Genomic DNA, 72,089 nt, shown 5'->3' on the forward strand with positions numbered 1-72,089 from the left:
TAATTATATTTGCAACCTTACACATCTTTAACCTTGTACAAATGCTTTGGTCCCTTTGCAATCAATACATACATTATGAATGACAGGAAACCACCTCGTTTTCAAAACAAATAATAATATGATTTCATATTCCCTTTCTGACATGAATTGTAATTGCTTGTTCAACACCTTTTTAGTCAATCACATATGCTCGGAGATGTTCACTATCTTTTTCCACTGATTTGTAAATATACATAAAAAATATTTTATATCCTTTGTTGTTACTAAAGCAACATTTGCATTTGCTAACAATATATGTCTATGGGAATTTTCATCTTAAAAGTTTATTTAACATGATATCATTTGTAAAACAACTTTCATTTTCATTAGACTAAACAATGAATTTGCACTCAACACCACACCATTTTAAAAATGATTGTCATGACTTTTCTTTTTCATTCATAAAAACTATTGATCTATTGTACCAATCTCTTACATTACATAAATATACTAAATAACGAAGCGACTTAAATTTGACTCAAAATATTCAATCAAATTGTAATTGTCTTAAACATTTGTTTTGCCTTTACTCGTACTATGCTTGATGATCCCAAAACTACTATCATATTGACTATTCAAGTGAAATCTATTATTTTTCACAAATATCATTTATAACAAATTTTCTACATTATAAAACCAAATCGATCCTATTGACTTATTATTGGGTACACCTAAATACACAACTACCTACTAATAAACTATTTATCCACTACTCACTACCTATGATTTAAAAAAAAAAGAATTCAAATGGAAAAGAAAATGTATAGATATATATTCTCACTCTGTTAAAATTAAAAAAATTGAAAATTTGAAATTTTTTAGATTTAGGAGGCCTATGGAGCTTGAGGAGGAATTTGCAGAAGCATAATAGGTAATTAAGGCCAGAGAAATAGCACCGTCTTTGCTCGGAAGGGAAAACCGTATATTAAAAAAATTCGAGGAAGTTTTACGATTTGTGTAACAGCGTACGATCCACTAGTATCTGCTTTAATACCTTTCCAAACGTCAACTTTGAATGGCGTAGGAGTTGGTTTAAGAATAAATTTCACAGGAAAAAAGTCAAGAGAAAGGGAGGAGGGTCCGTTATAGATTATTGCCATGGAAGTAGTAGCATGTCCACAGGGGAAGAAAATCTGAGTATTCAACAGCAACAGGCATAAGATTTTTGTATTTTTAGCACCCAAAATCCAGGCAGCAAGAATCGGCCGGTATCCTGGGGTTTGCACACGCATTCAACAAACTTTCCCAAAAGAGAGTAACTGCATAATCCACTACAGAAGGTTCCTTCCACGTATGGGCGACGGCTTTGATATGGAGTACAGTTCGCGGGATCGAATCTGACTGCTTCTTGGTCCCCCTCGTCTTCAGGGTTATTAACCCTCGCTGTGTCTTTAAGACATTATGGCTGCCACCGTGAGGTTTATTCTGGCTCTTAGTCTCGGCCTCGGCCTGCTTTCGGCAGACGGTAAGGAGGCTGATAGTTGTCCGTGCCTTTCACTCTCGGAAGTTACGTTCGCCTCGTTGGAGGAAGATATATGCGCGCTTAATCCACCGCCTCTGATCAGCCCTCCTAGGGTTACCCAGGTATGGATACCTTCACTTTTAGGAGAAATTGTGTTTGTTTATTCTCTCGACAATCTCTGCCTTGGTCCGTCGGTGCGCACCGTACGTAGTTTGGCAAATGTATAGCATTTTTCTCAATTTCAATATTGAAATAATAGAACCTGGGACTCCATTTTATCATTTTTCGTCTACTTGAACTTAGAGTACCATTTTAAAAATTCTCGTTGAATTTGAACCTTAGACTCCATTTTGTCATGTCTATTTGGGTTTGAATCTGGGACTGCTTGTCTGATAGCTTTACCACTCGAGTTCAACTTTCTATTGTAAGTAGGACCTTCCCTTTCGTTAAATTTACTTAGTTGCCACGACCAAGGATACCTCTTTGGTTAATCAGCCTTATTTGTTGGGAATATGCTGCACCTATTGATCTGGATGCATAATTCTACACTATTTCAATTTCAACATTCTGATATGTATCCTATGATTTGAATGCGGGGCTTCTTTACGAAAGCCTTAATTCTTTGACCACTCGAACTTATCCCGCTCTGTAGTTATTTGTAACAGTTTCAACAAGATTTATATTTCCTGTTTGAAACGGTTTTAGAGATTTATTGTTTTTCCTTAAAAATAGGCTATAGATATGTCAGCGGTCTTCTGTTCTTACCATTTAAACATTGTTCTCTTCAATCAAATTTTCAAACATTTTCAACATTATCGATTACCTAGGTCCATTTTTCCAAAGTTAACACTAGTCGTCAAATTTTTCGTTGAAGTTCTTTTTCTGGATTAAAATTAAGCTTGCAGGTTTACAGATATTCTCAACTAGTTCTAGATCAGTATTAAGAGATTGCATAATTGAAATATTCGATTTATGGCACAACTTGCTATTTTTTAAATTACAGGATTTAATATCAAGCCTGTTCCATTTACGAGTGACTAGTTGCTGCTTTTTGAAAATTGTTTTAGAATTTTATCAGGAATTTTTAATTTACAGAGAACTTTTCCTTCAGACAAAGAAGGTGCATCCTTTTTTTTACACCTACCAGGTATCCATTTATAACTATATTTGGATATTTAAAAACAAAGTATTTGGTTTCTATTTCTAGTTCCATCGGATTCAAACTGCAGAAATGAGTTCTGCTCTACACTATTCAAGGAATGATATACAAAGTGGTAAGTCTTCTGACAGTTACTGTGTAATGATATCATACACAATTAAACAGTAGACATCTGTTAAGCAAGTGTGTAAATCTTGAAAAGAGATATAAATTATAGTTTCACTGATTTATAGGATGTGGGGATGGTGGACAGGTTTTGGGCACAGCGGAGGGATGATAATGCAAATGTAAAAAAAGTATAAGATTAACAATTGAAACTGTAAGCTACTTAATTATAAATGCAATGGCTGAACAATGAAAAGACCAAATATCAACAAGGTCTATGTGAGTTGGAAATTGTAACTTCAGATTTTGATTTGGTTTTTGGAGCAATTTCCAGCCTGTAATATTTGCAAAATCAATAAATTCAGACATGTCGAGGTTTCCAAATTAATGTTTGAATATGATATGAACATTTGAAGTGACCTAGGGTTTGTACTATCCATTAAAATTTTCAAAATTTGGTTCAGATTTAGCTTGTAAGTTCTTTGAGAGTTTGATCAAGTACTTCTCGTCATTTTTTTTTCAATTTTTAGTTTTTTTTTTTCCAGTTTGTTTCTTGTTTCAAGAGAAAAATAGAAAATACAAAAAAGGTATGAAGGTATGAGAAAACAAAAAGGGGGTATTTTAGTGGTATTAGAGACTCAATCTTGCTAGCCTGTAGGGCTGGAAGTTAACATCTGAGTGCAGATCTGCCATGGACCTATGAGTTAAAGGGAATGGAGAGGGGAGAACATGGATTGACAACCTAGTTCTTATCAAAGGAGGATGACATAGATCCAATATAAGGTTTTAGGAAACAGCTTTGGAGCAGTTTATCATCAGCTATAAAACTATAGAATCGTTTCAAAAAATGTGACAATAAGATCCCATTCAAAGGGCATTATTAGAGGATCAATGTGAAGAGACGAGCACAAGCATCTAGCCTTTTTTGAATATGGCAAAAAGTCTGATATTTATAAATCTTATGTTACCTGCGAAGAATTCATGGAAATATCAGAAGAAAATAGAAGAGAAAGAAGGAAGGAGTTGATGAAGAAAATTAAAAGCACAGGAGACTGAGGGAAGGATTGGAAAGCAAAAAAAAGCACCACTACTGTTACAAAACATCATTGAACAAGAACAAAAGGTACCTAGCATACATATTTACAGTAAAACTTCTTTGGCAGTAAAATATTTATTGACTTTTGATCATCATATATGTCAGAAGAATATGGATGAGGTCAAGGAGGAAAAGGCATTAATTGTTTGATGTGAAGAACCTAAGATGGAGGAAGTTGCACAAATTGTTGCACCCTAAATTCAATTTCCAAAAGTGGACCAATCATTGGTCTTAAAGTAGTATTAGGGACGAACATGCATCTTAAGAAAATCTTTTGACTCAATGATAGAAGTGTTGAGAGTAATATCCATAATTCATATCTTGGCAAAAGAGGATGAGCTTCTTATTAACAATTTAAGGGATGAAAATGATGATCATTTTTTGGATTTATTGTTTCCTTTTATGTAACTACAAAATTCGAAAAGCATTCTTAAAAGGGTAAACATAGTAAGGGATACAACTTGCAGTATAGGTTTTATGGACTCCTTGATTCGAGTTCAAGATTGTCTTTGCATATGGGATTTGGCTGATCTTTTAAGGATCAAAGTAGATAGAGACATCAATAGCATATTTAGTTGTCCATATCTTGCACTGAAAAGAAGTTGACGGGGAATCATATAGGTTTTATTGTGCATTGCAGATGTATTCATGGTTCACTTCTGGGAGCTAAGTGTTGATCTTTAAGCCTAGTTGTCAATTAGTGTCCAACACTAGGCAGCATTGGTCGGTCATCAGTGCGACCGAGCCATCCAGAGAAGGCCGAGATACATGGACTTGTTTATATATCATTACATGCTGAGCAAGTCAAAGGTTGTTGAGCACCCTAGTAGAGACCGAGCCAACATACATGTCGAATAAAACAATGGAGACCAAGCAATGTAAAGTTAACTTCTGCCAAGTGAGTTAGTATATGCTGAGCCTATAGAAGCCAAGAGATAGCATGGATGTTAGTTGTGGCCGAGTGTCAGAACATTCAATTGCCGAGTAAATTAGTTTTGGCATATGTGTTTGTAATGGCACAAACACTTATGTAAATCATTTTAGCTGACTTCTATGTAACATTCATGGATTGTAGAAACAATTACGGAGCAAATTATGCGTTTTGTTAAAAAGGCATTAATCCCAAGAAAGGCAGATTAACCAATCAGAAAATCAGAAGGGTAAAATGACAGAAGGATGAATTATGAATTGTTGATTAAGATCTAGACCTTTCTACGATAATCTATTTTAAGAAGGGATCTAACCCTAAATCATTATGAGCAAGAGGAAAGCGTGAAGGAGCGAACAAGCTAAGTACAGAGTAAGGAAGGCTAAGTTTGATAAGGAGATTAGACAGAGCAATCTAACAGTGAAGGACAAATCAGAGCAAATCAGATATAGATATTGAAGAGAGAAGATCTGTAAACAACTTTGTGAGAGCAAACCAAAGGATTAGGTACTGAGAAATATGTGATATACAATGAGTGAGATGAGATAAGACGATGAAAAGTGAGTAGGTAGTGGAGATAAATTGGATAAACCAAGAAGAGAGGTGAATGTAGGATAAAGGAGAAAGAACACGTGCTATACAAGTTTCCACTAAATTAGGGAAGCATATGTACATGGAGTAAATGTATATTGCCTCCCTTAGTAAATGCCCACTAATTGCTGTTAGATATTTGCCCAGAAAATAAAGATCAACAACAATGAGGAAGAACTACAATGGATGCAATAAACACTAGAAATTACCCTGGGAAAATTCTTCACAAAATTGTGAAAAAAAACTTATCGATCAACCCAAATAGACTCCGCTAATATAAAATAATTTTCTTGTAACCTTTGCTAGTTTGAATGCTGAAGAGAATTGACTACCTTGAATATTTCTAAAGTAGTGATAACAGAGTGCGACTGCTTGACATAACAGAAGAAATGAAGAATGCAAAGGACACAAAGACTCTCGATACAATCATCTCTTTACCCAACACTATCACTTTGAAAATGCTCGCTTGCCACAAAGAATTGAGGTCCCTCACACAAATTTTGCAATAAAGAGCCTGTTTACTCAAACATTGAGAGTTAGGAGAACATTGTGACAATTCGGAGGATGAATTCCAAGCTGCTCGCTATAAGGAGTTTGGTAGTTACAACTTGCTACCATTCGTCAAGATACCTGTTAACAAAGATTTATAGTTGTGGTGCCAAGTCATCATAACCACGCAAGAAGGAAAATGAAGATTCTTGGCAAAGTCGACGTAGCTCTTCTAAATGCCGTTGTATTTATCTTCTTCACTACTGAATTTTTGATAAGACTATTCTCTTGTATGTTTCAGTACTAACATGGAACTCTTGTCCCGAAGATTTTTCATTACTAATACAAAATTCCTCTGCTCTAAATTTTTTGTCACTGGTAGAAAAATTCAATGATCGTATTGACACAAAATTCTTCTTGCCCAGTCTTCTAATTTTGCCATGAGCATTTATAACATGCATTTTTACGCATGAAGCAGGAAATGGAGTGTGCGGTTTTAGGTTATGGCAACTTGAGAAATTGTTTCTTACACCAGTCATCATGGCCTCAAAGAATCTCCAACCATTCTACAAATCAACGGTGGTCTTGGGAATAAGTTTCTAGAATTGTTCGAGCAACTTGGATAATCATCTCCGACCCTCCAATATGCTCCACTATGTGAGATCTAGTTTCACTTTTAGATGATATTGAGGCTATGCGGACATTAAAACTTCGGTGATTTTGAGGCAAACACTATACATGCTTACCCTCCAAACATCAAAAGAAAAGGACGTTTAAAAGATGAGATATTAAAAGATCAAAAGAAAAAGACTTTTTCAAGTACTGAAGATCCAAAGGTAATGATAAGAATTTGACTAGGACAAGAAGGTTCCTGGAGATAGAGGACAACTAAGAATACTGAATAGATGCAAACGTTACACATAGAACCAAGATTTGCTTGGATCACACACATCTAATAAATAAAGCCAAAAAAATAGATCAAAACCTTCAATAACGATGAAGTCAATTAAAAATAGTATATGGAATAACCAATTGTGATATGTGCCACATAAGCCATCATAATAAAATGAGCCAAAGCTAATAGATGATCATGACCAAGATTGAGTGACAATCACGAGGGGAGATTTCCTTATTGCTGATATCAAAACTGATCTCTGATAGCATGTTTGATAATTGCCAGAAAACAAAGATATCATCAACGAGGAAGAACTACAATGGATACTATAAACACCAAAAATTATCTTGGGAAAACACTTCCAAAAGCGAAGGGAAAAACCTAGCCTCATAACAAAAGATCACTTTATTGATAATAAAAGTTCAAGTGTACAGTGTCCTTCGCTTGATGCAATATATATATAACACGAGGAGAGACTCTTCATGTTACAACCAAAGGTCTCTTGAGTTTCCCCAAATATGACTTTTTATTTTTAAATCCAACTCCTTGTATTTCCATGCCTCAACAAATTTAGTTTGACAACGTCTTTATATTTAATATTACAATTTATCATAAATGTCCTTTTCAGCTGAAGGTGACCATAACCGTATTAACACCCAGAGATAAAGATCTCTATCGCAGCTACAAACTTCAATACGTGTGAGGGAGATTACCTACCTATATAAGTTCATCTTTTCTAATAAGGTGCATACAATGCAATAAAGTAAAAATCTAAAAGCAAGGCAAATAAAATGTATCAATAGCTGTTTTTTTTTGTTTTTTTTTGAGGGAAATAATTCACACTCTCAGGTCATAGTACAACTTTTCTTTGTACAACTTTGAAAATCAGTAATAAAAAAACATGTTAAAAAAATCACAAAGTTTATATAGAATTTAAGGGCCTTGACAAAAATTTGCTGTATTTGCTACAATTTTTGCTAGGGCATAATAGTTAAGGCCATTAGAAGAATCTTTGCTTTCATAAAATTTCATTGCTCTTATTAGGCCATGCAAAAAATTCAAGATAAATTATGATGACTATTTGCTATATGTCGCAATTTGACATTATTGTTTGGATGTGTGTTGTTCAAGTTTGGACCCTTATTCTTTGATTTTGGATGTTTGCTACTATGGTATGATTGTGGGCATGTTGGCTTGGGTGTCAACAAACTGAAGCAGTATGTCGTTTTCATTTCCTTTGCTGCTACCATTAATATTTTTTGGCTCACTATAATTGGATACATCATTTTTCTTCCTTTTGATTGAGAACCTTGAGTAAGGTTTTTAAAGATTATTATTGAAGTTGAATAATTTAAGAGTTAATAGATTTAATTTTTATTTGACTAATTAGCAAGGGATCTGTGGTTCACTTCCTGAAATAAGACAAACCTTGCATAAATCGCAACCTAAAGGTTGAAATTGAAAAGTTACTAAAAGAGGGAAAACAAAAAAATAGACCAAATTGCAGAAAATATCTAAGTGAATATTACTAACAAGGCCCCCTTTCACCAACACCAAACTTGTAGTGCTCAATATATACTTAGGACATTATTAGGTAAAATTAAACCTCATCAATTTATGTCATTATAAATGCAGCTAAATGTTGCAATGCACATGTGGGTAGCAGCACAAATACCAAATATACTCTAAAGGATGTGTGGATGACACACAAGTAGAGAGATGACATCATCTTAATCTGTAAGGCTTGAACAAATCTTGATGTAGCACTACCAAACACATTGTTAAAAGGTTAAGCTCAAGAATGAAAAACAATCCAATTCATTGCATTTATCTACTAAACAACACGAGAAGATGATGCATCTTAGTCCCCAGTTTAGATTTAAACTAATTTGGAGATTACATGGCCTTTTTCTTCATTTGTTGTAGGCTGGGGGATACATTGAGGGAAGTGATTAATAAGATTATTTAAGTTGGTTTGAGTAACTCTATTTTAACAAAACAAACAACTTACATATTATTATTTTATTTTTAATGTATATTTAAACCCTTTGAAGGGAGAGTTTATGAGGGAACTAGAAATTCAAATCGAGTAGCCCAAAAAGAATTTGTAAAAGATGGGTGAATCGATCGACATCAATTTTTGTTATTACAAGCAAATCCTTTTTTTGGAGCTTGAGAACTTGTGTTCATCTTCTCATTCGAGGATGAAATACCTTGGTGCTTTGAGATTTAAAGGACGGAAACCCTCTTATTGGAGTGAGGTGATTCCATGTAGGCATTACATTTGTGTTGAAATATTGAAGAAATTTTAGTTTTTAGAGGCATTTTGGAGATTTTGTGTCCTTAAGGGTTGCAGGTTAAATTTCTGTTATGGTGAAAGCTTATCAATGTATAAATTTTATTTGTTTATTTGTTGCAAACCCCAAGTTATTGCTGATAATAAACTTGGTGGTATATATTCCTAATTGTATTCATCACCTTTTGCGGTAGTTGTGCTCATCTGAAGGTGATCATTGTACAAGTTTATAGCTATTGTAACATTTTCCTATTGCCAAGTTTGTTATATTTATTTAATCACAAGTTGTACATTGGGAAAACATAAATCACAACAATTTTAGAGGTCACTATACTATTTTGGTATGTGTAGTTGGTGTTTTCAAGCAACATTCGTCATCAAATTAAAGCGGATTATTTGGAGAGAATTGCATCATTGTACTATTTTGGTACTTGTAGCAGGTGTTTTCAAGCATCAAGAAGAAGGCAACATTCGTCATCAAATCAAAGAGGACCATCTTGAGAGAATTGCATTCCTTGTCTAATCCTTGGCAGAATCCAGAAGGAGACTTAAGATCTTATCATGGATTTATTAGAGGTTTGTGTTGTGGATCATGTACATTTCTTTGCCAAGTTATTTCTAAAGTTGCAAGGATTGCATACAATGGTTGTGGGGCAATGTTTTTGGGAGTTGTTCTTGTTTTCTTAATTTGCTCCACTTTATAGGCAATGGGATCTAGCTTCTATAGGTGCTACGTCATGGTCCAAAGTTTGTACATGGTTTTGTCTAGTTGTCCCAATCTATAATTGCTTAAAGGTATTAATTTTGAGTACAAATTACCATGCCTCCTTTTTGGAAATAGAACCATTGTAATCTTCTCTTCCTAATTTGCTTTAGAATCACAATTGTAACAAATTAGGTTAGGGTTACATCTTACCTAGTAAACATTTCTCTAAGTAGCGTGATCTTGGATTTGAATCTTGCAATTCTAACATAAGCAACACACACATATTAATATTTGTAAACTTGGTCTTGAGGTGGACTCGACAACCATAGTAGGATTCAAACTTGGGACTCAGCAAAAAAACATTGCTACGATTTGACAAAGAAGAAACTTAAAATACCATAATTTTTCAAAGAAATAGAAATAAATTAATGCATTTAGAGAACACGAGAACGATAATTCAAACTTCATATGTGTCATATGATCTTCAAACACTCAATATTTGAAATTTATCATTCATACTCGTAGTTTCAAACTTTCAAATATATTATTATCACGAGTTTATAATTGTTTACAAAATTACATATAACGATATATCCAAATGAGAAAAACAACCAAATAGAATCTACATCTTCCACTTTCCTATCCTAATGTAAGTCATTTTTTGAGGCCTTAGACTACTAGGTGCTATGGTATTTAATTGATGACAAGTTGTTTCTTGTTCTTCAAAAAAACATCTCTCTTTGTCCTGCTCTATTTCATCCAATTCAGCTGCTATTTCTTTTAGCGCTCCTCCCTCTAATGCTGCAAAATCTTCTTCAATAAGGACATCATTATCATTTTGTTTCTTGAGAATCCATTCTCCATATGGATCAATAACAACCAAGTCAATCGACCCATGCGAAATGCTCTCCACTTTTCTAGTTTTAAGGCAAATGTTGTACCGACGAAGACATGATCACTGAGGTGCTGCTGGGTCAACCTATTTCTTCTTTGTGTGAATGCTCAGATAAACTTCAATCGTGTTCACACCTAGAAACACTACATGATAGGGACAAAATATGAATGGCTATCCTCCAAAGATTAGGTATGCTAGTACCATAATTCTCCCACTATAAATCTACAAAGAATAATTTAGATATACCAGAATTAAGAAAAACTATATAAGAACCAAGTTTCTAATTTTTCCTTCTTGTATTGAACTAATCTTTTTACCTAGTTGTTTTTCGCTCTCGTCAATTGCTTGAGATGAAGAAAAGAGTCTCTCCTTCAATACTTTGTAGGTCTAAGTTAAATGATAAATTAAATATAGAAATTAGTTACCTTTTTATGTAAAATTGATGTAATAGATAGTCAACATTGCCAAATTCTTAAATAAGATATAACAAATCTCACCCCCAACTCATCAAGAATCTTGTATCTCAACCATCTTATCAATGCAGGCAGTAACAGCTGCCATGACCTCAGCCTTAAATGTATCAGAGAAGTAGAATGCATTGGCAGTCCTGCTCTATCTATGACACGATGAACCCTTACCAAAGGTTCTGTCACCTAAAAAAGTGAAAACAAATTTTAAAGTATTTAAAACTAACCCCCAAAAAAACATTAAATAGTTATAAAAGTTTGTTTTTGTCAAGGTTGCATAGGGAAGGGGGCACTTGGGTATGTCAATCTCTTTTTTAACATAATTCAATATTTATAGAAAATCTGAAAGTTTGAGACATGACAATGGTTTTTCAAAACAAGAACAGTGATAAAGTTTGCAGATGTAATGTATTATTTTGAGTTTCAGATTTTCAACATGTTTATAATAATAAAATATGCTAAATGTTTAGATGCATGCAAACTTTAAGCATGAACAAGAAGATTATAAATCTTATAATGACGTTGCAAATTATAAACTTGTGACCTCAACAGTGAGGAATTTTACAGTTAATCAGTATTGTATTAAAGTTTCAAAGTAATTACGTATGAATTAAGCTTGATAAACAAAAAGCTGATGCACAGACAAAAAGCCAAAACAAAAATCAGAAATCTTAATTAGGCTCCTTAGCTATGACGCTTTTGGGTATGTGCGTGCATGTCCTAGGGGTGTGGGTGTTAGAAATTTAATGCGGTTGGTTGGTTGCCCCTGGAGCCAAATGATCACCTACCTGCCTGATCCTCATTAACTCGGTAGGTGAGCTTGAAATCAAAATGAGAGGGAAATCGTTTTTGTAGTGAGACAAAAGGAATGGATCTGATTCATTCGATAAGTTGGAAAAATTGGAGATTTAAAGAGCAGAAGGAAAGTGCAGAGCAGAGCACAGAGCAGAGAATGAAGACGATTAGTAGATCAAGTTAGAGTTTAGAGAATAGAAGGAAGGTTCAGGAAGAAGACAGTGTTTGCCACAGCACGGATCTTGACTGCCTTGTTCTTTGTGAGTTTGTATTGTTTAGTCCTGTGAAGTAGTGATTGCTCCAGGCTCATTGTATGCAGCCTTAGTGCTGTAAGTTTAAGTTTGAGTTTAGTTTTATCTAGTGTTTTCTGGTTGAAGCCGAGTGCTCTCAAATTTTGTAATAGCTTGACCTAGTTGAATAGAAAGCAAGCAAGCAAGCACGCAAGCAAGCAAACATACGAATCTTTATTGTCTCCTCTCTATTTCTTATTGCATATTTTGTATTTGAGAAGTTCATACTTGGAAGCTTCATTGTTATGCTCTCTGTGTTTTAATGGTGGAAATGTTCAGACAAGAAGTCTGTTAAAAGATCATTCGGTTTGTGTAAGACATGTTGTCTTTACTGAGTCCACCAAGTTTCTCTCTGCAGTCGTTATCGAGTTCACTCGGTTTCTTTTTGTTGATCGGGCTCACTTGGCATCCATTTTGCCGAGCTAACTCGGCATGCACTATGCCAAGTTGCCCCCTTATTACCGAGCTCACTTGGCTCCTTCACATTCTGAGTAACTCGGCACCTTCACGTTTCGAGTAACTCGGCACCATCTCCTTGCCACTCGGCATTGTCTGCTATTGAGCAAAATTTTTAGGGTTGTGATTTATTTTTCACATGTTATCAAAGCTTTGGGGCCCCACATCTACAGTGAGTTAGGGTATTTGCTTTCTGGGAAATTGACATGGCAGGAGATGTAGGAGAGATATGGCAGCAACCATTGTCCTTTAATGGACAAAATTATGATACATAGGCAAAGAAGATGAAAATCATAATGGTAGCTAATGATTTGTGGGAGTTTGTTTCAATGGGTTCAATGATGTTACAGTCCCAACAGTGTATGCTGCCCTCACAAACCCATTGAAGACTCAATTGAAAGAGTCAAGCAGTAAGGATGCAAAGGCATTAAGTGTGATTGAGGCAGCAATGATAAAGATAGTCTTCCCCAAGATTGCAGTAGCAAATTATGCAAAGGCAGCATGGGATATCCTTGAGATGAACTTCAAGCGGATTGATAAGGTCAGAGTAGTGAAGCTACAGATGATCAGAAGGGAATTTGAGAACCTTCAAATGAAGGACAATGAACCTATTGCAGAGTTCAGCTCATGAATCTCCACTTTGATAAATCAGCTCAATTCAAATGGAGAAGATTATGAAGTGTAGAGGATTGAAAAGATATTGAGGAGTCTACCTCAAAAATATGACAACCTTGTGCTGACCATTGAGGAAGCAAAGGACCTCACCATATTGACCATGGATGAGTTGATGGGAACTCTTCAAACCCATGAGCACCAGATTAACTGATCAGCAACAACTTCTCAAGAGTAGTCTTTCAAGGCTCAAGAGAATTCAAGAGGCTGGGGGAGAGGAAGAAATGGCTTCGGGAGAGGCTCAAGAAGTAGAGTTCGTGGAAGGAATGGTCAAAGGAATGCTTGTGTAGAAAGCTCAGAATGAGCAAGCAACCAGGAGGGAGCAAGCACCTCTTAAAACAACTCGAGAGGAGATAAGAAGAATTACAACTCCAACAAGAGCAATGTTGGATGCTACTACTGCCATAAGTATGGGCATTAGGCTAGTGAATGCTGGAAGAAATAGAGTGATCAGTCAAAGCAGAATGTAAATGTGGCTGATGTGAACATGAGAAATGCAAACAATCCCACAACCTTCATCATGTGTAACATTGGTGAAGAAGGTAGTCCTGAGGTATGGTATCTAGGCAGCAGTTGTAGCAACCACATGAGTGGTAATGAAAGTTTATTTTCTTTCATTGACAAGACTTTCAAGTCTGAAATTAAAATGGGAAATAATGAAATCATTCCCATAGTGGGCAAAGGATCAATTATGGTTCGCACCAAGCAAGGTGAGAAGGAGGAGATACAGAATGTGTATATTGCCGCTGGTATGAAGCACAATTTGATGAGTGTTGGACAATTCATTCAAAATGGTTATAAGGTGCTGATGGAAAATGACAAGTGTGTCATTCATGAGAAGGATGGGAGTAATAAATTACTTGTAGCAGTCCAAATGACAAAGAACCGGATGTTCCCCTTGAGGATAGAGACATGTTTGTCTTCTCAAGTCAGTGTTGCACCTCCCAAGCATGCATGTACAATAGTACATCAACAATCAGCTCTTAGGAGCGTGATTGAAGACCCCTCCAAGCTTTGACATCGTAGGTATGAACATCTTGGCTTTGCTGGTTTAAATTTGTTGTCCAAAAAAAGAATGGTAGATGGTTTGCCAAGCATGGTAGATTCATATGACAAGTATGAGACTTGCAATTTGGGTAAGCAACATAGCTTTAATTCTGGAAATTCTAGAAAGGCTAGAACACCATTAGAATTTGTGTATCCTGATTTAGTAGGCCCTATGCAAACTACTTCTATTGGGGAGAGTACTTATTTTATGACATTTATAGAGGATTTAAGTTGTAGGACACAGGTATATTTTTTGAAAAGCGAATCTAAAGCATTTGATAAATTTGTTGAATTTAAAGCCCTGGCTGAAAAGGAATGTGGACACTGTAAAAGTCGATAGATTGGATAGAGGAGTGGAGTATACCACCAATTTGTTTGTAAATTTTTGCAGGAAGAATGACATCAAGAAAGAGCTTATAGCTAGTGATACTCTGCAACAGAATGGAGTGGCTGAGAGAAAGAATAGGACCATTGTTGAAATGGATAGAAGTACCATGAAAGCAAAAGGGCTTCCAACTGAATATTGGGGAGAGGCTGTAGCAACAATAGTATATTTGATTAATAGTTGTCCTACAAAGTCAGTTCGTGACAAGATTCCTCTTGAGGCACGATCAAGGAATAGATGGATAGTTGAGCACTTGAGAGTGTTTGGATGTGTATGATATGCACATGTTCCTAAGGAACAAAGGAAGAAGCTAGATGACAAAAGTGTGAAGTGTATCTTCACAGGTTATAGCTCGGAATCAAAGGCTTATCGATGGTATGATCCAGTCACCAAGAAGATCATCATTTCAAGAGATGTGGAGTTTCTTGAAATCAGTCATGGGATGGCTTGGTGGATGAATCTTCATGCACTTCAAGTAAAGTGCTTACTATTGATGAGGAAGTAGATGACATTTGTGGTCAACAAGAAGATGGAGCAACAAACATGGATTGCAGACAAAGGCAAAAAGGCAAGCAACCCCATACATGCTGAGTGACAACTTCAACTAGTTCAAGACAGCCCCAAGCAATTATGCAAACCAGTAGCAGCAACAATACTGAGAATGCAGATCCCACTCTCGCCTCCCTATTGCCAAGAAAGACTAAAAGTCTAAGGGAGATATACCAAAAAGAAAGTTATGAGGAAGATTATGATGATTGTGTTAATTTTGCATTATTTTCTCATAGTGATCCAATTTATTTTGAGTAAGCTGTGAATGAAGAGAAATGGTGTAATGCCATGGATGAAGAAATAGATGCCATGGAAAGAAATGAGACATGGGACTTAACTACTTTGCTTCCCAAGAAGCAAGTAATTGGAGTGAAATGGGTTTACAAGACCAAGTGCAATGTTGAAGGAAAAATAGATAGGCATAAGGCATGTTTAGTGGTCAAGGGGTACAAGCAGCAATATGATAGAGATTATGATGAGACGTATGCCCCGGTTGCAAGAATGGAAACCATGCGTGTTGTGATAGCAATTGTAGCACAACACAAATGGAAGGTATATCAAATGGATGTGAAGTCCGCCTTCTTGAACGGTGTATTGAAAGAAGTATATGTGGAGTAGCCACTTGGTTATGAAGTTACGGGTGAAGAACACAAGGTGTATAAAGTGAAGAGAGCCCTATATGGACTCAAGCAAGCTCCATGGGCATGGTACAACATGATTGACTCATATTTGATGAGCAATGGCTTCAACAAGAGCGATGGTGAGCCCACTCTCTACATCAAGGCAGCAAATGGTAAAGTGTTAATTGTTGTCTTGCATGTAGATGATTTAATTTTCGCGACAAATGATAATTTCCTAATTGGTGAGTTCAAAGGGGCCATGAAGAATCAATTTGAAATGATAGACCTAGGTCGCTTGAAGTATTTTCTAGGCATAGAAGTAAAACAAATGCATGATGGCATCTTCATCTCTCATGAAAAATATGCAAGGCAAATCTTGGAGAGATTCAAAATGCTGAATAGTAAGGCAGCCCCAACACCAACACTAGTAGGTCTGAAGTTGAGCAAGGAAGATTTCAGCAAAAGTGTGAATCCAACACTATGCAAGAGTATGGTTGAAAGCTTAATGTATTTGACAACAACATGACTTGACATGATGCATGTAGTAAGTTTGATTTCCAGATTTATGGAAACACCAAAAGATTCCCATTGGCAAGCAGGAAAGAGGATCCTAAGGTATTGTGAATGGTACCAAGGGATTTGGGATTTTGTATATTGAAGATCATTGTTAAAAAAAAACGACTATATACCATCGATATCACAATATTTCGCGGGTCACATTTGATGCCGAATATATCGGCCCATATATCAGCCATGAATTTATGCAAAAAAATGCGGCGATTTCTGATAAATATACCACACAAAAACGGAAAAAACATAGCCAAAACACATTGAAAAGTCGTCGCATTTGGATGTTGAAAAGTCGTTGCTCATTTTAGGGTTTTTTATTGTTTAGGTTGGATTTCCATTCACCAAAAGCGGTAAAACCACTCGCGTTTCCATTCGGCGGATGAGGGTTTTTTCATGTGATTTTCATGTGGCCGCTGAGGGCTCTCTCTGCAAAACTGCGATTTTTTCATTCGTGGTTTAAAGTTTGCACTTGACAGACGGTACAAAAACAAATAAAAAGTTTTGTGAATTCAGTTTTATCGAGCCTTCTTGAGCTATCAATCTTCTTTGCAAGACTTATTAACCAATACAACTTTCATTAAATAAAAAGCATGTATTGAGTAAATCCTTGTTGCAGGTTTCTGTATACAACATTTTCACTTCAAAGGATACATTAAGAGGAATTTAAAGTTAAAATTAAGTTTATTTAAATTTTATATAATTAGTTACAAAACAATATAAATAAATGCATGTATTGACTACAAATATGAATTTTGATTTGTCCAAATAATCATTGTATCATATGATTAGAGATGTATATGTTATTCAGCAATTTTTCAAAAGTTTCTTGAATTTCCTTAATTTTTGAAACAATTAGATTCCTTCGGAAAATCTAATTAACTAGATTCCATTTTGTAAATACAATGATAGAATTGATTGTGGCTAAATTGTTTGCTTCCCTTCAATTTAGGAATAAGATTAATATTCATTTTGCATCAACTAATTTTCCACAGGAGTGTTTTTTGGTCCATGTAAGTCATATTAGCTTTTGTTTTAAAAGTCTTGTCATTATTGTGTATTGCAACATAGTAAAAGGACTACATTCTCGTGGAGGTCAATAATTTTTTATTTATTGATCATCAATTGATTGGCTGATATCCATATTCCCATTTAAATACTGAGAATAGTGACATCTTCCATTGATGTGCCATTTTAGCACTCAAAGTCAAAAGCAGCAGCTGTGATTCTTTCAATTTTCTTATATCCAAGTCTACTGAAGGACAACACTGCTTTTATATTCTCTGTTTCCATCTGAATACATTTTAATATAAATTGAAGTGTTACCATCACACAGTGAGTGCAGAAGCAAGCTGTAAAATATAAAAACAAAGCTAACATTTTTGGGTTATTCAAGAATGGAAATAATTGGACATTATGTTCATCCAAATGCTGGATTTAAATTAAGTGCAAGTTTCACCAATCGCAGCTATGCTTCATACTAAAATTCAGGTGATTACAATGTTAAACTTCTTTGATGTTATAAATTAATATATATTTTCCAACTTAAATTACCAGTTCTATTACTGATTTTTGTTATTTGCCAGGCCCTTTCATTTATTTATCATATTTGTTCGAAAGTGTATCTCCTTTGTACTTGTTGGTCAGAGCATAAATGCATGGCCCTATTAGATTTCTATCATTATGGATTAGAGATCAAAGGCACCAATTAACATAAATGCTATGCTCGCTAATTTTTGTCTATAGATCTGAATACAATGATGAGAGTCTGTTTACCGTATATTCCTGTTGGTTATAATATTATATGCTATGGCCTTTGGGAAATTTGCTGAAACACTATATGCCCAGGTTTGGTGCTGTTGCTTGTTTTTTTAATTTGGATACGATCTGTCAAATGGTATCAATGGCCAGAGCCTCTTAGGCAGCGGGGCTAGGCATGATGAGGTCAAATTAGACCAATAAGTCCAGCACTTCCATAATTTATATTGCACAAACTGATCTCAAACTTATCTAATATCTGATTTTTCATTCTTGTACAATGGACTTATATGTGTCATTGAAACAGGATGACTGGTGGTGGCAGAGCAAAGGACCGTTTATGGAAACATGGTATCCTAGGAGCAAGCAAAGGAGATGTCCAATGTATCCAATGCTTTAAATGCATGACTTCAAGCACAAGCCGATTGAAATATCATTTTGCAAAGATTCCATGCAATATTATTACACTGTGTGATACGTGTCCAGAAGAGGCTAGAAGAGAGGCTATGACAATCCTTCAAAAATATGCACAAAGTAAGGCAGCAAAAAAGAGGATATTCGAGGCCATGGCAGTCCCAATGGGGACTTTTAGTTCTACAGGATCACAAACAGGTGGAGAAAGTTCTTCCATTGGGCCTTGGATACGAGGATCGGGAAGTGTCAGTGGGTCTTTAGCAGATTTTTGGGTTCCACGTAACACTCCTAGTGCTCAACCCGGCTTACTAAGTACTGTATGGAACAAAGAGATGCACGAGAAGACAAAGGTGGCAATTACGAGATTTTGGGTCTGGAATGATCTTTCCTTCAATGCTTTATGTAGTCCATATTGGGATCAAGTGGTAACTTCCATTTCTTTGTTTGGTAAGGGGTTCAAGTCCCCAACTCCCTATGACGTGAGCAGGCCGTTGTTAGATAATGAAGTAAGAAACATTCATCAACTTGTGGAAGCGCAAACAAGAGTTTGGGAATATAACGGTTGCACTATTATATCTAATGGGTGGATTGATGGCAGGAATAGGACGCTCATCAACTTTATAGTTGCTTTAGGGGGGCAGTTGGTATTTCTAAAATCAGTTGATGCCTCTGATCAAGTGAAAAATGCAGAAAATTTGTGTAACATGTTGGATGAGGTGGTAATAGAAGTGGGAATGGCTAATGTCATTCAGATTGTGATTGATAATGCAGCTGCGTATGTGGCAGCCGGTAGACTTCTGATGGGGAGACATCTCACATTGTTTTGGAGCCCTTGTGCTGCCCATTGTCTTGACTTGCTTCTTGAGGATCTAGGGAAACTGAGTTGGGTGGAGAAGGTGGTTGATGATGGAAGGAATATTGCGAAGTACATCTACAATCATACATGGGTCTTGAGTCTTATGAGAGAGCACACTAGTGTTAAGGATCTTGTATGAGCAGGGGTCACACGCTTTGCTACTAATTTTTTAAACTTGCAAAGCATATAAGAGACATTGTAAGACCTCAGGCGCATGTTTCTTGATAAGAAATGGTTAGAGAGTCCTTATGCCAAGAAGCCTAAAGTAGAGAAGATTGTGAGGATTGTGTTTGATGGTAGCTTTGAAAAGCTAATGGAGGAGACCCTCAAAGTAAGTTTTCAAATCTAATTGATGATTTAGTATTTAATTTTGAAATATTTTCAGTGGCTGATGTTGTATTTTTTATTATGTCCAGGTATCAGAGCCGTTGGTGAAGGTTTTACGAATTGTGGATGGGGATAAAAACCCCATGGGGTTTCTATATGAGGCTATGGACAACGCAAAAGAGGCCATTCAACACTTGTATAGGTCAAATGAGACCAAATATAGACCCATATGGAACATCATTGATCATAGGTGGAACCGACAACTCCACCAACACATCATGCAGCTGCCTACTTCTTGAACCCCAAGTACTATTTCTCCAACACTTTTAAAGCAGATGCAAAGGTTCAAATTGGCTTGGTCACATGTATTCAAAGATTAGTTGCTGATACGGGCCTCTCAGACATCATACTTGATGAGTTGCAGAGCTACAAGGGGGAAGAGGGGCCATTATTTTCTTCCCTTGATTGCAAGTGTAGGAGATACACCTTGCAACCAGGTAAAAAGAACATGCGTTTACTTTTATCATACCATTTATTTTGCTCGTGAAGTTTATTGGAAGTTTTACCACATCATAGATGATTTTTTTAAGCCTTGCAGATCTGTGGTGGGAAGATTACGGTGCCACAACGCCTAATCTTCGACAGCTTGCCATTCGAATTTTATCGCAGCCTTGTAGTGCTTCTGGCTGCAAGAAAAACATACACTCAAAGAAACGTAATAGGTTGACTCAAAAATGCCTAAATGACTTGGTCTATGTGAAGTACAACCTTCTCTTGCACGAGAAGAAGGTGAAAGGGCAAGCTTCATATGCAGCACTAGACTTGGATGACATTGATCCATATTCAGCAGATTGGATTGCTCCTCCTGATGGTGAGGGTGCAGATGTGGATGTGGGTGAACCTTTATTGACAGATGAGCAGCTAGCTGAGTTTGAGATAAAGGCAGATGACTGGGATGCAGATGTGGCAGCACGTGAGGTGGAACTTGAGCTTGGTCATCCATCAGAGGCTTCTATGGAGTGTGAGGCACCTACTAGGGCACCTATTGAGGATCTTGCTACGACAACTACTTCAACACCACTCACCCAACAACATTGATCTTTTTTGAGTTTTACTCGTAGATGCAATTTATGATTGCGACTTTTAGCTTTCATTGATACTGAAACTTGAACTTAATATGTATTCAGAAGTTGTACTCTCAAACTTTCATGGAGTTTGACGGCTATATGTATTGAACTTATTTATATTTTGATGTTATACAATTATACTTGTTTTTCGGTTTATGATTCTATTACTGTGTTAATCTACTAAGTTTTAATTGCTATGAAATTATGAATTATTGTTTAACTATGAACTGTGCTTCATATATGGTAAAATAGATATCTCAAATCATTATATGTTCTACAAATTTAGTGTGTATGTATGCATTTTTAAGAATATTTTAAGAAATTGTATATTTTCAAATGTTTTGGGTCAGCCGAGATATTGCCGATACCGAATTTTTAAACTATGTTGTATATAATGATTTTAAGCTGGTTACACTGATAGTGATTGTGCTGGAAGTTTAGATGATAGGAAGAGCACTTCTGGATACATGTTCCATATGGGATAGTGATTGGTCATGTTCCATATGAAACCGCAATATTTTGTGACAACATCTCCTTAGTTGCACTGTCTAAGAATCCAGTCTTCCATGGGAGAAGCAAGCATATAGAGATCAAATATCACTTCATCAAAGAGTTGGTGGAAAATAGAGATATCAAGATGGAATTTTGTAAGTCTAAGCAGCAGCTAGCAGACATATTCACTAAGCCTTTAGGCATTGGAACTTTTGTGCACCTAAGAAAAAGTCTTGTTGTAGTTGATTTGGATCAAGATTGATCCTTGTTTTGTTTGGCTTGGGACAAAGGGAGAGTGTCAGAAATTTAATGCGGTTGGTTGGTTGCCCCTGGAGCCAAATGCCCACCTACTAGCTTGACCCTCATTAACTTGGTAGGTGAGTTCGAAATCAAAATGAGAGGGAAAATGTTTTTGTAGTGAGACAAAAGGAATGAATCTGATTCATTCGATAAGTTGGAAAAGCTAGAGATTTAGAGAGCAGAAGGAAAGTGCAGAGTAGAGCACAGAGCAGAGAAGGAAGACAATCAACAAATCAAGTCAGAGTTCAGAGAATAGAAGGAAGATTCAGGAAGAAGACAGTGTTTGCAACAACACAGATCTTGATTGCCTTGTTCTTTGTGAGTTTGTATTGTTTTGTCCTGTGAAGCAGTGATTGCTCTAGGCTCATTGTATGCAGCCTTTAGTGCTGTAAGTTTAAGTTTGAGTTAGTTTTCTCAGTTTGAAGTTTCTAGTGTTTTCTGGTTGAAGCCAAATGCTCCTAGATTTTGTAATAGTTTTAACCTAGTTGAATAGAAAGCAAGCGAGCAAGAAGGCATGCAAATTTTGTTGTCTCCTCTCTATTTCTTATTGCATGGTATTTTGTATTTGAGAAGTTCATACGTGGAAGCTTAATTGTTATGCTCTCTGTGTTTTAATGGTGGAAATGTTCAGACAAGAAGTCTGTTAAAAGATCACTCGATTTGTGTAAGACGTGCTGTCTTTACTGAGTCCACCAGGTTTCTCTATGTAGTCCTTACCGAGTTCACTCGGTTTCTTTTTGTTGACCAAGCTCACTCGACATCCATTTTGCCGAGCTCACTCGGCATACACTATGTTGAGTTGCCCCCTTGCTGCCGAGCTCACTCTCCTCCTTCACGTACTGAGTAACTTGACATCCTCTTGTGCCGAGCAAAATTGTCACTCGACATTGTTTGCTACCGAGCAAAATTTTTAGGTTGTGATTTATTTTTCAGAGTGGGTACGCATACCCATCCAACATAGATTTTTGTTTCTTATTTACCCATATCAACTCCACATTTTTGTTGAATGTTTCATATAAAACAACACTTACAACTTCTCCACGTCAACTTTTTTGGGAAACAAAGACTCATTCCAAGCATCAGACACAAACATTTGCTTGAGATGAGGAATGCCACCAAGGTTTGCAATGTGAGGAAGTGACTAGCAAATCGTGTCATTTGTGGTTGCACATGTCCTTGCTTTTCAAAGAAAGGACATGAATATGGTGATGTACATAAATTTGGTAACACTTTTATCATCTCCAACCACTTTTTCACCCATCCAATCTTCCCTATGTCCTTTGACAAGTCCAAGCAATGTACAACACAAAGACAAATGTGTAGCAGATGGACTCTATGAAATTGTAGGATGCCTCTCCATAAGCATTCTACCTGCAGTTATACATGCAACTACATTGTTTGTGATAATTTAGATAACATTCTCAACACCAACCTCTTGAATCACCCCATCTAATAGATTGCCCTAGGTCCTTTCCTTTACTTGTGAGAACACTTGCTGTACTTGTTGACAAACTTACCTTCTATGTTGTTTGAGGATTTTTGGAATTTAGAGATCTGCTAATAGTCTTGTGGATTTGTGTGGAAGCCAAGGTGGTAATTTCCTATTTACTCCGAAAGGAACAATGAATTGCAAATGCAGAGATAGTAAAAAATTATTGGGTATTCTTGTTGCCCTTTGGAGGTGCACTCAATAATACTTTCATTGTGTTTGAGAAAGCCATTGAAACTTGTGTTTTTTCTACTTCAGGTTCGGGATCTCTCATTTTCAAATCATAACAGTTCAGAACATTGCACTTGAATATATACAGTAGGGGTTTGATCTCCGAGTGGTGCTGCTTGCCACGTTTTTATCATAATCACCTTTCTCAAATCTTGTTCATTCTTTTCTTGGCATGAATTGTGTACTCTGTACTGGAGCAGTTACTTGCTGAAGATTACTTAGAATCGTCAAGAGTATGCTCATTGAAACTCTCATTGTAGACATATATGGCTGGGAAAACTTTATTGGTTTCTGGAATTATCTGCAGCATTAAGCATTCACAATTTACATTTACTGTGAGGAAGATGGTTGTTAGCGGCAATATCTGGGATTTTTTTGATTAAGCTTTGTAATACAACTGGTGGTGAGCACCATTCAAACTTGTGAGGCTTGAAAAACAATATGGAAAGCCTTTGAATGAAGAATGGTGATGAAAGGGATTACAGGATGCTACCACAGTTTATTGATCTTTGGATGCTCGGAGGAGGTCACAGAAAGGAGTGTGGGTTTGTCGTAGCCGTTAGAGCAGTGCCGACCATCTGAGACTTAGTTGATGCAACAGACTTGATACCTAATACATTGCAAGTGGAATGGAAGGTGAACTCTAAGAACTAACATCTGAAGCAACACAAGAAGCTCGATTTAGCATACAGAACGGCTATGAGAGAATGAAGGAAACTTCTGAATGATGGGGAGTCTGATGTCATGTACTAAAAACTATCTGGATTAAAGAAACAATATTGCTGATATAAGGATTAAGAATTTTCTGAGTGACAGGTTGGAAATAAACTCTTCAATTTCTGCAAAATATTATATACATCAATCTGATTCTGAGTTGAAGGCATACTGTTTGACATAACACTCCTAAAATATGTTTATGTCAACTTAGCTTTCAATTATGTTTATGTCAACTTAGCTTTCATAAGTATATATGGTACTTTATGAAAGAAAACTGTCAGAAACTCATTAGCATCACAGTTTGAAAATTGTCAATATGGATGAATGCAACTTGTTTGACAAAATGTATGTGGAGAAGTGCAAATTTTTAGTGAGATTGTACAACGAAATTTTGAGTTATTTCCTTCGTTGCTGTCATTTCTTTCTTGATAGTCATTTGCCAATTCCATAAGAGCATTATAAACAGTAAACAACAATAAAAGACCTGAAACTCTATACTATCAGAATGAGGCTTAAGATGTAACAACATACTCCTGTAGTAAAAATTGAAAGGAGATTGGGCAGAGGTTCTTACAGTGGTGAACTAAGTTTAATATTGCTGTGAATGTGCAACAGAAGTTTAAATTGTGACAGATTTGAACATTCAGTTTGGAGAAAACAAGATGAAGACAATGGCAGATCAAAATAGCGTTTTCTTCCTAAAAGAATTTAATGACACATTTAATAATGAAAAGCTAAGGGAGTTGCAGAAAGAAAAGGAAATAGGAAATTGCTTCTATGTAATTGGGTTACAATTGAAATCCCTGAAGTTTTCTGGTGGTGTTCTTTTTAAGTTGAAAGAATTAGACGCATATTTGTCCAAAGTAGACCCGTCAGATTGGAGGAATCTAAATTGGGCTTTGCAATCCTTAATGCTTGCTTTGGTCCAACACAGATTGTTGAAACATCCATGCAAAGAGGTGAGACTTGCAGTTGCTTCTTGTCATGTAATGAGATCATAAGAATAACAACTCCTATAGCACCCTATAATGATGACATGCTGAAGAAGGTCCTACAGCTGATTGTGGAGAGTCTACATGGGTTCCATGATGTCAAAGACCTTACTTTTGTTAAGGGGGATAATATTTTAGAAACAATCACATGGTTTACTTTATCTCAAAGCTCCTTCGTTTGGTAAGGGGGCTAAGATTTTAGAAGCAATGACAAGCACTAGATCATTTATCATTATGTTAGATCTCAAGTGTGAAAAGTTGGTTCTTTAAATGTTTCTAATCTTCCTAAATTGAAATCGGTAAGCATCATCTAGACAAGGTGAGGGTTTGTATGCAAACCATTATGTCCTTAATCTTAGATGGGGATGATAATATTTGCAAACAGTTGCAATTAGACTCGATGGCCATTTGGAGGAAGGGATAGACTATATCACCTAGTGCTTATGGGTCTCCAAAACACTGATTGAACATAAGATTGAAAGGTTTCTCGAGCACATAACTGAAAATTGACTAATATCAATGTACTTACAGGTTGCAGTGTCTTCCAGAAAACATAAGAACCAAATGCGAAGGGAGCAGATTTGTTTTACATGTTAGGATACCTAGACATTTGGTCACAATTGTGGAGTTGGTAAAGAAGATAAGACAACCAAATAGGTTTTAACCAGTGACGAAGAAGATGGTAATCTCACAGTTTTGATTCAACAGAATAACTTAAATGCTTGCAAGAAGAAGGATCCAACTGATGTTATAAATAGGTGATATACAAATTTCCAGATTGGGAAATTGTCTTTGACAAACAATTTGATGAGGATGACCTTATTCAAGGAGAGAACATGTTGGAGACTCAAGATCTTTTCAATGAAGTGTATGAATCTTCACATGATGAGAATTTGTTTGAAAATGATGACATAGAAGCAGCCTTGACTTTGCACGTAGATCAATCAAACATGGAGTGTGAGGCCTATGGTGAGATTAACAACACCCTTGCAAGGTAGGACGACTCACATGTTCTTAATAGAAACAATACACTTATATATGATAGTGCTTTGGATGACCAATTAATTATCAAACAAGACACACCAAAGTGATGGTGCTGTGAGACATACTATGAAAAATCAATTGAGGATCGCCAATGAGATGATAGTTGCAGCCTTCGTACATTATGATGATACAAGATCATTGGAGGCCTCTACATGAAGGCTCAAATTGAAAAGAGACAAAAGGGCACAGAATGTGATTTGTTTTTGGAATCAATGAAGTTTTATTATTTGTGTTTGCTTTTAGATAGGGATCATATTTTAAAGATCGTTGAAGTATATATTGATAAATGGAAGGAGAAGGATGAGTTTAATAAGCTCAACAAGGAGCTTAACAATGCACATGAAATATTGGGGAATCTACAAATGGCTCTTCAAGAAGTGAAAAACCAGATTGTTGTCACCAATCATTTTAATAAGCAGGAAGCCAAAGGAAGGACTGAATTTATCAAGGAGGTGATTACGGAACTTGATAACATACATCAGACGTATGATTGGGATAGCTGTTGGGAAGATTAAGTAATAAGTTTTTGGGTCAACAAGAACTTCATTATGAGTTGGGAGTAAAGGATAACATTTAGGTTGTTGATAATTCGTTGTTTGAGATGGTGCTGATTGGACAATTGATAATCCACTCTTTGAGTTGGATGAGAGTTCTTTCTGATTGCAGTGATGAGAATGTAATTGATTTTAGGATTTGAGACTTAGGTACAATTTTTAGTGATGAGTTTTGGACACTAGATTGGAGCATTGGATCAATATTTAAAGTTATTACTACTACCCACTTTTTGATCAACTTACATAGGCATTGAAATTTGATCTACATGAGTTGGATGGATTATGCTGTTCAAAATATGACTAGTTCTTGGTTTAAGATTGATGGTAGATATGATTTGAGAATGGCAGATGTATTTTTAGCTACTTCCTTGTGATTCCTATTTATCCAATGGTATTTCAGACTGACTACCATTGTACTAGCTCCTCTACACTGTTGGTGTTGACCCTAGCCCATGAGAAGTTTGATTTTTACATTAGTAGCTTAGGATGGGGTGATACATTTTATTGTATGCTTGTGATGGGTGTTATGTAGTTACACGAGATTATTTGCAGTTCAAGAGTTGTTCAATGTTGATAACTCCGTGGGGTACTACTATGACCTCATATTTGACTGTTACAACAACATGATAATATGGGATCCTAACATTGGGATGTTTTGTGCATTACATTAGTGGGGTTTTGATTAGTGACTTCACAATTTTGGGTATGGTGTTATTTATATTATTGTAGTGCAGTGGATGGAGGAGCAACATTCTTGAAGTTGATATAAGACTGAGGCATTTGGTTTTAACATATAGATGCGAATTGCTTGAGAGCAAGCAATCTCTGGGAAGGGAGGACTGTAATGTTTCCCTTTAGGACATTAGAAGTTAATTAAATAGTTAAATTTGAAGTTGTCAAATTATATCGAATTAAATGACAACTCAATTTAATTATTTAATGAAGTATAAAAAATGACTTTAATGGAGCTTAGTGAATAAACAATAAAGTCATTTTAATTTAAAGGGGGATAATAAAGGGACCAAGAAAAGGAATAACAAAAAACAAGGAGTCACATCGATGTACTATTAAATAGCATTGTAAGGCTCATTTTCAACATGCTTGGTTATTGTTTCTCTTGGAGAATTTTGGAAAAATATTATATTGGATAATATTTTTCTTCCCATTAGTCATAAGCCTGCACATTTATGAGAACTACATTGTTTCTCTTGGAAAATACTATAATATGGTATTTCCTAGAATCATTATTAGAATATAATATTACTGTAAAATTACATATTCTTAATCTGCATGTATATATAATAGAGGATAGATGTAATTCCAACCAACTAGCCATTCCATTGTGAAAGGGAGTTATGGTACATACAAGGAGGGCAAGCAGCTAAAGATCCATTTGCATTAAGCAAGAGGTTGATGACGGATGTGCTTTTGTGCACCTAAAAACTTTGAAGAATTGGGCAATAGTTAGTATGACGGTTGTACTTCTAGGTCCTTGAATTTTTTATATGGGCTCAAAGGTGTCATGTATGATCTCCCACAAGTGCTTTGTAATGGTGATGAATGGATTGGATGGAACATTGAAGGCATCTATTGATATCTGAAAATTTTAAACCTATATGTAGATTATTGAACTTTATGTTTATTTATTTTGTGATACTAATGTGGTTGTACGATCAAGGTTAAGGTACTAATTTGATTATACATGTTTCCAAGCATCATCGAAACACCCTAATTAGGGAAATTTATGGTGTATTAAGGTTCCCATAGGAGACATTACAATCAGAATTTAGAGCAACTATCTTTCTACCCTGTGAGATGTATTTGATGAAAACTAGCCAAAGGGCCCAAAGAGCTTTAGAAGAGAAAGCTTGTTCCCACAAAGAATCCTAAGCAAAGCAACATCATGAGCAAGAGCAATGAGTTGAGAATCTTAATGAAGCAAACCCTCATGGAGCACAATGAGAGAAATGAAATAACCCCCCAACTTCTCCTCCAAGCCATTCAAATTGAGTAGTAACTCTTGACCTAACCAACCCAACTGGAGGGATACTAACTCCAAACATCCTAAGAATAATAATATCATTTCCCAATGACATCAAACCCTAGGTTAAGAAGGCCTTCCTCTTGACCTAAGGAAGAATACATGGAAGTGGAGGACCTCATTTATAAATAATATTGATAAAATTGTGGAAGTATACTCTAGACTTGACCCCAATATGAGGAGAAATCATCCTTTGAAGGATCACGGTGACACCACAAGGAAAATTGTCCCTAATAAGAAAAGAAGAGGGCATTGTGACAAAGACATAAAGGATTAGTAAGATGACCCTCCCCAGTTTTGATGGATCATGAAAGATAGTGACATGTTCTTGGGTTCAAAAAATGGACGCCTACCTTGCACTTAGCCCCATGACTAAAGAAAATGCCATCAAGTTTGCTACTCTCCATGTGAAGGGAACCCATGATAGGTGGCTTCATGGCTTCATTACTCACATTACTAAGAAAACAAGGAATTTGTTGTGTCGTAAACACATATCCCATTGCAAATGGAGAAGCCCTCTTTTTTTGCTAAGTGGCTTAGTGTTTAGCTTAGTTTTTCGTGGGTGTTTGTTAGGTTTGCTAAGATTGGCAGTAATTTTGATCTTGTAACCTCCTAGCAATTGGGAAGCTTGTAGTGCCTTGTCAAATCGGAAAGAAAATTTTGATCAGTTAGTGAAGAAGTTATGGAGAACAGAGGAAAGTTGTGAGCCAAAGTTGGAAACTGAGAGCGATGGTTTCAAAATTTCACTTAGTGCAAAAGTAAAAATGTTGTGGAATGTATTCTAGGTTGCAAAATGATATTTGAACTCTAAATATTGTTAAAATTAGTAATCCCCCAAGGTCTCAAGGATGTCAAGTTGTGGTAGGACAAGATGTGTTGTGGAAATGTTCAAGTTAGATAAACCTAAATCAAGAGAATTTGTGAGATGAAAAATGGTAAAACTTTTTTAAATGTGTGACACAAGCATGTTGATTAAGTCCAAATATAGTGATGAAGAAAAAATTGAAAGTGAAAATGCTTGAGAATTTTAGATAAAATGGAAACATCCTTAGTAATTCTTGCAAAATGGATACATTTCCAAATTGGATATCCAATGAGTACTATATATTTGCATTCCTTAGACAAGATCTTCGCCCATTTCGAGCTTCATCAAGGAATTCTTGCTGCATTTAAGCGTCATTTTCAGCGTCATCAAGGAACTTTTGATTGCATTTAAGGCTCATTTCTAGCCCCAGTTAGGATTTCCTCCCAACATGATGACAGTTACTAAATGTGCTCTAGTAGAATGCTATTTCCAGCTCACCTCATGAATCTTGCTTAAGGAAATGAATAAACATTTTGGGGAGGCAAGTTAAATTTTGATCCAAGAAGGAAATTCTAAGTAGAGAAGTGAAAGGGGGTCTCAAGAACATAATTTCCAGCTCCATGCTTCAAACCCACCCTTAAAACGAAGAGGAAATTTGAGGTTTAAAATAGTGAAAACAAGGAAAAATGACATTTAAAGATCAACCCTTTAAGGGATTGTGCTAATGAAAAGATAAGTTTAAGCTTCAAGATGAGAAATGGGATTGCAAAAATTTCATTTCCGGTTCACATTAGAATTTCAGGTTAACCTTTTTCTGTGTTTCCAACATGTTATTGGAATTCTACCCTAGGAAAAAATGCATTTCTAGTTCCCAGTGTCTCATTTGCACCCAAAGGGAAACATAATATCTTGTAAAGGAAAATTGATACAGCAAGTGCAATTGATGTTGCTTAGAGGCAAGTCAGCCTTGATCATGGGTAGAAGGTCAAGTTCAATATACAAAATGAATATCTAAGATGACCTTAATTTCCTTGGGTTTAATCCTCTAGTGAACTGTTTTAAATGCTATAAATGGGAGATGATTTAAATTTTTTCCAACATCTTTTTGAAACCAACTCAGGCAGAAATCTAGATTAAAGAGTGAACTAAGGAGCAAATCTTAAAGTATGGAGAAAATTTTAAACAAAATCTGATAATGAGAGGGAGAGTGAACTTGACCGAGGCAAGGGTGAATCTATTAGATTCAATGACAAATCAGAAATAAAAAATGAAATTTTGGACCAAGCTGAGTGATGAAGCTATTATAATAAGAATCAAATAAGGAACATCAACAAGAAGTACATTTTGTGGATTTGCTGTAAGGGTAACAAATAAGTCCTAATCTAACAAACCACTACATATGTATAATGGGGGGGGGGGGCGGCGTCTCGACGAATAAGTGATCTAGTTGACTCACTTGATGAATATGAACAAATGATTATTATGGGCCTTGCATAAAGAATAAACTCATGTAATATGAGTGCCTCGGGCCACTTAAGGAAACGAGTATTCTTCTCAATCAAGTATATTCTTAATGTTGCGGCTTCGGTTGGATTGAATTGTTCTCGAGTTGATGTAGAGTTAATTCCCTATGTTTATTGGATTTTGATTAAGCATTAATTAGACACAGACACACACACATATATCTGTGTGTGTGTCTAATTGATGATTAACTTACCATAATCAATATTGATTAAAATAGAGACAGGTCTCTTCTACTCCTATTTATATGTATTCAGGTTTGCACTTGGAAAACAAATAACATATAGATTGTGCCATTACATCTGCAGTGATCCTGAAAATCAACATGGTATCAGAGCCAAACTGCAGATGTAAATTGAAGAGTTGAAGAAAGGAATCAAGTGAGAAATGATATGTATTATGATATTGCTATCAGGATTTAACTGTGTGATTTTTGTGTCAAACTCATTGACCCATGTTTCATGAGTAGTGATTCAACATGAATCCATCTCTCATGAGAATAAATGGAACACTTAGCACTCATTGGATCTAGGTGACGTGCACAGGGGTGAAACATCAGGACTTCCCAGGAGGTCACCCATCTCAGTACTACTCCAGCCTGAGCGGGCTTAACTACAGAGTTTCCTCCATGGTTAAACCCAAACCTTGCAAGCCCATTTGCAAGACCTTCACCGAGTGTTGTGCCTTATGAACCATTCATTAGAAAGCCCCTTACGCTCATCAATTGATAAGTAGGAGATAATTTCCATAGCAAGTCAAATTGTGATATTGCTATCAGGATTTAACTGTGTGAATTTTGAGTCAAACTCATTGACCCATGTTTCATGAGTAGTGATTCAACATGAATTCATCTCTCATGAGAATAAATGGAACCATTAGCACTCATTGGATCTAGGTGATGCTCACAGGGGTGAAGCACCGAGACTTCCTATGAGGTCACCCATCCTAGTACTACTCCAGCTTGAGCGCGCTTAACTACGGAGTTTCTTTCATGGTTAAACCCAAAGCTTGCAACCCCATTTGCAAAACCATCACCAAGTGTTGTGCCTCATGAACCATTCATTATAAAGCCCCTTAAGCTCATCAATTGATAAGTAGGAGATAATTTCCACAACAAGTCAAATTGTGATATTACTATCAGGATTTAACTATGTGATTTTTGAGTCAAACTCATCGACCCATGTTTCATGAGTAGTGATTCAACATGAATCCATCTCCCATGAGAATAAATGGAACATTTAGTACTCATTTGATCTAGGTGATGCTCATAGAGGTGAACCATCGGATTACCCGGGAGTTCACCTTCACCCATCTCAGCGCTACTCCAGCTTGAGCGCGCTTAACTACGGAGTTTCCTCCATGGTTAAACCCAATTTTTTTTTAATTGACTGTTTGATAAAGGTTAAATGATGTGCCTAAATTTGTCTGGTTACCACCACTTGTCATGTTGTTGAAAACAAAGACAGTTGTAACCATTTTTTGGTTGAACAAACTTGCAAATTTATATATTCCTATTCATTTAGAAGGTTGAAGACGACATGCATATAAAAATTGTGATGTTATACAGTATGAAAAATGGTGCTACAAAAACTCATGAAAGCATACAAGATTATTTTATTATCAGGACCACATCAAAAGAAGCATAAAATTGGATTCAGGAATATGATATTGTTTCTAGAGGTCGTGGGCTACTAATGGTTACTATCTGAGAATTTCATTCTGAAATGTTGGCGTTTGCAGGCTGAATATTAGTTGATATTGGCATAGAAACATATGTGTGGATTGGTGAATCCTTGAGTCACTTGTGTTTATATTTTGTAGGGAAAACATTATTCTCACCATTTTAACTTCTACACTTTTGGCACATCCACACCTTTATCATATAGAATTTAATATAGCTTGTGTGAAATATTCAAAAATATATTCATTAGATGCCTAGTTCAAATATATGGTTGAAAGATTAATGCTTTCAACATTGCCACTAATAATATATTTGTGTGGGCTCTGTATCTATTTATGTGGCATATGAAAGTTAACTTTAAAGGGAAAATAGTATTTGAAGGTGAAAAGATATATGTTGCTAAATGGATTTGGTGGTGCTGAATGCCCTAAGTCAGAGGGTTAAACCATATTTGCATCAAAGTCGACTTTGCTAAAGAAATACTTTTACAAAAGCAAACATATAATTGGCTGGTTGAGATGCATTGAATTAGGATGTTGGAGATTTTGACTAATTGGTCAATGCTGATTTGTGAAAAAATCGACCAAAGAATAGGGATCTTTTAGCGGGTTGCCATTTCCCGAATTAAGAAAAAGAAACAATCTTAATAGAGGAGGCTCAGAAGCATGATCCCTACTAGTGATGCTTAGTGCTGATATTTATTTTTGTACCTTGAATATGGTGCAAAATTGTTTGACAATATAAGAGTGGGAACTTCACATTGTGGGGGGAAATAGTAATCAATGTTCCATTCCCATTGTTTGACAAATGCTTATATAAAAGAAATTTCTGATTTGATGCATATGGATGTTGATGTGCAAATAAGTATCTATTATTTTTGAGTATTATATTTACTTGTTTATTGTAGTCTTTTACTTATATGATAAATTAGAGCCATTTTCCTTGATATACTATTGTCCCATTCTTTGATGTGTAGGGTTATTCTTCTAGGAAAAGAAGAATCGTGCATTGGAAATGGTGTTGATGCATTTTTGTGGGTGATAACATTCAAGATTATGAATTAAAGTAAAGTTAAGGGGCTCTTCCATTGAGAGGGAGCATACTGTGATGAAATTTTGTTCAAATATTCTTGATGATTGAGATTGAGTATTCTTACATTAAGAGGGAGTCTGACACTTTTGAAGGCAATATAGGAGCTTAGAAGATTAATATTCAAAGGGAGTCTGAAAATCCATGTGTGTGACAACATGATTTTGATGGGCCAACCCTTGTATACATCATGAGGTAGTAACAACTTGTCACTAGAAAGTTGGAAAATTGATATATTAGATTTAGAGGGAGTACGACAGTTTATTACAGTGTCCTTGAACAAAGAGAGCCTCTAAGGGAGTAGCTAGAGGATTTGAATTCCTAGGATCTTTGTTCAGAGAGAGAATTTCCAGGTGCAATTCCTTGTTCATGAGTTCTCTATGAAAGAAAAGTTTGAAGTGAAATTCCTTGTAATACATTCTCTCTGTGAGAGAGAAGTTGAGGTGAAAGCCCTTGTTCCGCCCTCTAACTTGGCTCATGGTGGTTACTATTTTGCATATGTGGATTATGTCATGAAAGGTAACAATCTTTCATTGATGTATTTGTAAGGTCGCTATTCTAAGATGATGATCTTAACAATAGCTCGACTAATTGTCATGATTGACTACATTAACTTGTTGTCCTGGAGTGTCGGATATTATGATAACAAATGTATCATGATAGACTACATTAAGTTGTTGTCCCGGAATGTGTCAAAAATCATGATACTACATTTGTTGTCCTTGAGTTCTTGATCGAGTATCATGAAAGACTTCATTAACTTGTCCCGGAAAATGTCGGAGATCATGATAACTAACGTATTACTATAGAATACATTAAGTTGATGTCCTAGAGTGTGCCAGAGGTTGTAATACTTGTTATAGTCGGGACTACTTTGTTTTCCCTGAGATCAAGGTTGTAATCTATTAGACTACATTCAATATTGTCCCAAAGTGTACCAGAAATCAGATAACTCATCTTTCTAGGAAATGAGATTCTTCTTGATATGTATCTTGATGTTGATGCTAGTACTCATATCACAAGAATGTGAGATTGATGAGATTGTTCAGAATCAGATCACCATTTTGTAAGATGGTCGTGTTGTTTAAATCCTCCCTTGCTAAGAGGGAGTGTTGATGAAACATCAGTCAGATTATATTTAATTGGATGGATATATGTTGATATCCTTAAATATATTGAGATGATATCTCTCTATATGCTTGAGAGCATAATGTGTTTCTATAACAATCCTCCCTAGCTAAGAGGGAGTGTTAATGCTGTAGGATTAGTTGGATTGAATTGATTTAGAGTTGATTCCCAATGGTTACTGGTTTTTGATAAATCATCAATTAGACATACACACACATATATTATTGTTAATAATGTCCAATGAAATTAACTTATAACCAATATTGATTAAAATTGAGACATGTCTTTTCTACTCCTATTTATATGCATTCAGGTCTGCACTTTGAACACATAACATATAGATAGTGCCTTTACATTTGCAGTGATCCAGAAAAGCAACATTTAGAGAGTATAGATGTGTCAACACCCCCGAACCTCTAAGAACTGAAAGGTGATACATGAAGGAGGAGGGCCCCTATCTGGATCGGGGTGGGGGTTGTCATTTACGCCCCTCAACTAGACAATTATATTACAGTTCCTTTACAAGGGGTTGATTCCACATTTTTGTAAGCTCCAAGGAATAAATTCGGATTCTCAATTTAAGTCAAGGGATCCAAATGCAAGTTCAATTCAAAAGGATCAAAATACTGATACTTGAAGGATTGTTATGTCATTCTCTTGCATTTCATTCTGAGTTCATAACCTTCATTTGGGATTTCCTATTTTCTTGTATGGATGATGCTGATCAAGAAGGATCAGTGAAAGAATGAAGGTGAACAAGGAAGAGGATACTTCAATGACATAAGGTAGTCAAGATTCAATTCATACGGGGAAATTGGATTTCTCGACGATCCACATAAATCTCAAATTTTCTTTGGAAATCTAAGATCTCAACAAGAAGGAAACCCAATATTAACACAAAGGTCGATAATATTAAAAGACATCAAGATATCAAGACAAAAACAACTTAAAATACTTTAAAGGAGATGACATTTGAAAGAGTATTAAAGATGAAGCAATTTGGAATATAAGTCATCACAATCAATTAAAGGTTGAATGATGCTAGGTATTAAGATATATTGTTAGAGATGCGAAGACTTTATCATGATGATTGAGAAGTGTTCTTAGAATAAAGATGAAGAAATGAGAACACTTTGAGAACCTTGGAAGCCAAGGTGGAACCCACCCATCTTCAACCAATAAAAAACTTCCAAGTCAACATTTACAAGTTCATCCAACTTGACTCATTCACAAGTGAACATGTGGAATGAATTTAATGAAAATTTTGATCAATTTTCTCATTGGTTCATCCTTAAAAGGATATGTATTCAATAATTTGGAATCATCTCATTAGATGACATTAAATATTTGTAAGTGGTGGTTGTAGCAAACCCTAATTAGGGTTTTTATTGAACTATCTTGGCTTTTGATTCCAAATTAATTGAGACCCTTCGTTTTAATTGAGAGGTCTATAAACGGTTGGACCTTCTCATTTGTAAAGTTAGTCAGTCATTAGATAGAAACAAGCAAATAGGAGTAGTAGGAGGAGATAAAAGAATATTGCCAATGCTATGTTGGAATGCATACATGATTTTCATCGAGTAAATGGTTATCTTTGTCAAGAGATGTGGTGAATTCCTTGGTTCGTACGATTTGTAGTTTATTGATTACAAATTGCAATGCATGGTTAGTCTGAATCCACTTAAGCGCTAGTTCAATTGTGGATGTTCATGTACATTATACCATTATTGGGTATTTGGATGAATGTTTACAATATGAAATCCTATATTACCTCGGAGATTGCATTAAGTTATGTAGTTGTTTTTGTATGGCGAACCAAAGCTTGGTTTAAGGAATCTATTACATAAGCATCATCCATTCATCATTACCATTAGGTGTTAGAAATATATTAGATTTCTCCAAACACTAATCCGTTTTTTTTCCCGTCAAAATTAAGGTTTGAGTCAAGAAATTGAGTAATAATAGCTCAACTCCCTTTGTGATTGCCAACAAGATCTCATCATATTCACCGAGTGATATCCAACACTAAGAAAGGATAGAATACCAAGTATCATAGTTCAAATGATGATAGATATATTAGTGGTAAATGAACTTATCGCAATAAGTTTTCCTTGGTGATAAATCTAGTCAACTTATTGCAGAGAAGTTGCCACCATATCATAGAGAAAGCGTAGTAGGTTTTGAACTTATTGTAATAAATAAAAAACTTATCCCTTCGTCCACGTATTTGTTTGTGACAACCCAATAAAAGGGAAAAAGTCATTTTTTTTGGAAGAGCAGATTTGGAGAGGAGAAAAGGCTTTGAGGAGAAAGGTGGCACTTCCTTCTAGAGCGGTGACATATTTGTAATGATTTGAGCTATTTTAACATTGTAGACTATTATATTAAGAAGAGATGGTGTCATCTGTCCAACTCATTCAGAAGGGGAAGACGATGATGTAGACTATTTTGATATTGTAATTGACTTTTGTATTTGCTTATTGTTTTACAAAGGCAATTTGCTATTTTTAGTTTGCTTTAGAGTATAGATTCCAAACTACAACTACGAGCCATTAATATTGCACCTGACGATGCAATTTTGTATCCTATTTGCATTTATATATATTTAGATCAGCTTGTTTGGTTTACTTACTCATTTACTGATTCATTAGATGCATCTCTGATTGAATTTTTCCAGAGAAATTCTAATCTCCCATATTTGCTGATATTTTTCTTTTGGCCCTTGATGATAAGTTACCGATAATTATATTTTGAATTATGTTTAGTATTATATTCTTTGTTGAGAGGTGTCACAAAAAACACATCAACAAGATTGTGAAGAGTATGTCACTTAATTTCAAAAATTATTTGTAATGGTACCTAAGGTGTCCCAAAGAAGGCTAGCAATTTATTTGACCAAGGACTAAAGGGTTATATTGGTGGCTTAGTAAGTGCCCTTAACACTTAAGGTTGCAATTTAAAAAACACTAAATGTTGATATCACACCTACAATTGACAAAAGTCAACCTCATAACATTCATACAAAGGACAAAGGGCAAAAACCCTTCCTTTCTTAAAAAGAAAAGGGAGATTGCTTGAAAAGGGATTATATTTAAGAAGGAAAAAGGAACTGAGGAACATTTGTAATCAAGAAAACTTTAAAAAATGACAAGAAGACTGAAATTTGCATTTAAAATGCAAAGAATAATTTATACTATGGTAAACGCAGGAAAGGAAGTCGATTACATAACATAGAAGTAATGTTCGATGATGATGCAAAAGTAAATCCAAGCAAGAAAAGAAGGCATAACAAAGATCGTAAGAAACATCTAATAAGAAAAGATAGGACAATAAACAAGTGGAGCTTTTTGGAGGAGCAAATTGAGTAGTTACAATGGCTTTATGACTGCAAGATTTAGATTACCCTACTCATCTTCACAATAATAATTGTAGTAAGTAGACCCCAATGATTCCTTGTCAAGTAAATGGAAAACTTCATTAAACATTATATAGATGTGTATCACGCTTCTAATCCTGTGAAGAACCTCCTTATAGCAATATCGTGAGAATGCTCGAAATAACAGAATACAAAGTGATAGCAGAACTCAGAATGAATCTACTGATCGCAGGCCACTTCGAGGGGGTAACCTCCTTTGAGCAAGCTCAATACAATAAATTCGTCCGTGCCCATCAAGGGCCTCAACCTATTCTTATATACTGGGTACGATCTAGAAAAGTAATACTACCTATGCATGTGGGATAATAAAATATACTCACGGGACGACTTACAAAGCATATGCGTCCAACAACACTACTCTAACAAAATAAACAGAAGGAACACACAGGTTCCTAACATCCCCTCTCCCTTAGAAAAAAGCTTTGTCCTCAAAGCTTAAGGTATGGAAATTGTTGTTGAATCTGAAGAAGGGGTTCCCAGGTAGCATCCTCTGGTTGCATGCCATGCCACTGAATCAAGACCTCAGAGATGGAGCGAGAGCGAAGCTGGCGAGTGCGCTGGTCAATGATTGCCACCGGCTCCAGGATAATGGATCCTTCCGTATCCATTTCAGGGAGAGTAGTTTGTGCTCTGACAGTGGTACCCAGAACTTTCTTTAGACAAGAAACATGAAAGACTGGATGAATGCGGGAAGAAGGAGGAAGTTCCAGTTTATAAGCAACTGAACCAATCTTTGGACAAACAATCTTTGGAGATAGTTCAAATTGCCCAAGGACAAACAATCTTGGGAAATGTGGACTGTAATGTCCTCCTCCCTTAATCAAGGGATCCTAAAGATCAAATTCTGCAACAGTCAAAGGAGCTATGATTAAGATTGAAGCTAACACTTCATAATGGGGTAACTGTTATTGTAAGAGGAGGAGATTATTAGTAAGAGCAATTTTTTTATAATAAAACGAAGGACAAAGCTTTGTGTGAGATCAGAATCAGTAACTGCAATTAGCAGCAATCAAAACAGCAGTTACGATCACTCGTGGCTAAACATTGTTTAGAGTGTCCCATGTATCATAAATAGAGAACAATGATTATAGTTTAACAAGGAACACGGATTAATACTCCTTGTCTAGGCATAATGATGATGCTTAGCTGTTAACAACAATTATGCAGCAATCCTTCAAGGGGTGTGTCTGAACTAATTAGAATAACTAAAATAATGGAAGGGGCAGCATTGAAGAGACCCAATCCCTCATTTTCCAAGATCACATCTCTTGAGGGAAACAAGAAGATATAAAGTCCAATAGGATGAAAGGCAGAAAGGGTATCAAAGGAATCAGAAATACAATACAGAAGAGAAGGAAATAAATAAAACAAATTTCAGATTCAGACATCAACCTTGTTCTCAGCAGCCTGAATTTCCATATTTGTAATTGTGGTGTGACATACTAATAATATGGTCTTGGTAGGATTATTATTACAGAATATAATACTACTGTAAAATTACATATTCTTAATCTGCATGTATAATACAGAATGGATGTAATGATTTCTTTAGAGATCCAACCAGCTAGTCATTCCGTTGTGGAGAGGAGTTATGGTACATACAAGGAGGGCAAGTAGCTGAAGATCCATCTGGGTTAAGCAGGAGATCGAATGACAGATGTGCTTTTGTGCCCCTGAACTCTGAAGAATTAAGTAGGAGGCAGTATGGCAGTTGCATTTCTGGGCCCCTGAACTTGTTATATGGACTTGAAGGTGCCTTGTATGATCTTCCACGGGTGCTCCACAATGACGATGAATAGTTTGGATGGAAATTGTAACTCTATATATACATTATTGTATTTTATGTTTATTTATTATGTGAAACTAACATGGTTGCAGGCTCAAGGTTAAGATACTAATTTGATAATACACATTCCAAAGCATCATCCAAACCCTAATTAAGGAAATTTAAGGCAGATTGAATAAGGTTCCTATAGTAAGGGATGTTACAAATGCTAGGAACAGGTATTATAAAATCAGTGGACTCCTTTGATTGGAGTAGTCCTATGGTGGTTTAGAAGAAGAAGACCGACAAAATGTGGGTATGTGTAGATTTTTGGAAGCTCAATAGAGTATGCATTTCACAAAAGAAATGATGGTCTCTCTAGAAACCATCATGTTTGAATCAAGGAAGATCAACTAGAAACAACATTTGCAATTGAATGGATATATTTTATGTATACAACTATACCCTTTGGCCTGAAAAATGCTTTTTCAATATTTAGTATGATTATGGTAAACACATTCAAGGATATTATACATAACTTTCTAGAGGTATGTTATATTACGATAATAGATAGTTCCTATTATCTTTGTTTAGTATCTAATGGTTATCTATTGTAATCTTCTGTAAATATTAGAATGTTTCTAATATATAATTTTCTGTTTCTAGAATAGAATGTTACTATTCTTTACAATCGTTTCCTAAGGAAACATTGTTCCATTCTTTTGTATATATAAACCTCTTAGTCTCTGTTAATAATAAGCAAGTATTTTACCAATTACTTCGTAATATGGTATCAGAGCTAATACTTAAATTTTTTTTGACAAATTTATAATTTCTTTTGAAATTATTTGTTGAAATTTTTCGAAATTATTTCAGTCTCTTTCTCTACAACTTGCCTAGGGTTTCTACCTTGAGAAATTTGAATGTTAAAATGCATATGGTTTTTGGCTCTAAATCGCATCTGAAATGCGTATGTTATTTGGCTCCAAATCATGTTTGAAACACATCTGTTTTTTGGCTCAAATTGCATTTGAAACGCGTTTGGTTTTTTGCTCCAAATCGCATCTCATCCTAGAATTTTTCCTTTGTTACACTTGCCATTTTTTGAGGTCGTTTTCTAGCAAATGCGCGACCAACATACGCACATTTTTAGGGTGAATTATCTTTTGTTTTTGTCACAACCCTTCATTGCCTCTGCCGTCTCAACAAAATGCCCCTATTCTACAACTAAAATCGGCCAGTTCTATCCAAATCTATCATTTTTTTTGCATATTTGACCTTAATGGAAGCCAACTTGCTTTTTCGCTCGAAACCCTAGTTTTTTTACCTTGATTTTGTTTCTTGATTGTAGATTCTTGGAGGGTTTTTCAAGAGCACAACTAGGTTGTCATCCAAATTTTTTGTGTGCCTCAATTTTTGTGCCCGCGAATCTAGAAATTGACAACATATTCTTTTTTGGTTTTTCAAGTTCTCATTTGGGTTGCCCTTTGAATTTTTTGGGTCTTCCATGTTTTTGCTTCGAAGAACCCGCCTTCATAAATTTTCATGCTTTTCATTGAAAAATGTGCAATGGCATTATCGACTAATATTCTACTCGAGAGCAATTCAAAGTTTAATGGTCGAAATTATGGCACTTGGAAACAACGGATCATAGCAATTTTTTAATATCAGAATACCGATTAGATAGTTCTGGGTGTTGCACAATGTCCGACTATCCTTGGCATTGATCAGGGTTCATGGGATCTAAATAAATGATAGGCATTGATGCTTTTGAAATTATCCATGGCTGATGATCAACTCTCTCAAATTCCATCTGACAAGACAACTGTCGAGATATGGGCACATATCAAAAGTTTTCATGAGACTTCTGACCAAAGTAGAGCTTTCTTCTTGAAGAATACTCTGTTTTCTATTTCATGTATGAGCGAACCTTGCTCTAGGCTCACCTGAATAGGATTCAGGAAATCTGTGATCAGTTGTTTGCCACTAGTTGCAAGATGGAGGAAGAGGACATTGTGGTTATCACTCTCTGGAGTCTACCAAAGTCCTCTACAAGCATTTTATCGAGACTCTCAACATCACATCTTCTGGTGTTGATCTGAAGTTTATTGATCTTTGCACACTTTTGCTTCAGCAAGATCGGTGGAAACAACAATTCGATAGTAGTTCCAACTCCACAGAGCAAGCCCTTGTTGCCAAATTCTTTCATAACGATACATGCAAGTCTTAATAGTCTTCTCAGCAGAAATCCTTTGCTCCAGATTTAGAAGGCTCTCAGAAAAAGAACATTAGATGCAACTATTGCCACAAGTTTATTAGGCATATGAAGGTTGAATGTCGGAAGCGCTTAGCTGCCCTATCTAAGCAATCTGGTTCCCAACCCACAACAAACATTGTAGAGCACTCCAAGTAGATAGAGTTTGCCTTTTACGCTTTTTGACAGCTTTGTGCTCTGGATAGATTAACCATTAAGGGAGGGTATTACGATAATAGATAGTTTCTATTATATTTGTTTAGTATCTAATGGTTATCTATTGTAATCTTCTGAAAATATTAGAATGTTTCTAATATTTAGTTTTTTGTTTAGAGAATAGAATGTTTCTATTCTTTATGATCGTTTCCTAAGGAAACATTGTTCCATTCTTTTGTATATATACACCTCTTGGTCTTTATTAATAATAAGCAAGTATTGCACTAATTACTTCGTAATATGTTATGATGACTAGACAATTTGTGGATTATCTAAGAGAACCACATTCAATCTCTCCTAACAATGTTAGAAAAGTGCAGAAATGTGGAAAATTACTCTTTAACATCAAAAAATGCATATTTTAGATACCCTTTGATACACTTCTACGTCATATAATTTGTAAAGGGCTTATGGACCCTATGAAATTTGCCCTGATCATGACACTATTGACCAACCCCTAAGACAACACTAGTGGTCAAAGCATTTTAGGATACACAAGCTATTAGAGGAGGTTTATCAAAGGTCTTTGCCACTCTAGGAGCCCCTCTAGAGTAATATTTAAAGAAGAAAACTAATACAATAATTACTTGGACTATATTCAATGGCAACAATATTTGATACCATGAAACAAAATTTAGAAGATGCCCCTATCATCATATTGCCCCTATCCTCATATTTCTAGATCTAGATGCTTTTGGTATAGATATTGAAGCAACCCTCGCCTAACCTTGTGATAACAAAGATCATCCCATTGGTTTTGCTTGTTAGAAGTTTTCATGAGTAGAATAAAATTATACCACCACTTAAAGAGAGGCCTTGGCTATGGTCTAGTCACTACATTAATTTGACCACTAACTCCTTTCTACACTATTCTCATTCTACATAGACCATGAACCTTTGTAGTTTTTATAGAATAAACTATTAATCCAAGGGAGAATCTACATATGTTTGCTACTTTTCAAAGAGTAATGTTAACATAATAGTGAGACAATGGCGAAGTAATCAAGGTCTAGAATATCTATCTTGCATTAGCATAGGACAAGAAATGAAGGAAGCTTGGGAAGACTTAGCTTACACCCATTTGTTTTGAATTACTCGAGCATTGGAAGAATTCCATACTGTTGCTACATTACTTTCTATAGGAGAATACCCCACTAACATGATAACACATGACAAACAACTATTATTGTGGCATAGCCACAATGACAGACATAGCCTCAATGACATAGTTTGGGCGACGGACATAGCCTTAGTGACAGACCTAACTTGTTGCACGTAAGAAATGTCTCCATACTCAACAAACTATAGGCCTGGCTCATGAAACAGAGTAGTGGTAGAGCTTATGTTACCTTGATCTGTCCATGTTGCTGCAAGGTCTGTGCAAGCAACCTCGTCATTTTTTAGGTGTTTTCACATGTAGGGGTAGCAGTAGATTCTTGCATATCCTCCTAGAGCAGCCCTATGATCACACCTTCATTCTCCTTATGTGATGCATTGCCCTTATCATTGTCATCCATTTTCTCCCAGTTGTGCAAATGTGATTTAGTTTTTCTTCACAATGCTTGAATACTTACTGACCAATCGACATGTTGCCAAAGAAGGGACACATTCTATATCATGAACAATCCATAACATTGATATTATAGGTTAGGAAATTTCATCTCTCCATGCACAAAATCATAAACCTCTCCATAGCGACTAAAACCTAGTATCATGACAATTCTTGATTGCGATCAAGAAGTGATGAATCATATCATGGATCAAGTCTTGCAACTCTAGATTTAAGAGGAGGTTACCGACTTTGATATTTGCACAGTTCTCCAATATTGTAAATCACTTTAAAAATGGATCACCATTGAAGTCATCAAGGCTTTGAAAGCTGTCAACAATCAAATGCAATATCTCAATCACGGTGTTATCATCATACGATGCTCTAAGAGCTGAAATTCTCAAGATCTCACTAAGACATGCTGCAACTGCCAACTTTATTTCCTTGTCATGGTCTCTCAAAAGCTTGGGTTGAGTTAAGGCATTCTTAATCAAAGTAAGGATCCTCTGTATAAATCTTGAAGGTAATTGGTCCACCTTAGATAGACATACTTCAATATATCTAATGGAAGATCAACACCCTTGCTAAGTTCTTTGCCAATCTTTTGTAGTGCCTTCACCCACCACTATCTATCATTGTTGGGCGCCATTGTGTGAACCAAACCTTGAAATCTCTTAATCATCTCAACAGGCTGGCAAGATCACTTGCTCTGATACCATTTTAATGTTCCAAATGGTACACCCAAGTTTTCTTGAGGGAAAACACCCATAGGAAACGACGAGGGCAACGCCCGAGGGAAAGCACCAGAGAGCAACACCCAAGGGCAATGCTTGAGGAAAATTACCCGAGGGCAACACCTGAGAGCAACAATCGAGGGAAGGTACCTAAAGGAAACACTTGAGGGAAAATACCCAAGGGAAAGTACCCGAGGGCAACATTTGAGAGCAAAATGTTAGCAAGAATGTTGAGGGTATGAGAAAACATCACAAGACAGTGTTATGACTTTGTTTGTCATTGATGACAACATAATAAGATTGATAGAGCAGAAAACTAAGACTTATGTATGGAGAACATCACATTGTGTATCTGCGCATGCGTAGTTAACATCATATACTACAACATGTATTGGACATGTGGTCAAGTGCGGAGAACTTGAATCGACATCGTACGAAAGATATTGATGATTTACTAAGAATCGCAGGAAAATAGAGTATTGAGGAAACAATTTATGTTGTATGATCAATACAACATATTGTGCTTGGAATGAAGGGTTGCGTAGTTAATTGGAGGGAGTACATTGACAATTGATGATGTCAGCAAGTGTGCAGGTACGAAAGTCGCACATTTGAAAGTTTGGAAGGAACTGTGAGCCGACAACATTAATTAAATATGTATTTCGTTTAATTAAATATGGAGCCAACTCAAAAGATTAATAATTGAGTATGGTATAAAGGAAAGATGTTTTCCAAGTTCGAGTGACCATCATAGTGATTGAGAAGCAGAGAAGACTTGCGAATTGTGAAGTAGAAGAGTAGAGTAATTTGCTAATGTGTGTAAGTGACCTTAAGGGTTACTAATGAGTTCCAAATCTATTTGCATGGTCTGAAGGTGAAGGAGTCTGACATACTGGATAGAGGAAGAGAAAAGAGATTGTTGTACATCTACTGTTCTAAAAGGAATAGTACCGAGATCAATTGGACAATGGGTTCGTTGATCTGATCCTGAAGCTGTTTGGTCAGTGTGTTCAGCTGTCTTCTTCAACTCCTGACAGGGTAGGAATCTCCTAACAGGGATTCAAAGTCTATTAACAGGGACTCTTTGTACTAAGCATTGTAACAGATTCCTAACAGGGTCTATCCTCTAACAAGGAATATTCAGATGAGTACATTATTCTGCGGGTATCATTCCCACCGGAGTTTTCCCTCTGATTAAGGGTTGCCATAGTTGACATATCTGGTGTATGTGTGTATGCACATTTCTTTATGATTGCTGTTTACTTTGGTTGATAAAGTAAGAATTGTTTAAGTTTGATAGATAATTGATTCACCCCCCACCCCACCCCCCCAGTCATATTGGTGAACTATTACTTCTAACAATTGGTTTTAGAGCATCAGGTCCTTGAAAGGAAGTCTAACAACTTTGGGAGATCTATGGCAAATATGTTCAGAAAGGAAAGTCCTAGATTTGATGGCACAAACTACGATAGTTGGAAGGATAAAATGAAGAGTCATCTCTTGTGCATGGGACCAAGATATTGGCTTGTGACCAAGACATACAAAAACATCGCAGAAGAAGATAATCTTGAAACCTGCACCAAAGAACAAAGAGAAGCGTTTATGTGTAACATAAGGGCAAGAGAAGCAATACTATCAACATTACCTGAAAGTGAGTATAGTTAGGTAAAACTACTTAAAACATCTCATGAAATTTGGAAAACTTTAGAAGCTAATTATGAAGGTGATACACATACAAACGGAGTTAGATTGCAAAATTTGTATTGTGCATTTCAAGATGCTAGAATGATGGAAGATGAATCTGTGAGAAGTTATGTTGGAAGAATATCTGAGATTGTTGCAGGAATCACATCTCTTGATGGAAAGAAATCTGATGATGAAGTGATATGGAAGATCTTGAAAAGTCTGACACCACCTTTCAAGTCAGCACCACAAATGATTCAACTAATGATACCTTGCACAACTATTTTCACCAAAGAGACATTGCTTGGTAGATTGGAATCTGTAGAGTTTGATTTGAAACAGTCTGGAGAATTGACAAAAGTTGAGACAGCATTCAGTGCATTAAACATCAAACTTGGTTTAGCAAGGAACACAAAAACACAGCAAGACATTGCTAGCAGCAGCAAATCCATTGAAGAAAAGATCCAAGGAGTGGCTCTTCTTGTGGAAAAAGAAAAGGATGGTAAGAATATCTTTAAATGTTGGACTTGTAATGAATAAGGTCATTATGCATCTAAGTGTCTTAAAAGAGAAAGGAAGTTTAAGGGTAGATTTAAATATAGAAGATCTAGAAATTGTTTATATGCTAATGAAGAAGAATTTGATCAAAGAAAAAGTAAAGATGAATTAGGATTTGTAGCTATAAAATAGGATGATCTTAACAAAGAAATTAGAGAAGAAAGTGCGCTAATTTCACAAGTTGAAAAGAAAGATTGGATCATTGATAGTGGTTGTTCACATCACATGATTGGTGATATGAGCAAGTTTGTCAAATTTAGAAGTCATGATGGAGGAATTGTCAGAGTAGCGAATAATGCAGCCTGTCATATTACAGGAATTGTATCTATAACACTTGATGGTAAAACATATACTGATGATGTTTATTTTGTTGATGGACTTAAGCATAACTTGAGTGTTGGACAGCTTATGGACAAAGGCTATCTATTGCAATTTTGTAATGATACATACATTATCAAGAACAAGGAAGGAAAACTACTTAGTATTGGCACAAAAACCAGAGGCAATGTATTTTAGTTAAACTCCACTAAAATAACATGCTTGGTAGCAAAGATTGACAACAGTTGGTTATGGCACAAAAGATTTTGTCACATTAACTTTGATAACATTGTGAAGGCCAGTAGCACACTCGCTGTGAGAGATTTGCCCAAAACATCTAAGCCCACTGACACTATTTGTAAGGAATGCAACTTGGCTAAGCAGAAAAGAGTCTCATTTCCTAGCAAGCAGTTTTGTACTACACAAAAGCTGGAATTGGTACATACAGATATGAGTGGTCCTGTAAAAACAAAAGGATTCTATGGAGAAAGGTACTTTATGATTTTTGTTGATGATTTTACTAAAATGATGTGGGTAGCCTTTCTTAAAGTAAAATCAGAAGCATTTGAGAAATTCAAGATATTTAAGAACAAGGTTGAAAATGAATCTAGAGTTGAGATCAAAAGCTTAAGATTAGACAGAGGAGGAGAATTCATCTTTAGAGAATTCAATATCTATTGTGAAGAACATGGCATCAGGAGACAACTATACTCACCCCATACACCTGTGCAGAATGGGTTTGTTGAAAGAAGAAACAAATCAATTGCTGAAGCAACAAGAGCTATGTTATTTGAGAATGATGTACCAAAGACCTTTTGGAGAGAAGCAGTCAGTACAACAGTATACACATTGAACAGAGTGCAGATTAGGAAAGGTATGGACAAAACTCCCTATTAATTATGGTTTGGTCACTCACCATCAGTCAAGTGCTTCAGGATATTTGGAAGCAAATGTTACATTAGAAGAGATGATGATATTGGTAAATTTGATCCAAGGAGCAATAGGTATGTTTCTTGGTTATTCATTGAAAAGTAAAGCTTACAAATGTTTCAACTATAGAACAAAAACTATAGTAGAGTGCACAAATGTTAAAGTTGATGAAAAGTTTGGTATCAAGGAAAAGATAATGGACTATAACTCTGATGGAGATGATTACTCTGGAAAGGCTAACAAAAGTAATGAGTTACTTTTCAAGACTAAGAATGACTTGCAGAGTAATGTGCAAATTGAAGATGTGAGAGAAGAATTGAGCGTAGTACCTGAAATAAGAATTGAAGCAGAAACTCCCACCCCAAATAAGAAGTTGATAAGAAATCATCTTGTAGATCAGATAATAGGGAGTAAAGAAAAAAGAGTGATGACAAGGAGCACAATTAATGAAGAACTATGTCTAATATCTCAAGTAGAACCAAGAAGCGTAGATGAAGCAATCAAAGATGATCACTGGATAAAAGCAATGGAGGAGAACTCCAACAGATAATCAAGAATGACACATGGGAATTGGTTCCTAGACCAAAGGACAAAAATGTGATTGGCACGAAATGAGTTATTCAGAAATAAAATGAATGAACAAGAAGTGATAAGAAACAAAGCAAGATTTGTATGCAAAGGTTATTCTCAGCAAGAAGGAATTGATTATGAAGAAACATATGCACCTGTAGCAAGAATGGAAGCAGTCAGAATGTTCCTAGCATATGTAGCAAACAAGAATTTTAAGGTATATCAGATGGATGTTAAGTTAGCATTCTTAAACGGAGAACTTAAAGAAGAAGTTTACATTGAGCAACCAGAGGGTTTTCCTTTAACAGAAGAAAAGGACATGGTTTGCAGACTAAAGAAAGTATTGTATGGATTAAAACAAGCACCAAGAACCTGGTATGCAAGATTGGACAAATACTTAACAAAGCTTGGATTTGCTAAAGGAACAACAGATTGTAACTTGTACTTAAAGACAATAGAAGATGGTTTGCTGATAATTATTGTATTTGTTGATGACATCATTTTTGGTGGAAATGATGAAGGCAGTAACAAATTCTCAGAAGACACGAAGAATGAGTTTGAAATGAGCATGATAGGTGAAATGAAATTTTTCTTGGGATTGTAGATTGTTCGGAACAAAGAAGGTATCTTTATTTCTCAAACCAAGTATTTAAAGGATTTACTGAAAAGATTTGGTTTAGAAAGTTGTAAACTTGTTGGAACTCCTATGGTAACTGGTCATAAATTATCTAGCAAAGATGAGATGCCTACTGTTGAACAAAAGAAGTACAGATCTATAATTGGAGGATTGTAGTATCCGACTCATAACAAATCAAATATTGCCAATGCAGTTGGAATTGTGGCAAGATTTCAAGCTGATCCTAAGGAATATCACTATGTAGTAGTAAAAAGAATATTTAGATATCTGAAAGTATGGTATTTGGTATGACAGAAATAATAACTTTACTCTCTGTACCTATACAGATGCTGATTGGGCAGGAAACAGGGATGACAGTAAAAGCACTAGTAGAGGAGCATTTTTTCTTGGAGGAAGATTAGTTTCTTGGCTTAGCAAGAAGCAAGATTGTACCTCACAAAGTACTGTAGAGGCAGACTATGTTGTAGTAGCAAATAACTGTAATCAAGTCATATGGATGAAGTAGATGATGAAGGATATTGGAATCACATTCATAGAACCTGTTATCATTTACTGTGATAACACAAGTACAGTCAACATGTCTAAGAATCCTATTTTGCATTCTAAGACTAAGCACATTGCTATAAAATATCATGTGCTGAAAGAAAAAGTTGCAGAGAAAGAAATCACATTGGAATACATCAGAACTAAGGAACAAATTGCAGACATTTTCACAAAAGCCTTACCAAAGGACACATTTGAATACCTAAGAGGTATGCTTGGGGTTATGCCCCTACCTAGCTCAGAATAGAAGATGCAAAAGTGCATCAGTCTAGGGTACACATCACCATTGTTAGACTGGACTGAATGCTGATGCTTCCTCAATGGGGGAGTATTTGTGATGAGCAGAGTCAGTTAAGGACTCTTGGTAATAGGTAATTCAGTTATTTAGTTATATGTAAATATTGTAAAGCAACAGACCGGCTTGTGGTTGTGCTAATAGGTTGTTATATGTGCTACCTTTGACATTGATGTCAATGGGGGAGAGAGTGATATGAAAAACATTAGAATGAGAGAGCGTGATATGAAACACATTAGAAAGAACTTGCACTATGGGGGAGTAGTGTTGAAGGACTTACATGAAGCAAGCTTTGATTGATAAAGAAAACTTATTGGTATTCTTGGAACTAGATGTTTTTCATCTATGTTGCCGTCAATGCCAAAGGGGGAGATTGTTAGCATGAATGTTGATGCGATGAGAAAACATCTCAAGACAATGTTATGACTTTGTTTGTCATTGATGACAACATAGTAAGACTGACAGAGCAGCAGACTAGGACTTATGTATTGAGGACATCACATTGCGTATCTGCCCATGCGCAGTTAACATCATATACTACAGCATGTATTTGACATGTGATCAAGTGTGCAGAACTTGAATCGACAGCGTACGGAAGATATTGATGATTTACTAAGAACCGTAGGAAAACAGAGTATTGAGGAAACAATTTTTGTTGTATGATCAATATAACATATTGTGCTTGGAATGAAGGGTTGCGCAGTTAATTGGAGGGAGTACATTGACAACTGATGACGTCAGCAAGTGCGCAGGTATGGAAGTTGCACGTGTGAAAGTTTGGAAGCAACTGTGAGCCAACAACATTAATTAAATATGGAGCTGACTCAAATGAATGTTAAGTGTATGGAGCCGACTCAAAAGATTAATAATTGAGTATGGTATAAAGGAAAGATGTTTTCTAAGTTCTAGTGACCATCATTGTGATCGAGAAGCAGAGAAGACTTGCAAATTGTGAAGGAGAAGAGCAGAGTAATCTGCTAATGTGTGTAAGTGACCTTAAGGGTTACTAATGAGTTCCAGATCTGTTTGCATGGTTTGAAGGTGAAGGAGTCCGACGTACTGGACAAAAGGAAGAGAAAAGAGATTGTTCTACATCTACTGTTCTAAAAGGAATAGTACCGAGATCAATTAGATAGTGGGTTTGTTGATCTGATCTTGAAGCTGTTTGGACAGTGGGTTCAACTGCATTCTTCAACTCTTGACAGGGATTCAAAGTCTCCTAATAGGGACTCTTTGTACTAAGCATTGTAATAGACTCCTAACAGGGTCTATCCTCTAACAAGGAATATTCAGATTAGTACATTATTCTGTGGGCATCATTCCCACCGGGCTTTTCCCTCTGATCAAGGGTTTCCCTAGTCAACATCTTTGGTGTATGTTTGTATGCGTATTTCTTTATGATTGCTGTTTACTTTGGTTGATAAAGTAAGAATTGTTTAAGTTTGATATATAACTGATTCACCCACACCCCCTTCCCCCCCTTCAAGTTATATTGGTGAACTATTACTTCTAACACAATAGTCAGGGGCAACACTCGACGAAAGGTACCCAAGGGCAACAATTGAGGGAAAGTACTTGAGGGGAATTCGAGGGCAACACTTTAGTGAAAGTACTCGAGGGTAGTGCCTGAGGGAAAGAACCCGAGGGCAACACCCAAGGTCAGTGCTTGAGGGAAAGTACTCGAGGGAAATGCTACTAGAATGGCCATATAGGATGCTGGAGGGATGACAGTACGATATAGTGGGCATACGATGAGCAGATTGGGCATGCGGTGGTATAGATTTGGCTGTACAAAATGAGGAGAGATGTACAGTGAGCAGATTGGGTGTGTGATGAAACATATATGGTTGTACAAAATGAACAGGGATGCATGGTGAGTTGATAGACATAGTTGCAAGTTGTATGATGAGGGGGGGAGTGAATGTAAGGGGGTCGGTGTGAGTTGGGATTTGACTATATGGTGGTATTTCCTAGTGTACAAATGCCTTTTGAACAATTATGACTTGGCATGCTAATTCTTCCTTAGGTATGGTGTATGTGATGGTGTTGTGTAGTGGTACTGTTGTTCTTTGCCAATGATCCCATGTTAAATATGTACTCTTCTGAAGTATTATATAATGATAATACACATCAAACAGGAAATGATTGCCAATCAAATAATATTCATATATTCAGAGCTTAGTTACAATAATGAAAGCACTTCAGAGTTGCTAGATCCGATGCCAAACAAGCAAAGTGGAATAGTGTGAGGGTTGAATCCTACTGAAATTGAGATAGCCAAATAGGGAAGGTCTTCCACTTTTGAAATGGCGAAACTAAGTAGAATACCAATTGGAATTCACAATACAATAAAATATCTCAAGTTGCATACCAAAAACATCATACCCATTGATCATAAATAGCTTGTTGGAGGAAAACTTTGGAGGTGCACAACAAGTGCAAGCACGACAACAAACACCTTTGACCAAAATAAAAGATGGGCTCGAGATATACATAAATCAATTGGAACACCAAGTACATATATTTCTATTTTATTAATTTGGGCCCATATTTATCAATTAAACTAATTAATTAAAGATCCTTTTTATTATATAATGTAAATTCCGGGATCAATTAATTAATAAATTAAATTTAATTATCACAATAAAATTTGGTACATGACATCATGACAAGGAAGAAAACACAAGCAAAATCACACAAAGGAAGACATTCAACAGATCAAAGGAGAAATAATCATGACAAAAGAAAATTATGGAATTGTAGATTGAATTTTTAGTTGTTCATTAATGGATTTCCTCAAGTACAATCAGCAAGAGAGACATTTTAGCAGACCAGAAAAAATCAGCCTAGTCAATACCATTCATCAAGGAAGATCAACACGAAAGATCGAAGTACTCATCATAAGAACAAACAATTCTAAGATCCACTCATAGAAGCCTAGAAGCAATGCATCAATCTTCAAATCAGGCATAATACTGCAGTCCAATATTATTTCCAATATGCCTTTGGCAACATTTTCCTTCACACAATCGATTGTGGTAAATATACATGTTGCTTATGCATAAGAGATAATGCTATACACCTTGCTTATGCATAATAGATGATGCTTAAGTGTATGTTTCATATGATAGAAAATAACATATGCTTGACTGTTTGAAATCCATCTTGTGGGAAGGGCCTGGGGTATAAGAGGAGGGTTATTTGAGTTGGCCACCCTAGAGTTGATCATATAGTTGGCTTCTAGGGACAAGATGACACATAAATAGAAGAATGAAGAAACCCCTTACAACCTCCTTACAACTGCACAATGATGGCACTTGTCTCTAGGAGGATGAGACATTGATAGGAAAAACAAGTACAAGCAACCCACTAGAGTAGCCAAGATAGCTCTGGCAGACGTCTGCTCTTTGCTTAGTGTAGAAGTGGCTTCAAGGAGACCTATCACGTTTCTTATATATATATTGCTTATGTTATGCTTGCAGGGTTCAAATCTAGAATCACTTAATTTATAGAAATATTTACTTTGTAAGATGAAACCCTAACCCTAATTTGTTGCAATGTGATTCTATGAAAAATTAGGAAGGTGGTATTATGTGTATTCTTACAAACACAACATCTCTTTAAATCCAACTACATGGACCTTATTTAGGTTAGTTAATACTCTTTCCTACCCAATGCATTTGTGACTTTGTTTCACTTTCCAATCCTATTCTTCTATTTTAAACAATAGGCTTGGATAAATTCAACCCACTTTATGTCTTTGGTTCAACTTACCTTGGTGGTTTGAGTACCATAATGATTGATGATTTGCATACAACACAAACTTCTGAGGCAACTAAAAATGTTTTCACTTTTTCAATGCTTGAATGATAAATTTTCTTGTCAACTCTAAAGATCCCTTCCTTCCATTATCTAACTTTTTGTGAAATATGTTAGTGATCCACCTTCTTGACTTTACGTTGCTTTTGTTGCAATACCACTTGCATCTCAATAGGGTTGTAATACTTTACCAAATTCTGTAGCAATGCTAACTGGTTGTCTATAATCTTCTTTGATAATATAAAGTTTGTGATTTTTTGTAGTCCACTTGCATTTTCTTTTGACCCCTTACTTAGTTTAAGTTACTGTCACACAAATGTCATTGAACTTAATGGATTTTCAATAAAAGCTAGTTGGTCCTACTTTACCAAATTCTGTAGCAATGCTAACTGGTTGTCTATAATCTTCTTTGATAATATAAAGTTTGTGATTTTTTGTAGTCCACTTGCATTTTCTTTTGACCCCTTTCTTAGTTTAAGTTACTGTCACACAAATGTCATTGAACTTAATGGATTTTCAATAAAAGCTAGTTGGTCCTTAAAAACTTCTACCTCTACAACAAACACTACTTTAGGTCAATCAACTATTGCTTAGATTTTTTCTTGGTCAATCCAACCATGTGTTGAGATCCATGTTGCACAACTTGTTGCAAGTCAGGCGGGTATCTTGGGTTGGTGACTTGAGCCTTTCTTGGCAGGTCATTTTCACCCCAACTTGTGTCTCGAAGGGTCAAACCCTTGTCGATTTGTGAAACAAATCTGATTTGGGCACGCGAATTGGATTCGTGGATTTGGAAATTTTTTTCCCAATTATGGTTCAAGTATATATATATACACACACACTAAAAATAAAAGAAATATACATAATTCTAAAACTAAGTCATTTTATAGTATGAATCTATATTTCTAGTATGGATCTACGAATCTAGTATACTTGATAATTGATTTATTTTCACGATTATAAAGAAAATCAACACATTCACATTGAATTATTGAATTACAAAATGAAATTATGATTGTTGAGGATCCTCGAGCAGTGACTTGGATCCTTGAGAATCCTTGATTCTGCCTGTCTGGGGATCCGCAGGCAGGCAGAATCAAGGATCCAAGCACGAACCCGGATCTGCATTTAGATTCCTGATCGGATCCGAATACGAATTTGGCCTATTTAAAATGAATCTCGACAACTAAGGTCAGACCATTTGACTTGTGTGACTTGTTGAGTTAGTCGGTCACTATCTGACTCGAGTCCGCAGTCCCTGACCCTACTGACATTTATGTAAAATAAACATTAGCTTTTTTAATAGTTTTATTTCACTGATTTTCCCTTAAATCATTCAATTTGAGATGCAAAACTCACATTTAGAAATTGCATTGTTGAGCTTTACCAATACTGTTTTTGGCATCTTAAGAATTCAAGAAGTTTTATGTAGCTCTCAAGGTGCTACTTTGGTTTTGGCAGTAGGGGCACTGCTGCTTGACCTCGTTAGGAGTACTATCCCCAGACCCTTGCAGAGGTTGTTGACTCTTGACCTCGATGGGGGTGTTGCCCCCAAACCCCCATTTTATTTTTGAAGTGCACTTCAACTATATCTTCTTGGATATTACTTGATGTATAATTGTAGTCTAGAAGATGACCTTTTCTTCGGGGGGATGATGATTGGTTACTTGTCAGTGTATTAATTGTCGTCAATGTATTAATTTGCATTTGTGCTTACGTGATCAATGTATATTTATAAATTTGATCAAATTAGCTTCTATTTGATGATGTTATTGTGGCTTGAAGCTTTATCCAATAACGGGTGCACGAAACAATTATTAAATCCTTAAAAATCTCTAAATTTTAAGGGGGTTTTCACTTCTTTGCGAAGTCATTGGCGAGTCATGAGTGGAGTCAGCCTTGCTGAGTCCGAGTCGAGTTTGAGTGTGAGAACTATGGTTTAGATTACAAATCCCAAAGTTTACAAATCCTGTCTTAAGAAATACATTTCTTTGATATTGATTGATTACTTGTCTTTGTGCAGTCTGCATTTACTAATTTGATATGTTTTAGATGCTCTTCTTTAGTCTTATTGAAAATCAAGATGTCATCCATAAAAGCAATCATAAACCTACCCAAATATCACTTTAATACTGTATTCACCAATCTCATAGTTAGGTGTGGGAGTCTATCAGTGGGCCTAATCAACCATCTCATGATCTTTTTCTGTTTTTGATTGTTTGCCTTTATTCATCTCTTCCACTAATTCCAATGGCAAGAAGTTAGAACCATTCTTTAAATCTGTCTTATTGATGTATGTTGCTTGCCCATCAAATGGTCCATCCATGCATGCAAATAGGAATCTAAAATTAATTTTATCTTATTAATTCCATTCTCCCCCTCTTCTCTGGGCGGTTTTATCTCCTTTATTCCTTTTCTGTCCTTTATTCCCCAGTCCTCTTATCACGTTCTCATGTTTTTCTTTTTGAAGGTGACAAATTTCTAAACAATAAGTTCCCTTTTCTTGACAATGGATTATTGAGTGTGCTTCAAAAGATAGAATATAAAAATATACATTGTTAATATGAAAGCACTGTTGGATAACTTCATGAACTATGCAAAACTCATCCCAACTATCTTTTTATTGTTTTAGAATCTAAATGCATTTTCCACTTGCCTTTTTTTATGCTATTACTATTGATATCACACATCGGCCCAAATATTTTCTGACTCAACTTTTTGTCTACAATTTTTGCACTCATATGTTTTTTTCAGTGTTACACTGGTAGTGGTGTACATCAGGACAAATTTTCAGTATACATATAGAACATGAAATGCTAGTTATAATGAAATGATGTTTCGGTAGAACATACCAAATTAAAATACTTGAACATAGAAAAATTGCGACATGAACTAGAAACATTGAACATTCAACATAGTAACATAATAGATACCCAATAGTAACATTCAAAAAACAAAATTCAAATGGAAATTCATGTACCCATCCCAGCGGTGGCATGGTTAGGGAATAGCGGAGGTGAGGGTACTTCGGTACTCAAGTACCCGGTGTGGGGACGTCTCAGGGACGGGTACTTTGAGGTTTGGGAGGGGAGTGCGAGTCCCTGTGCTACACCGGTTTTTTTCTTAATTCCTTGTTGGTTCTATTCTATATGCAATTGTATTTGGTGAACTTTCTCCTGGAATTAAATTCCTAGGATTACTGATGCTCCTCATTGGTCTTCAAGTGTTCAAATGTTTGCTGCACACCTAAACGGAGTCTTCCTTAAATACATTGGGGAATCACATTCCATTAACCAAGCGTAAACCCTTATATATGATGTGGCATGATGGAATGTAACCTCTGGAAGTGCTAATCAATTTGGAAGCTTTGTGGTGCCACATAGGAAAATTATTTTCTCAAAATCCATTTGCTGAAATGGTGATTGGAACGAGAATATATTTAGAATCTCAAATTGTCTTGTAGTTAGAGTATGACAGTTGAAGCTTTATTTGAAAATCAACAAAACAAAACAGACAAATGGAAATATTTTTTCGGGTACAAATCTTTGCTTTTTACACCTTGGATGCTCTTGCGTCATTTTTCAATGCTAATAATGCAAGGAGGGCTTCCATCAGCTCATAGGTAGTCTAGGTTGAATCCAATTTTTTTGGTAACATCTATATTTGTGTATTTAAGTTCGACAAAAGTTACACGAGGGAATCAATTTCCTTGATAATTCAAGTATTTCTTTGATCGTCCATTCTAGGAGGCTTCTTTGTAAATATCTCGTTGACTTTTCTTCTCATGATTTTTGCAACTGCCTTCATTTTATTGCTTATTCAGAATATTACCTTTATGGTACATATAAAGAGGAATAAACTTACTTTGTTATTTGCCTTTTGAAGGTTGATGATGTCTTACTGGAGAAAACCTTGGATTTTCTGCGGTATAATGGTGGCTATATGGCACTGCTGTTCCATGCTTCATGGTGTCCATTTTCGAAGACGTGCCGATCCTTGTTTGATATTTTATCATCATTATTTCCTAACATACATCATGTAGCCATTGAGGAGTCAGCTGTTATGCCTAGGTATGGGATGATTTCTTTTCTAGCTCTAGAATATTTGAATCCAGAGGATTTGGGGTTGCTCTGTCTGTCAAAAGTTATCTGCATTGAACAAACTTCGTATATTTTCCATTTAGTGATATCCTTGTTTTTTGGTATATAAATTATTTGTAACCTATTTCACATTCTCAGTGCTCTTTCAAGGAATGGAGTTCACAGTTTCCCGTCCCTGTACCTACAGAACCAGACATCAAGGGTGCACTATCATGGTTCAAGAGATCTTAAGTCCCTTGTGCTTTTTTATAAAGAGATTACAGGTATATCTAATTTCTTACATTATGCTTAAATCACCATTTTATTTAAGTTGTCTACCAAATCCTGGTTTTTCAATCTGCAGGTATTGAGCCCATCAATTCTGACTATCTGGCAACGGATTATACAAGTAGCTTCAGTAGCCATTTTGGTGATGATTATGGTCAAAGTGACAAACACTTTCTTCAGCAGGAGCCTTACTTGATATTTGCATTGCTTTTTCTCACTGCAAGAATTCTGGTTTATCTCTTCCCAAAAGTCTTAATGCGGATCAGACATTACCAGTTTGAGGACTTCTGGCATCTAAATTTGGCTCGTTTGGGTGAAAATGCATCACCTTTCTTAAAGCACGCCCTGCACATGATCAATCTAAATTTAATTTGGAGTCGTTTAAAGCTCTCTAAGATGAGGAACTTCCAAGAAGGTGCTAAAAATGCAAGAGTATGGGCCTCATCATTGGCCTCAGTTTCTCTTGGTAAAGGGTTGGCCAATAGATCTGGTAGTAGCAGTGAATCGCGATAAGATCCATGATCAGAGGATAGATATTTTTATAATGAAAACATAAATACGATAGAAAGGGTGGATTTATTTCAGTACCTAAAAATTGCTCTTTGAATGAAGTATCCATAAAATTGGACATTAGAATCTTTACTTTCTTTCAGATAACCACAGATTCAAGTGTCTTTGTAAATTAGAGACCTGCTTCAAGTTAGAACTTGAAAGTCCATCCTTGTTCAGATGAAATTTTGATGCCAAGAGCTGTTGCTCTAACTGCAATCATTAGATTGAGCTGCAGGAACTTTTAATCTCGTGCATTGCACCTGGGACCTCTTTCTCAGAGTATTTTTGCCACTGTTAAAATCCAATGCTCTCGTTTCAAGATGTTAAAATCAGTTTGTCTGAACAATTTGGACATGTCAATACACCAATTACAATTTATTATACTTTTCTCATTTTCTCAACAGTCTAAGCATAAGGCATATGTGTTCAATGGGGATTTTATATTGATATTTTCTGACCATTTAATTTTCTAATTTTGTGAATGGTTTTGATCTGGTTGAAGTTGAATGCAATTTGGAGGCAGTGTATCGTGTATCAAGCATTTCTTTTCACAATTCCTTTGTAAATCCAGTCAATCAAGGGAAAATCTGTGATCATTTATATTTTGCAGTCTCGGTTTATTATAAATTTATAATGGACCCTTTATTTTATGATGGGGTTGGTTGATTTATAGTTAAGTAGATCTTTTTATTTGGTTTGTCTCATGGTGTGCAGGTTGCTCTTGATCATTATAAAATTCTCAAGCGAGTTAACTTCTTGTATGGCTAACAGTGTTTCAATTTTTGTCATTGGTCAGTTTATCTTTAGTAACGTGATAATGTCTAGACTTCCATTAAATTGAGAAATCGCCTGAAGCAGAGAAGTTTTATCTTTTAGCCAGTATCTACCTTCACGTTATTATATATGGGGAACTCAAATTTTTATTCAATTACTGGCTTCAAACCTAAAAATATAGTATGCAAGACCCTTTTCTGGTTGTCTTGAAATCCATTTCAGAATTTTCATTTGATTTGATCTGAGGATTCATTTTCGATACTATCTTGGCAGGTATCGATATATAATTTTTGAAATTTATTTGGGATATCATATTGGAGCTATGCTTGTTTTATTTCTTTTTCCAAATTTTCATTTGATTTGACTAGAGGATTCATTTTGGACACTATTTTGGTAGGAAAATTTGCTTTATCATTTTCCAATCCAGTTTCACTTCAGAATTGTTTTATTATCTTGGTACTTGGCTCGTGTATTGGAAATACTGCATTTTAAAATTGAACATCACAGCTTTTGGCTTATGTGTTTTTTTTTTGGCATTTGACAACTCTTCTAGATGAAGTAATCTGGATTGAAGAGAACCAAGACCTAGATTAATGTATTCTATTTTGTTGTTATTGTTTTTTGTCTCTAAGGCCATGGTTATTTGCTGACATAACGTGATCAATTCCTGATCATTGAATTGATTTACTCTGATAGAAGAGAGGTTGGGTTAGAGTAACTAGAGCATCTGCATTCTATTTTACCTTTGAAGAATAGCGATATCTAGGGTGTAATGTATCTTAAAAAGTGTTTGGTCTTGTGATATATTCCATGGCTCACTAAGATGCATAAGTAAGATTTTTGTTTAATGCTATTGATACGAAGCTTGGGTGAGACAGAGAAGATTGTTTTTTAATGCTATTGATACAAAGCTTAGGTGAGCCAAAGAAGAAACACACTCATGATGTTCTTAATATGTGATGAGAGCAAAATGCAATTCTGATTGAGTGGAAAACGTTTCACGAATTGGGCACAGCAAACATATTTTTTTATTTTTTAATGCCATTGATACGGAGCTTAGGTGAGACCAAGGAGAAAGAAACATAATGAAGAATACGAGGACATCATGCGAAAATTGTGAATTGCAAGAAAATATACCATGCAGGAAAAATAGGTATAGATGACAAGAGAGGTCAATCATACGGCCACATATGCCATATATCATGCATAGCGACTGACTTATGATCGACATAGCGAAGAAAAGTGGAGCACATTAATTCACAATTGAAGATGAACGTCTTGAAAATTATAAAGAACACTAGTTCCAGCTATCGAATCATGCTCTTTATTTAATTGCTTTTGAAAATGTATAACACGTAACACTTTTAGGACTCTGGAACATGAATGGAGAAAATCTAGAGTATGCCATGAACAAATAATTCAAGAATAAGAAAACATGTTGCAAGATTGTATTATGAAAAAAGAAATGTGCATGAAAGGGACCATACGCCTGTCATAGGAGGCTTACCTATGCATGAAAGGGACCATACGCCTGTCATAGGAGGCTTACCTATGCCATTTCTTTTGACTAAACGTATAATCAAGATATCAAAGAAGGGACGTAACACTGGTTGACTAAAGTATAATCAAAATATCAAAGAAGGGATGCAACACTAGTAGATGATAGAAGATGAAATGACACTTGGAAGGCTGGAAAATCATGTCACGAGTTTCACGAGCGTGTGTCGTATATGCTATAGTAGGGCTAGTATTTTTGGATGAAAAAAGTGGGGCACAAGTACCTGGATTAGCTCCTGAATTTGAACAAGGCGTAATGGGATGTATTTGAATGATTGAAAGATATTAATAACGTTTATAAGCCCAAACAATCTAAGGGATCAAAAGATTGCAGTTCTGATGAATTTTCATATTCCTTTCCATTTTCTATCTTCTGTTATGGATCTAAACCAAAAAATCAGTTGTTTAGTTGATCTTATCTTCTTCAAATAAACAATGCATATTGTCCACTTTCAAGATGACACCATTTTTAGTCTGAATATTGTCGTATGCTACACATTTTGAGAGAAGGTGCCATCCTGTTTCAATTGCACCTGTCCTACAAAACATGCAAGTTCTCTCCTCCCAAGCCTCTTTGGGCCTCTTTCATCTACCCATCTTGCATATGAGATGATGTGATCCCATCCTCAATTGTAACATTAACAACCTATCCTTTTATAGTAGTCTCTAAATACGCTTTCTCACCACGTTTTGTGGTTGGGTTGAATTTTTGAATGCAATAAGCTTTTTTCTATCAATGTATTTAGTCCACATGTCACTTTAAAACATCTCGAAAATAATCTATTTTATGTCTACAATTTTTTAAGGACACTCATGTAGCTTAATGTTCCATTTGTCCATTTTTAAATTGCTTCATCCAAGTTTTCTTTGTATGGTTAAGAACCTCTAGTTGTGGATAATATTAGTTAGGCATGTTTTCAAGCTTCAAGTATTGCTTGCGATTAGGTGTTTTTGAATTCTCTCTAGTTGTCTGTATCCATAGTTTGCCATGATGCCAACCCAAACCTCGTAGCCATAAATAACTATCAGTGTGACCAACAAACCAAAAAGACTTTTTGGTTTTTCACTCCCAAAGTTTCGTTGTCTTGCATCTATTCTTGAGTAAAAACAAAGCTTTCCAACCCTCTTGTATCCTTTTAACTCTACATCTCCCATTTGAGCTGATAGTGGAAGTCAACTCAAAGATACTTGTATTCTTTCACAATTTCCAATGGCCTACTTTCAAAAAGGAGTGTACTATGTTTTTCTTTTCTCTTTAAAGAGAAACTCATGATTTTGGTTTTTGTAATATTCATGTGCATCCTAGCTTCATAAAAAAATTGCTAAGGCCCCTAAATGATCTCTTAACCCTTGAGCAATATATGATTTCAAAATAAGGTCATCAAAGCACAAAATAAGCTTTACCACATACCCCTACCAAATAAACACCTCCCTTCTCTGTTTTAACTTACCGACTTTCTAGTTTATCAATGTATAACCCAAACAAGGTAGGAGATAAATGGCATCCCTATTTGAGATCAATGCCACTGCGAAAATATTTAGACATCCCTTCACTAGTTATGATTGTGGCTCTAACTTTGTTATACAATCTATGTATGTCTGCTTTATACTCATCCATTACATCCAATTCTTTCATTTTGCTCCATGGCTTGTCCCTAGGTACCATGATAAATTTTTATTGAAATGTACAAAACAACAATAAGCTTCTTCTCCTTGATTGGCCCATATTTTCTTTATTAAGTGGCGAAGAGGGATGCAATGATTGATGGTGGAGTGTCTAGGTTTGAAACCTACTTGTCCTTTTGTCCTTTTACCCCCACCTTTTGCCTAGTAATATGTTTTTCTTTTCTCCTTAAAGAGAAAATCATGATTTTGGTTTTTGTAATAGTCATGTGCATCCTAGCTTCCTAGAAAAATTGCTCTAAGGTCCCTAAATGGTCTCTTAAGCCTTGAACAATAAATGATATCAAAATAAGGTCATCAACTTACAAAATAAACTTCACCACATACCCCTACCAAATGAACACCCTCCACCCTCCCCCCCCTTCGCTTTGTTTAACTTAACCAACTTTCTAGTTTATCAATGTATAACCCAAAAAATGTAGGAGATAAATGACATCCCTATTTGATACCTATGTCACTACCAAAATATTTAGACATTCCTTCTCTAGTTATGATTGTGGCTCTAACTTTGTTATACAATCTATGCATGTTTGCTTTATACTCATCCATTACATCCAAATCTTTTATTTTGCTCCATGGCTTGTCCCTACGTACCATGTCAAAAGTTTATCGAAGTGTACACAACAACAATAAGCTTCTTCTCCCTGATTGACCCATATTTTCTTTATTAAGCGGTGAAGAGGGATGCAATGAACGACGTGGAGTGTCTAGGTTTGAAACCTATTTGTCCTTGAGAAATAATACTATTTATAGAATGTGTTATGTTCAAAGAATATTTGTGGGGGTCTTTGAGTGAAGACTACTACGTGGAGGTTTCCTTTATGCTTGCTACCATTTTCTATGTAAGCAATTTTGGTGATTCTTTGATTTTGATGGTCTATTGTTGCTTTATTATACTTTTCCATGAACTAACATCATCGTTAGTAATGCTACTAGATTAAAGCTTTGACTTTCTTTTAATATTTAATCAAGGGAGGAGTCATATTGATAGTTAAGCAAAACTTGATAAATTGGCTTTAAGTAAAAAACCATTAGAATTCCATTATAAGAATTATGATGAAATATTTGGAAATATTTAAAAATATATTTCGGCAAAATTTGAAGTAAATATGTTCGATTTTTAGAATTCTCCTAAGTCAAAGAAATAAGTAAATGGAAAGTGAAAAGGACCCAACCAAAGGGAGGGTATGATTTTTATCATGATTAACAATCTCATACACATTTATATGTGGTCTTTATTAGATTAACCTTTTAATAGAGAAAGGTATCTCATCTCTCTCAACACTATGGAAGACAAATAAATAAGTTCTAATATTAAATATATAAACGAGAGGATATAAGTGACAATAAGGTGTTAATGTTGAAATCATAATAATGAAGTAAAAAATGTAATATAGTAAAATCACCCTACAATGTAACTAACATTTATATAATTAAAATTAGTAGATATTTTAAGTAATATAAGATGACTATACAATGTACTTAACTTTTAGATAAGTGAAATATGCAAATATTTATTTATAACTAAATTGTTGGCACATTAAACTCACCCTCTCTTTGGTGCATGTAGAATGATAGTGATAAGATGAATTAAAGAAACTTTGTTAGACCATAAGGGGTTTCCAAGCCTTGCACTCAATTATAGATGCTTTATTCTTGAATCACCAAAACACTTTCTTAAAGCTTTTCTTTTTTGTTGAATTTTCCTCAATTCAAAAACTTTACAATCACATACCTTTTCTTTCTTATTGCTAGTACACATTACAGTAGATCATGTATTTTCATTTTGAAAATTATGATAGAAATCCCATAAATTAGGTATGATTCCCAAAAATATCATTTCCATTGATACAAAATCACAAGCCATGGCTAGTAAAATCAATTGAAGCTAGCGAATAGGTGCAATTGATTTTCAATGCACTTAAATTTTAGATAAGTGAAATACGTAGATATTTATTTACAACTAAATTGTTAGCACTTTAAACTCATACTCTCTTTAGCACATGCAGAATGATAGTTATATGATGAATTTCATAAACTTTATTAGACCGTAATGGGTTTCCAAGCCTTGCACTCATTTATAGATGCCTTATTCTTGAATAACCAAAATGTTTTCTTAAAGCTTTTCTTTTTTTGTTGAACTTTCCTCAACTCATAAACTTTACAATCCCATATCTTTTCTTTCTTATTGCTAGTACACATTAGGGTAGACCATATATTTTCATTTTGTAAATTATAATAGAAATGCCATAAATTAGTTGTGATCCCCAAAATATCATTTTCATTGACACAAAATCAAAAGCCATGGCTAGTAAAATCAATTGAAGCTAGTGAATAGTTGCAATTGAATTTCACCGTTCATCTATGGTGATTGATTTAATGAAGCATATTTATAGATATGATTCCCAAGGGCTTGAAGAGTCAAGATGGGTGATTAATCACTCTGATAAATGGTAAATAAGGGGATATAGAAACTTAAATGAGAATAAAACAGTGGCGTGACTCAGATATTATGAAGTAAAATAGGGAAATGAAACATATGAAAGACTCCCCTAACACACTTCTTAATTTTTCCCACCTCAAACATGACTAAATGGGAATCCATCAAAATTTCTAGACGACTCTAAATGTTAGCAACTTAATTTAAGTCATATATTGGAGCTATCCAGGTTTCTAGTTTTTCATCAAGTATCTTGAGAACAATTTGCCACCCAAATAGAGGTATTGGAAGTAAAGGAAGTCAACTAGTTTTTAATTTCATTTCTTCTTTAAAGTAATTATTTAACTCTCTTTCCAAATCTAAAAAAAATTCAAATAAATATAGCTAGGATATATACTAATTGCATTAGTAGAAACAAAAAAATTAGTGACACAAGACTCTTGACCTTTGCCTAAATTTTGATTGACATTGACATCTCCACACCTATTCTTGGAAATGTGATGCTTATAGTTGGGTATAGGCCATGTACTTAATCCTTTGATTATGAGGGTTGACCCTTTTGATGTCGCCAATGCTTTTCAACTTGTCCCTTGACAACTATTTTTTTTTCTCTCTTGGGCTATAAAAGAATTGTCAGTTGGTGGAAGGAACGTAACGACAAATATTTGAATATCACGGCTTCAAACTATTCCTTTGATGAATTTTTGTAGATTGATGATCACACCTCAACACGATGCTCTTGCTACTGTTTTGGGCTCCTTAGGCAGTCTAGATCCAACTCCACCTCCTGCTACTAGTGTGACTGATCCGTCTAGCCTCACAAATTCATTTTTGCTACTATCTTGCATCACTGTTTAGCTGGCGATGTGAAATCTTGCCGACACTCTGCCCATTCTTTTGTAAGTCTTGTAAAGAATATTTTCACACTTGTTGCTCCTTGTGGGGATCCTAGTGATAGTATACCTTGAATGATAGTTCAACATCATAGGGATGAGCATTCTCTAGTTTCTCATTTTCCTCCACATTATGAATGAGTTGTCTACCCACTTTTGTTGCTATTAGTTTATCTACTAGTGTGCTTTTAATGACATGTTTTGGCATTGTTGACCACCACCTTTACTGTTAGTTTGTTGATCTCTATTGATTCATTTGTATTCTAGTTATGTAAGCAATACCACACTTGAACTCTAAAATGAATTTTAGGGTTCAAATCATTTGTATTCTAGTGAACTACTTTGCATAGATAAGTTAAAATTTAACTCGTTTTTAAACATATGTATTTACACAAATTCATTTCATGACACCACTTACACTCTAAATGAAAGGTACATTATCATTAGCATCCATATATATAAATCATAAATATCTATTGTAGATTTTTTTAATATAATAAAAAAAATCATACCTAGCCACATACCTTCTTCATGATTTGTATATACTATTTTACCATTCTTACACTCCTCAAAGTTACACAAATCAATTACAATTAACATCACACAAAATAGTGTTTCCTAGTAAATGATTGTTTTCTTGACCTCTTTCTCAAGATGGTGCTGCCACTACAATTGCAATAGTTTGAATACTCAAATGTGACACAAAGTATAATAAACATAGTTAAACCATAAATAGAAAAAATATATAGAATATGATATTATAGAAAATAATATTTTGGGTGTAAAATGAATCTCAAGGATTATATGTTTAGAATGCTATCTTTTCTAAATCAAGCATATGCTGAAAAAAAAAAAAAAAAAAAAACAATAATAGATTGAGTCAGTGTTACAAATAAGTTCCTTTATAAACACATATGTAGTCAAGTGTAAGACACATCTTACACCTTCCATACATAGGCAATTTCAGTAAGTTTTGATAAACATGGGATGTAAGTGTGCCTTGCACACATTTACTTATGAGCATCAATATGATTTTTAATATTATGATTAACAATGCAGGTTAAAAAAGAGTATTGGAAGGAAAGTCGTCTTTACAATGCATAGGGGCTACATAAATACTTACCCTAAGGAAAATTTCACACATGGATACAAAGGCTAACATTTTGGTTTCATTATCAAGACTTTGATATGATATGAGGCTTTTTAAATATTTCTTAGTAGATAGAAAAGACATCTTGGTGATTCTTAAGAAGAGTTTTTGTGGAAGGAGGTTGTTACTAGGAGGAAGTTAGGGCAATGATATGAGATAATGTTATTGGTTCCATTATACAAGGTATTCTTTAGAAAGTTATATAAGAATATGTTTTTTTTAAAATTACGAGTAAGACAACACAAAATCAAGAATCATGAAAAATTTGAGTGGATGCCCAAAAACATTAGATAGTTCTAGTAATTGGATAAGGTTTAATGTACCTGATGTATGCATTTGTGAATGGTGATATTGGTATCTACAATACTAACATATTTTTAATTTATTGAATTAATTGGCTTGATTTAGGACATTTTAAATTGAGTAGCATATCAAGAATATTAACAAAGAGTAAACTCTTATCATGCACAGTAATGTGTATAAGCCCAATACTCACTATTATTGTATAAGTCCAAATCACTTCTTTTTAGTTAAAATTGATGAGAGGGTTTCAAGCATCAATTCCCTATTCACACTTCTAATGAATTCAAATAGGAGGTTTCCAATTGCAATAACACACGATTATGTGACTTAATCGTAAGAGGCCCATGAATAATCTCTAATACATTTGGTAATTGGAACAATTAAGTTCAACTCTTCTCTTAAAGTCAACCATAAGGAGTGTGGATTTACTCATCATAGGGCACTTACACAAGTTTATACTAAAGCCCCCTCACGACTTTGATACCTCAACCCTATCCTATCTTGGAGCCACAATTTGAAATTTCTCTGCTTTTCCCACACAACACTAGTAAATCTCCTTGTGAGCTATAACAAGAGATTTAAAAATTAGGCTGCAAATATATTAATAACTTATGTATTATTAATATATTATTTTCAAGTGTAATATGTGCAACCTAAGTTAGCCTAATGATAGAGAACTTGTACTCTTGAAAATGAAGTCACAAATTCAAGTAAACGAACTTTTCCTTTCCCTTTAAATAGATATATTTATATATACTTATTCAAAAAACCTTTGATTATTTTTATTTTTATTATTTATAAAGATTCATAATCATATACTTATATATCTATAGGATTTTAACTACTCAACCCAATTTCTAATAATATCATACAACACATTATGGAGTCAACACTTTGGCTTTGCAGTGTTGTCAATGCTATAGTTTAATATAGACTTTATTATATTAAAAATTCTTGTAGTCCTATTAGTCAAGTGATGTGATAAGAGATGGGATTAGGCAAGTATTACTTTTCATATGATGCATTCGGGAATGAAGAGTTTCAAGCATCTCATGACTTAGCTTTCTTAACTATTAATTGCATGAATTTCTTTTCTTTCAAATACAATATGAATTTAAATATAAATGTTCACCACACAATTGTTTTTTGGTAATTCATACTATTTATTTTTGTTGCTACTATTCTTTTCAATTATATATTATCTTCAACTACATGTTTGATTAGAACTATTTTTCATCATTCTTTTTCTTAGCTGCTTTAAGGCAATGATATTACTGATGATACAAGTTGATTAAGGAAATTACTTGTAGGGACAATATATCATTTTGTATTATGGTCTTCTCTTTATTAGCCCCTACTGTGAAGGCAACAATTTATGTTTTAATTTCACTTTTGTCAATTACTTTATTTCTTGAAAACTGTGCAAAACTCTTTTATCCTATGCTCTTGACAAATAATTTGATTAAACTGAAAATTCTCACATTTATTTCTTTCTTCTCATCAACTCTCAATATTTTTCCAAATAGTCCGTTCTATTTATTTATTGAAATATTTGATAGAAAATACAGATGGACAATTCCAAGACAAGGCAAGTGTAGTTTTCTCAAGAGTTCATGTGGATGACATGTTCTCTATTTTTCTCCAAGTGACATTTGCATATGCTTGTAACCATGCAATATTTCAAGACAAAAAATAACATGAAGTGAAGCAAGATCATCTTATCTTTTATGCAAGGATACATCATGCATTGAGGGCCTTGAGAAAATTTATTAATTGCTGAAAAAACCTACACGGGGTATAATTTATTAATTGCTAGGAAAAACCTACATGGTGTTGAAATCCATTATTAACTCATTTTTTGAACAATTATCATGGGTGCTTTAGGAGGGAATAGGAAGCTGAGGAAGGAGCAAAATATGGTAGTCATTTTAAGAAATTCTATAAGTTTCCTTTTGAACTATTGTAAACTTCATCGTTTTGATTTTCTCATTTCTCTAAAAAATTTCTAATTTGAATTTTTATGATTTTTCTAACAGTCTCATTGTATTGATGAATAGTGTTATCGCCTAAGATCATATTATCTCAGAGTATTGCTTTTACTCTCGATCCTAAATAAGAATTGGCTTCATTAAAGAAAATATGATAAAATTATTCCCATAACATAGTTATCCACTATTTGTAGTCATAGACTATTTCCTTTCTATATTTAGTGTGTTTGATTAGTTTGTGATCAATTCTTTAGTATGTGATGCAGGAGCATCCAGAGGGATAAGGACAATCCTGTGTCATCCAAAAAAATGTACTTAGACTTAGTTTCTATTTCATATGTTTTCATTTTTGGACACCCATTTGGGTCAAATAAAGATTCGAACTCTCACAGTTCCACTATCAGTGTTTTAGGATAGAGTATTTGAACACCTTGGGATGCGTGTAAATGTCAAAAAATAGGAGCATGTAATTGAGCCATCATTTTGGTGAACTAGAAGGTGTAAATTGGTCGGATGATTGTAATTGTAATTTAGAGCATTCTAGAAAAAGAATTAGGTCAAAAGGCCCCACAGTTTGAAAGTTATCGCAGTTTTTCGATTTCTGGAGACCTCCTAAGAATGCTTCAAATTCAGGTTAGGGGCATTAAATGACCTTGAATAGGGCCAAAAAATGGGGGACGAGCAAAGCTTGTCCATAGGGCTATATAGCGCTTCGAGAGCTTTCCAAAAATGTAAACAGTTCATCAATCGGAGGTACGGTTCAAAAGTTATGCCTCTTGAAAGTTCGGTTACCATTTCTAGATTCTTCTAATTTTGTGCCAACTTCTAATGCGACTTCTAGAGTCTTCTATTTGGTCGGTGGATGCCTACTAGTACTTTCTAGAATGTATTCCTAATCCTTAACCCTCTGGGGTCTATTTAAGAACATTTTTGGCATTGTAAAAGGCAGTTCGGAGTGGAGTTTGAGAGGAGGTATTGAAAGGAGAAATTATCTCTAGATTTATGCTATTGTAAGCCCATAGGGCATGTTTTGAAGTCTATTTTCTCTATACTGAATGTATTAGCTTATTTACAAAGTTAACAAAATTTCCCTTTCCTGTTGTGTCCATTCTTTGCTTGGGTTGTGTCCCCATCAGTATGCTTGGTTTTTTTTTTGTATTTATGTTACCCGCTCCATAGATTTTTTAGATCAATAAATTTGGCCCTATTTTTTAAAACCTCCCTTTTATATTTCATTAATTATTTTTAAAGATTTATCACATAGAACAACATCTACTGTGTTCTTCTGATATTTCATATTATTATCCATGTTTCACTCATACTAATTTAATGCGGCTAGATTTTTAAATATGAATTTTTGCTTCAACTTGAATCAAAATAAATGTCCAAGAGTGTAAAAGAAAATCAATTAAATAATTATTGAAACAAAGTTATAATACAAGTATTTCTAAAACTAATTTTACTGCAACAAATAGACTTCAAACCATCTTTAACTTGCAAATTGTGCTAAATTTTTGATTCTATGAAGAGCATGTTCCATAGACCTAATTTTGAGCAAGCATTGGCTAAAAAAGGTTCAAAATTTCATAAGATGCACTAGTCCTTTAAAACCTATGAACATGTTTCACCATTGCAAGAGTTTCTATTGCTAGTTATATGCAAGGTTTGGCTCCAAAATATACATAAGATTGAAGATTCATAAATAGGTTGCATTATTGAAACCAACCTATAAAATAATTATAAAAACTAATTATTTTAAAAATAAACTCACTTAGAGGAGAGACAAAAATAAATAAATCACCTAATGAGCTATGGACATATGCTATCACACTATGTATTATTTATGAGAACTAATTTCACACAACAACATCAAGGTGTCTATTATGAAGATTACAATAGCAATTAATATAACATAAAAGAATTTTAGAAAATATTATTAGTCATGTAGCCCTAATTAACAACAATATATAATAGGAATTTTGTGTTTAAATACTAGAAAG

At 35.2% G+C, this 72,089-nt stretch overlaps 2 protein-coding genes across 4 annotated transcripts; both read left to right on the plus strand.

Moving 5' to 3' along the window:
• The first annotated feature begins 994 nt into the window (after window positions 1-994).
• LOC149562262 (5'-adenylylsulfate reductase-like 5) lies at window positions 995-59,702 on the plus strand. Of its 3 annotated transcripts, XM_089825794.1 has the most exons (5): window positions 1,487-1,623; window positions 9,412-9,636; window positions 58,268-58,452; window positions 58,621-58,745; window positions 58,826-59,702. In XM_089825794.1, the coding sequence occupies exons 2-5, from the start codon at window positions 9,622-9,624 to the stop codon at window positions 59,260-59,262; spliced, it is 762 nt and encodes a 253-aa protein (XP_089681920.1). In that variant the 5' UTR covers window positions 1,487-1,623; window positions 9,412-9,621; the 3' UTR covers window positions 59,263-59,702. The 3 variants fall into 3 exon arrangements, 2 of the variants coding, with proteins under 2 accessions (XP_089681919.1, XP_089681920.1); XM_089825793.1 differs by lacking the exon at window positions 9,412-9,636 and having other exon boundaries at window positions 995-1,623; XR_016363909.1 differs by lacking the exons at window positions 58,268-58,452; window positions 58,621-58,745; window positions 58,826-59,702 and adding exons at window positions 18,575-19,868; window positions 19,954-20,128.
• LOC149562263 (uncharacterized) lies at window positions 19,752-21,152 on the plus strand. The gene is made up of 4 exons (XM_089824178.1): window positions 19,752-19,868; window positions 19,954-20,025; window positions 20,115-20,361; window positions 20,463-21,152. The coding sequence occupies exons 1-4, from the start codon at window positions 19,752-19,754 to the stop codon at window positions 20,960-20,962; spliced, it is 936 nt and encodes a 311-aa protein (XP_089680304.1). The 3' UTR covers window positions 20,963-21,152.
• Window positions 59,703-72,089: the final 12,387 nt, after the last annotated feature.

This window comes from Cupressus sempervirens, chromosome 4 (assembly GCF_028749045.1).
Source record: "Cupressus sempervirens isolate cs-2001-9-10 chromosome 4, ASM2874904v1, whole genome shotgun sequence".
Classification (NCBI taxonomy): Eukaryota; Viridiplantae; Streptophyta; class Pinopsida; order Cupressales; family Cupressaceae; genus Cupressus; species Cupressus sempervirens.

What these genes read in the sequence shown, in the direction of transcription:
- LOC149562262 (XM_089825793.1), top strand. Translation starts at nt 1,441, where the DNA reads ATGGCTGCCACCGTGAGGTTTATTCTGGCTCTTAGTCTCGGCCTCGGC. An exon ending in GCCCTCCTAGGGTTACCCAG is followed by an intron (nt 1,624 to 58,267) that starts GTATGGATACCT and finishes TGCCTTTTGAAG; the next exon opens with GTTGATGATGTCTTACTGGA. An exon ending in GAGTCAGCTGTTATGCCTAG is followed by an intron (nt 58,453 to 58,620) that starts GTATGGGATGAT and finishes TCACATTCTCAG; the next exon opens with TGCTCTTTCAAGGAATGGAG.
- LOC149562263 (XM_089824178.1), top strand. Translation starts at nt 19,752, where the DNA reads ATGTTTCTTGATAAGAAATGGTTAGAGAGTCCTTATGCCAAGAAGCCT. An exon ending in TAATGGAGGAGACCCTCAAA is followed by an intron (nt 19,869 to 19,953) that starts GTAAGTTTTCAA and finishes TATTATGTCCAG; the next exon opens with GTATCAGAGCCGTTGGTGAA. An exon ending in CCATGGGGTTTCTATATGAG is followed by an intron (nt 20,026 to 20,114) that starts GCTATGGACAAC and finishes CATTGATCATAG; the next exon opens with GTGGAACCGACAACTCCACC.